The sequence below is a fragment of the Tachypleus tridentatus genome, chromosome 8, assembly GCF_004210375.1.
Source record: "Tachypleus tridentatus isolate NWPU-2018 chromosome 8, ASM421037v1, whole genome shotgun sequence".
NCBI classification, from domain to species: Eukaryota; Metazoa; Arthropoda; class Merostomata; order Xiphosura; family Limulidae; genus Tachypleus; species Tachypleus tridentatus.
In genome coordinates this window covers 75,891,126-75,963,214 of record NC_134832.1, presented here as the reverse complement: position 1 = coordinate 75,963,214, position 72,089 = coordinate 75,891,126, and the positions used below count along the sequence as shown (strand labels likewise).

The following is a 72,089-nucleotide window of genomic DNA, read 5'->3' as shown; positions in this document are numbered from 1 at the left end:
TATTTAGTTAACTCTTAAATCAGAATATACTGTGAGAGGAATTTGGATGTTCTAAAATAGTTCTGTACAAATATTTTACATAAATATATCCCCAATGGCTTAGTTGAAAACGTGAAGCTAGGATTATTACGCTTAAAACCGGGTTTCGATACCTGTGATGGGCACAGCACAAATAGCCCATTGTTTAGATTTAACCAAACAAGTTGTATAATTGGTTGCGCCGGAAAATTACGCATAATTTTATTTCAAAATAATGTTATAAAAATAAACATGATTAGGCTACATTTCGAAAATCTGGATCTTAAACATTTAAAACTTAGAAACCAGCGTGATTAAACGAGTCAAGAGAACTTTTACTATTTAATAAAATAAAAACATATATACTGTGATTATTTTGCCTATAGTTAGTAGACTATTAACTAACATCAATTATACTTACAATTTTAAAATACGGAGTTGATTAATTATGCGACTTACGACAAGAACCGCAGAATGACACAAACTGGTAAGTGAAAAAGACAATGACCAGTGAAACATGCTACAATTAGTTTAAGAGCCTGTAAACATAATTAAATACTTTATTTAGAATATTACATAGTTTAGCAGGCTGTATGTGTATATATTGCTAATTATTTCACTTTTTAATCAAAAGTATTATTTATTCTACTTAGTTTTCTTTACGATAAAATTTACGATTCACGAATATGTAGTTTAACCTCTCATCAACAATCCTACGCAGAGTAAACTAGAGCCTTAAAATAATCAATTTTTAGATTTTGTAATCTAATATCTAGGTTTTATATGGTAGTCTAAATAAGCCAAATGTGTAAATTATATATTAAAGAAGTAAACCCCAAGTTCATTATACTGGTTTTCTATATTTTAATAATAAAACGCCATCATCATCCTATTTCTCACAGGGTTTTGTATTTGTATTATGATAAGCACATAAACCATTAACTCTATTGTAATATATTTTGTTTTGTATCTCAATGTTTTCATGAATTAAGTTATTCTACGTTTAGATATACATATAAATATGTGCTTAATTTGTTTTCTGTGCAGATAAAAGAAAATTGTTATGAACTATCTAGATGCGTATGTTATGTTTTCTGTATATTTACGTGTATTAATTTATCTTGCATTTAATTATATGTATATATATATATATATATATGAAGATATGAAAAGTACTCTATGCTCTGTTTTTTAAAACGTGTCGTATTTCGTAAAAGACATACGTTTTAGCGCATATATTTTGAAACCTTTCACTTTATTTGAAAAAAATAAGCTATTTGTTTAGAAATTGCATAAATTATGTTAATGCATATAATTAGACAAAGTAATTTATACCGTACTTATACAGCTAAAATCTTTAGAAAGTGAAATCTATTGTTCTACTAAACACCACCTTCGTCACACTACCATTGGTTCCCTTATAATTACTGTATTTTATTTTGCATGTGAATCGCTCGTGTTTTAGCCACAAAAACTATACTTTCATGTAATACTGTGCTATTCCTTTTACGATATTAATTTTCTTCGCGAGTTTTTATTTATTTATTTATTTCCAATGTTTATTTGAAATTACCTTTCAACCTTTATCTCGTCGATCTCTATTGCTCAAGTTCTTCTTGAAGGTAGATTGTTCTGTTTCACCTTTAAACCGTATTTGTGTGACGTTATTGGACAATATATAGCTACCTCTCATTTTTACAAAATCAAAGGTACAATGAAAACATGTGCTGATAAACTCTTAGAAAGAATCAAAAGACCTATATACCTGTTGCTATAAACAGACAGATACTTCGTTTTGTGTGTTTATTTGATTGAATTAGAACATCTTATAGTAGTTCAGTAGTGAGAGCATTCGTTACAAAAATAATTCTCTCTGAGTATTGGGTGGTAAGTATATTTAGGATTAAGCACAAAGCTATACCATGAGTTATCTTTATGTCTGCCCATCACGGGTGTCGAAACACGGTTTCTAGCGGTGTGTTTGGTTTGTTATGAATTTCGCTCAAAGCTACTCGTGGGCTATCTGCGCTAAAATTTGTTTGTTTTTTAATTTCGCGCAAAGCTATACGAGGGCTATCTGCTCTAGCCGTCCCTAATTTAGCAGTGTAAGACTAGAGGGAAGACAGCTAGTCATCACCACCCAACGCCAACTCTTGGGCTACTCTTTTACCAATGAATAGTGGGATTGATCGTCACATTATAAAGTCCCCACGGCTGAAAGGGCGAGCATATTTGGCATGACAGAGATTCGAACCCGCCACTCTAACCACCTGGCCATGCTGGAATTCTGGGTGGTAAGAGTCAACACTTTATGGTCTCTATAAAATTGAACTATATTTTATTTAAATCTGAGGGACTGCTGTTCAGTTTTTAAAAAAGATAAAGGCGTAATTGAATATTTTGTTCATAGAAAATTTAATTGTTCTGCAAACAACATAATTTATTAATTTTTACTTTCGAATTATGGTACAAATAAATTTTGGACAAGGACTCGTTAATTTTCACTTGGTGTTTTAAAAACTACAAGAATCTATTAGCAGCTTTAAGTAACGAGTTAAAATTAATAAAAGGTTCGTTAACTTACTTTTCCGCTTAATTCACTACTAAATCGCAAAAAAGAAACAAATGTTCATATTATAACTCAGCGTGTAAGCATTTTGTTAGATCATAAAATTTAATTTAAAATCTAATAATAAAGTTATTAAATTCTTCTCAACTGTTGTTAAATCGACACGTTTCCAATATGATATTAAAAAGAAAGAGAGAGAGAATAGTGCAAAACAATTTACACCTTATCACAATATTTGAGACACCTTATCTTTCATCCTATGTGATTTGGATATTTTCCACCAGGTTGTGCAACCGAGCACAAGACATACTAGAAGTATTTTTATATACCGAATTTGTGTCTCTTCCACTGATTTTGACTGTTTATATTTGTATAATTTTGCGTATACAGGCTCAAAACCGAAGTAGAACATTACTATTTTTAAATCTTCTATGATAATTCTTACGAAATGTAAACAACCAGATAAGAATTAATTGGTGCCGCAACCTCATTAAGTAATCAGGCGCAATCTGAAGATGGCGAGTTCGAATCCCTGTCCTACTAAACATGGTTGCCTTTTCAGCCGTGGAGACATTATAATGTTACATTACTGGCTTCCTCACATGTCTATCGAAAGCCGGATGTTTGAATAATATTTCAGCTTTCATCAATATACCTTTTCTTTTGTTAATTTTGGAATAGTATTTTGTGACTATTTTGCAATGAAGTAACATTTTATTATTTCAAATCCTAGTTCTATTTGTTTTACCAGTAATTTCGGGCTTTAATTCTCCATGTAAAGTCGAGACAATTTTGTTTCTATATAATCAAGTGATGTCCTCTTCCGTCTATATCTTGTTTGTATCTAGGTATACGTAGTTTGTTTGTTTTTTATTTAGCGATAGATCTTTCCTTATAGTTGTTTGTTTAATTTTTTGTAAGACGACACATATGGGTTACTAGGTTATAAAATACATTCTAAAGCTTTATAAATTTCACACAGATGAATAATAAAATAGGTAGAAAAAGAGCGTGAAGGTTGCTTTGCTCTGTCAGATGATAATAAAATTATAGTTATTGATAGAATCAGGTAGGTACTAGACCAGTTTGAGAAAGATGATGAAAGAACATAAAGAAACTTCGTTTTATCTGTTCGTCGATTTTCGACTTTTGGACACTCCGGATACCTAAAAAGTGTCATATACACCAGAGATAGAGCGACTATGCTAGGTAGCCCTTGATATCTAGAATTTGTAGAGAAGAAAATCCAAATGATATTTCTATGTTTCTTTAATAGGACGTCCACGCCATCCCTACACAAATAGACTACTACCATACTCTCTGATATTTCAAAATTATCTTTTGATGTTTTTGTAAATTGCTATAAATTTTAAAATATTCTTAAAGTCAGATTTAAATTGTTTTTCATCGGAAAGATAACTCAATATTCTGACTAACGAGTAATATTATTGAAAAATTAGACATTAAACATTTTTAGATGAATGACTATTTGGAAGGTGTCGGCGATACTCGATGAAATCGAAAACACAAAAGCAAACCTTTGGTAACAAAAATAGTGATTATCCTGTTATGAGAGATGTAGAATTGCGTGTAGAGAAATAAAAATAATTAGATTTTAGAAATCAGTCCTATGGATCGTTCATGAGAGCAGAGAAAACTTTAGTCGATATCGATTGAAGTTACCGTGATCGTCTGCTTTGTTTTTTTATTATTGATGTACAGTAACCAAAGCGACCTCATCAAGATCCCTACGTTTGGAGTTCTGTAATCAATTTTAACTGTCAACAAAACCACACTACAAGTTTGAACTGTCTATTTTATCTCTCATTTTATCGTGAATTGATCACTATTTAATTATTTTTTCGTATAATGATGACTAGTCTAGGTTACTCTCGCAAAGCTTTGAAGTTAACACCAACGTACTTGCTCTCTAAGTAAGCCATCATATCTTATGTTTAGAAACTAAACAAAACATAAGTAATGTGTTTTAGCAGCTGATATTTCTGGCACTATTTATCATCTTTCCATGTGTGTTCTTAATTACTTCCAACAATGATTTCGTTATTTACGTTTACATTTATGCATTCAGTCGTGCGTGTATTATTTAGAAATAGTTTTGATTTTAGCAAACTTCAGACGAATGCTTGTGTTTTAAATTCTAAAAACATGTTTATTTGTAAAATTTAGATTTTAATAAATTAGATAGCTTATAGAATTGAGTAATTGACACGTAATCTACGTGTATTTTATTAGTGTGTCTTAATTTGTCTGAATTATTAATTTGTGTGTTTTCACCATTACCCCTTTTCTCATTTCAAATTCGTGTATGTGTATCGGTAACCTTTCGAATCTTAGGTAAGAACCTTCCGGTATCCATCTACTAAGAAACAATGATGTTCCTTCACAAAGCTTTTGTGTAAAACACGTATCGGACCACGCCTTATTTATCGTTTTGACTATGAGGTTCTTCGCGTAATGGGCGGAGCAACATGAACGCACAGAAATCTTTGCTTATTTCGCATTCCCGCGCAGACAGCGTATCCAGTGGCGACAGTAATATCAAAAACCGAGCTGAGACAATTACATACAACACATAGTTATATATCACATGAGCATCAAACTGAAATATGTCAATGTCAATGGTTCGAAGATTAACGCCAACATTAGTTGAAAAGAAATTCTGTTCGCATATAAACTGTATTAAACAGATTCTAGTGAATGACGTCACGGAATCCGTTGAAAACATGCGCGTGAAATAACCTATCTAGTTAGGCCTTGCTTATATTGATTTTTGTCGTAGCAATGGCGACAACATAGAGCAAACAGCAAAGAAGTAGAGAAGACACTAAAGCTTTTAAAAATTAGATATTGATAGTTTTGTTTCAAGCAATAACATTACTACTTATTAGATCTATTATAACATAAGTATAACATTACTGTTTAGTATAAACAGTATAACATGAGTATGTTATTATTATTTAGCAGGTTAACAACATAAGTATAACATTAGTGTTTAGTATAAACAGTATAACATAAGTATGTCATTATTATTCAGCAGGTTTACAACATAAGTATAACATTACTGTTTAGTACACCTATGAGAACATAAATATATAGTGACTAGTTAATAACCTTAAAATATCAATATTTATTAGACTTACTATAGTAAAACTATTAAATTACTATTTAGTAGTTCAACTATAATATAAATATACCATTACTATACATAATAGATATACCATGAAATAGGTATATTTTTACTATTTAGTAGATCTGTTGTAACATAACTGAAACATTAAGTAGGTTTATAATGATGCTAGTACAACCCCACTGCGTTGTAGGTCTACTCTAACACAATCCCAGCGTTTTTATTTTTTTACCTATTCTATTCAACACAAATACAACATTGTTATCTGTTATATTTACCATAACGCAAGTACAGCATTGTTATTTGTTATCTTTACTATAACACAAGTACAACATTTTTGTTACCTTTATTATAAAACCTATACGATACTGTTTACTGTTACTTTTACTATAACACAAATAGGGCAACATTATATGCTAAACTTACTATAACACAAATATAACATTATTATTTGCTACATTTCTGTACAATACAACATTATTTAGTTGTTAATCTTTTTATTTATTGAATTTCGCAATTTAGTGAGGTAAATAAATTTAAACCTTAAATAACCAGTCAGAGTTGATGACCGTCACAATCAGTTGCCAACTATTATTCAGCCTATTAACTGGTAATTTAAAATTTGGAAACAGCTTGAATGGGTAATGAAAGAACCTATTATAAACATAAAACGTTTCGACAAAATTATATTTTCATTAAGTACATGTAACTACGTAGACACAGGAATATATATACAGACAAAGAAGTCACATGACCTGAGATTGCCTAACAGGTAAAGGTATCTTGGTACCCCAAAGCGTTGGTTTAAAGTAGAGCTCTTTTGTTATATTAAGATGGCTTCCTTTATTTTGCGTTTGTAGATGTTTGGCTTTTGTTTAAAATTACAATCTTTTGTAGAGATATGTTGTGGTTTTGGAGCTGCAATGATGGTAAACTTGAGTTTTTGGTTTTTTAAAGTTCGGGAATTTGGTTTCCATTATTTTTCCGGTTTCTTCAATGTAGAATTCTGGACAGTTATTGCACGTTGTTTTATAAATGGCGTTGATATTGTGTGATTCTATAAATTTTATTTAGTAATGATGTTAGTTTAGGGCCGGGTTTTGAGTGAATTTGAAGTCAACAGAAATTTTCTGTTTAATTGCAAGTTTTCTTCAAATCTTGATTATTTTTTAACTGCGTTCAAAGATAAATGGTGAACTACAGTATAATATTGTGTTGTTGTTGTTTGATGTACTGGTGTCCATTTTGTTTGTGAGATAAGTTTAAAGTTTTTGTTCTGGTTGTTATGTGGTCATTTGTTGGTGTAAATGAAGTGATTCCGTCATCTATGGAGTAAGTTCAGCAAAGCCTTAGAGCTGTGTTTATAAGGTTGTTTAGTTCAGCAAAGCCTTGGAGCTGTGTTTATAAGGTTGTTTAGTTCAGCAAAGCCTTGGAGCTGTGTTAAAAAGGTTGTCTAGTTCAGCAAAGCCTTGGAGCTGTGTTTATAAGGTTGTTTAGTTTATTGATTTTTCGTTCAGACTCACGAGCGGAACTCCAAGGGATGTAGAGACCTGTGTGAGTGATTTTTTGGTGAATTTTATTTTTTGTTTTTGAATTGTGTTTCGAAGATCTCACAATTTCGAGGTTAAGGAAAGATAACTGCTTGTTATTTTCGTGTTTAATAGTGAACTTACTGTTAGGGTGAATGGAGTTTATGTGCTCAAAGAAAGTGTGTGCATGTTCTGTAGAGTAGAAATAAAACTACCAAAGTTTCATGAACATATCTGTACCAGTATAGCGGAAGATAAAGTGCAAATTGTATGGCTTGTGTTTCGATCAGAGTAATAAATATGTTGGCGAGAACAGGTGAAACAGGATCGTCCATGTTTAAAGCATCTGTTTGAAAAAAATTTTGGTTGTTGAAAATGAAGTTGATTTTATTTGTAGTGAATTCTAAGAGAGAAACAAAAAGTGTACTGGGACATGAATTAAAGGATTGGAATCATTACGGTAGAGATCAAGTTTAATATTACAAATTTCTTTAACAGGAACTTTGACGAAAAGAGACACAACGTCAAAGCTAGCCATTACGGCTTTAGGGTTAAGACATCTTTAAATAAGGAACCTACAGATACTAGGTAAAATGTAAGAGCCCAGGCTACGTATTTGCCGTTGAACACGAAAATAACAAAGAGTTATTTTTCTCAGACTAGATATTATCCGATCTGACTCACAATTGAAAACCAAAATTCACCGAAAGGTCATTAATACAGACCTTTAGAATCCCTGGAATTCCTCCCATGAACTTCAACAAAATATCGATATACTAAAATACCTTATAAACACAGCGTCATGACTTTGTTCAATTGACTATATAGATGAAAGAATCACCTTTATAATGCACTCCTTCATTCACACAAACGAGTTTCTACACAACCATACGAATAAAAAACATCAAAACTCAATTCACAAACAACACTCATACTAATGCATCAAACAACAACACAACATTACACTGCAGTGTACTATTTATCCCTAAACTCACTTCAAAAATAAACAAATTCACTCAAAACCTGGCCCTAAACTAAAATCGTTACTAAATAAAAATTACACAGAATCGCGCAATACCAATGCCACATATAAAATAACATGCAATAACTGTTCACAATGCTACATCGAAAAACACCGGAAAAAGAATGGAAACCAGATTCACCGAACATTAAGAAAAAAAAATCGCTTACGTTTACCACCATTTGTAGCTCTAAAATCACAGTATACCTATAGGAAACACTAATTTTAAACAAAGAACCAAACATCAACAAATGTAAAATAAAGGAAGCCATCTTAATTTAACGAAAGAGTCCCAGTTTAAACCGAGATCCTGAGGTACCAAGATACCTTTATCAAGCTTTTAAGCAATCTCCGGTCATGTGATCTCTTTGTTCCGTCTGTATATATATATTACTGTGTCTATGTAACTTACATGAACCTAATGAAGATATAATCTTGTCGAAATGTTTTACATTTGCAAAAATTGCCCACTTCAGCCGTCTCTAAGCTTTAAATAACCAGCTAGTACGCTAAATAATAGTGAGCAATTAATTGTGACGGTATGTCACATGCTATCCAAACAGTTAAATTACTTTAGGTTACTAGTGATAAGTAGAGGGTTATACATAAAAACCATACAATACAACATTCTAGTTTTTTACCCTTACTATAATATAAATACAACATTATTAACTGTTACTTTTACTACAAGTGAAAATATCTTATTGCAAAACGATTTTAAATAAGCAAATCAACTGTTCACGCGACAAGAGTAGTAAAGTAGTGTTTTTCTAGAATGTATCAAAATTACATTTTACGTTCGTTAACATTTCTTGTAAAACTGATGCCACCAAAATTGACCACTTTTGAGAAGGGTATGTAACATCCTTGCTCAACGCAAAATATTAATAGGCGTAGGTCATAACAGTGTGTTCAGATTGGGGCCCATGTACTTAACGACACTGAAAAATAAATATGGATCAGCTCGAAACGCCAGAACTATCCAAAAAGAGACTTTCAACAAATTTTATCCCAGCTATGGTAAATAAATTGTGGCGTCGTATAATAATTTAGAATCCATGAAGCATAAAACACTTATTTTTTAAAGTAGTTTTTTTGTAGCACAAGATTGAAACTTTTAAACCTGACCAAAACTGCGCTATAGGATCTAATAACAGACCTTCTAAAACGAGTTAGAAATGGGGGGAGGAAGGAAATATAATGTTATTTTTATTGTAATGAAGATCAATTCCACTTTATAAAAACAACGTTACTTTTGAAACTACTTCTTAGATCGTGCTTAGGCTGATGGTCATGATATAGCACATGTAGATTGTTTATAAAAATATAACTAACCTTACTTAATGGACACTAGATAATAGCACTTATTTGTAATTGTACCACCACAATTTCCACTTTAACAAACTTTTGTGAATAACAGCGAGGTGGGACTCAAACCAAACATTGTATTTTCACACCTACTCAAAGCCCATGTGAACGTTTGGCTTGTAAGTCTTCAAGTCATTGTTTGATATCTTTTTAATTGTACCAGGTGACATATCTAGCTTTATTGCAGATGGCTTTATTAGTAGCAGGGTTCTCTTTCGTGTTTGTATAGAAATCTGCTTTGTCAGCTTTACTCCGGATTGTATTGGCATAAGACTTTGGTGGAGTCTTTTGCTTTGCTCAAACCTTAGCTCTGAGAATTTTTCAGCTATCTTGGAAACAATGAAAGCTGCCTTCTTTATAGTGTTTTGTATTTTGGTTGCAAGTTGTTTAATAAACTCTCTTTGCCAATATTCCGTCGTTCTTTAAAAGGTGTGTACCATGTTATTTCTAGTTATAAATGGTCTGTACTGCATTGCATCGTCAAGAATTTGTTGTGCACTAAATAGGTGGAAGCTAAGTTATCCATGGCGTCAATACGACCTTCTATGACTGTTGTTATTGTTTTAGCATACGCAAATTGTTTACAAAAATATAACTAACCTTACTTAAAGGACATTATATAACAGCACTTGTTTGTGATTGTGTCATCACACTAAGTATATCATGATTACTATTTTATAGAATATATAACAAAAATTTCATGTAATTTCAGTTTAATTGCATTTTAAATTAATTTACATAACCGGTTTGACAATGAATTTATCGTGAGGTTGATTTTGTTGTTACACAAATAAAATAATTTTTTCCTTATAGAAATCGCAATAACTTCATTGTTCTCTCTCTCCCTTTTTAAAGAGAATGTTAAACATAAATGGTATCTGACATATAAGGTAGTAATATTTTACCCAATAACCTTACTACAAAAAGACTTGTCCAAAATAATTTTGTATTGTTAAAAATAATATGCACATTTAGTTTCCTTGATTGGCCTTACAATGCAACCACAAGTGACATTCAATGAATTGTGAGAGACAAAAGATTGATCTGAAATACTTTATATGTCCCTAATTTAAACTAAGTAATGGTCAAATTTAGAAAATGTTAAACATGTTCATTCTCTCATCATCTACAACAACAAAATCTAATTACTTTATAGTAGACTAGTAGAGACCGACAAAACATTTACGGTCAAGTTAGTATCTTTATTTTAACAATACTTTTTTTAAACATAGGATTTCTAGAATAACACAAAATAATTCTAGCCCCAAGACACTGAAAACTAAAGTTCGTTTGTTTTAGGCCTAACGTTTGTAAGTGTTTATTAAGTACGGCCTACATTTGATAAAGAAACAAATTAACCCTGTAATATGTGTGCGTTTACTTAGGATTAAACTTTGCCGTACTTGATACTATCAATAAATAAACTTCTAATGTTATTTTATGATGCAAGTTAGACCTTTTTAAAAACTGATAAGCTTTCAGTATGTTGTACAAAATGTCTAGTAAAGTATATTTACTTCCGCTTTTTGTTTAGATCCGTTGAAAGCAAGTGAATGCGCATGCGCATTTTAAGGACTGAATAACTGAGTATCTTATAAAAGAGCTTACGATGTATGTATACGTCCGAAACTCGCATCTCAGAAACTACTGCATCGTTCATCACCAATCATAACTGGTAATATTTTTATAACTAGACAGTATTTTTACAGCTAAGCAATAAGTTGAAATTTCCATAAACATGATATGTTTCAGATTTAACCAATGAAACTTAAAAAAAAGAAATAAGCTTCAAATATAAAACAATCAGAAAACAAACTTAAAAAATATTTTTTTTATTTAGTGAAAATCGCATGAGTTGCAACAGAAAAGCAAATCATTTTCATGATAACTGCGTCTACAAATAAATACTTCAATAAAATCTACTTTAATAAAATTTGTGATGTGATGCTGTAATGATAGCTTATTTGTAAACTGAAATTTCAATAAAATGCTTTTTCTCATGGATGGTGAATATTATTGAATGTCAACTATGAGTACATTGTTGTAGAACTGTCAGACAATTCCAGAACAGACATATCAGAAATAGAAGGGCATTTTTGTAAATAGTCATTATAATACAAAGGATAAAAGAAATACTTTACTGTAATCATAGAGCTTTCTATATAGTATCAGAAATCGGAAAACACTTTACTATAATCATAGAGCTTTCTATATAGTATCAAGAATAAGAAAATACTTTGTTGTTGTCATATAGTTTTGTATTTAATATCAAGAATAGGAAACTATTTACTGTCGTCATATACATAGTGTTTTTAAAATACCAGTGAAAGGAGAACATTTCGTGGTTGCACGGCGTTTATAATACCAGGTACAGGAAAAATTTAGGGTAGTTATAATGTTTTAAAGTACATGGAATACAAGAACACTTATGACAAAGATACTGCTACACAGTTTCTTCGATAGAATGATACCATAGTAGTGATAATATTTTTAAGTGTGAGGAATATACGCACGCTTTACGTGAACCATAGTGTTCTACAGTTGCAGGGAAAAGTTTGAGATATCGTATACTATTAGAAACAGAACATTTTATGGTAGCCTTTGTTACATAGAAGAGTATTTTAGTGTAAACATGCGTAATACTTTAATACAGAGAATATAAGAACATTTTATGGTAAACACTATTTCAGGGATGGATGGAGACTTTAAGTACAGATAGCATCTTAAGTTTAATAAAATGTTATATACATGGATAGAATAACACTTTGTAGCAGACCAGATAGACAAAGCTTTATTTAATATAAGGGATAAGAAAGCAAGCTGTTTTACAGTACCAAGGATAGAAGAACATGTTTTGGTACATATAATATTATATAAGAGCAAACACGTAATAAACAATATTATGGCCGATGTAGTGTCACACAGTACCGATAATAGAATATCACTTTATGGTAAAAATACTATTATACAGAACCAGGAATAGAAAAATGTTTTATGAGAGCTAGAGTATCAGCTATATAAAAATCTATTATAGTATAGCGTTATATAGTTCCAAAACTAGTAGAAATTCCTTTGGTGGGCGCAGTGTTTACAATGTCAAATATAGAAGTTTACTTTATGATAAACATTGCATGTTGCAGCAGCAGAAAACAGAAGAGAATTTTATGAAAAGTGTAGTCATTTCTATGTCAAGAATTGAATAACATTTTATGGTGACCATTTCAGTTTAGGTTTAATGTTTTACAATGCCAATGTTATGAAATACAAGTTGTGACTTAAAGCTTTGAGCTAACATTGTGTAATGATTTGTTTTGATCTATATTTAATTTCTTACTGGATGTCTAAAAACAGTGTGAGACCTTAACAAATTTGGAAAATGGTATGGAAAATACTTGGTGAAAAATTTAGTTTTTATTATTTAAAATTTTAAGAAATCTGCATTATTTAATTTATTTCCAATAAAAACACCGTTTTCCTGTTAATCGATTTTTTTTTAGTGTCATATCTACTGGACGTTTTTCATAACAACTGTAAAACGACCACGTTGCCTTGAATAAGACAGATAATTAAACTAAGTGTGGTGTTTCATTTTCAGCTGGGAATTTGGAATTACATGTCAGAAGTTTTGTTCGCAGATAAATTAATCTGCTTGAAAGTGTTTGTTTGCGAGCTTTCTGCTTGAAGCCGCGTGCGAATCTCGTGTCGTGAGGCGCTGACATGGACTCGTGCTGCGCTAAGCAACGTTATCGAATGGCCGTAATTTTTGGTCTGTCAACAGATAATTGATTTGCAGGCAGGCGCTGGGAGCCGATTTGATCGCTGTTGCTGACACATTATCTTGTAGCGCTTTCGCCCAACTGTAGGGCGGAGCGGACCAATAGGCGGTCTCTAGCCGGCAACCAGCGGTATTTAGAAAGATTAAAATGCAATTGGTATGTGTGGCTAGCCATTTCCCCACGTCGTGAAGCAACAATAAGGCGTTGTTAGCCAAGTGGGCCAGTGAACTTTTAAGGAGACTCTATGTATGGAGTCCGGATGGCCTCGCCGAAGTTCGCCGACACCACTAAGTCCTTCTGTATCGAAGCTCTATTAGCACGGGACGACCCTGTTAAACCTCCTGTTTCCAGTCCGAACCTGTACCGGCGATCTGAGTTGCAACAGGGGTCACAGGTGGGTCTGCCAAGTACTAGTAGCAACTCAATCACTCTCTGTCCCTCTAACAGTCCTATAAGCCAACCATCGCGGGCCAGTATCATGAACCTTGCTTCTCTAGCTCTGCCCCTGACAGGAACCTATACGAACAGTCATATGGCCGTTCCCATCTTTTCTCCTCACCCCCTCTACGCTTATAGCGGCCACGGTTCACTCGGCGTGCATCCTGCCTCCATGCCCGTCCTAGGCGGCAGCGCCTTTCACCCACCATCCGCTGCAGTCACTGCTGAACAGTCACTGACCGGACTGAAGTCTGGACCATTGCCGGTGGAGTGGTTTGCTCGGGCCGGCGTTTTCTACCACAGGCCCGGAGATATCACAGGTAAGATAACACAATCTGTTGTTATGGCTGCTGATACGAAGAAACGTGTAAATATCGCAACCCAGATTCCACCATGCCGTTTAGGATCTTATACACAAATTACTTTGTAATTTGTTTATATTTCATACGTATCATACTGTTTTCTAATCCTCATACCTTTCTATATTCTAAACAGTTTTATTTTTTTCATGGATTATTTTAGGTTGCACTTAGAAAAGAAACAATCACGCGATCAAGATAAAAGAAGTTTTAGTACACATGAAGTACCCCTTATTCATTACTTTTTTGCGCATGGGTATATTCAGCGATTTGAAGACGACTTCATTATAAATATATGCTCAATTATCACAATAAAAATCACAATTGTCATGAAGGTATTACACATAAAGAACAAAGTTATTGTTTAAACACCCATAAAAGAAAGGTAGTGTATAAACTATATATATATATAGAACAAACTTGTTAAACAGACAATGTACACATGAAACAATTTTTTGTATAAATACTATAAATATAATACAAAGTTACTGTGTTAACACTATACTTACAAAAGAGTTATTATATGAACTATACACATAGAACAAAGTTTTTGTATAAACACTGTAAATATAGAACAAATCTATTATAAATACGTACATATACAAAGCTCGCTCGAAGAAAATACAACTAATATACACTCTTTATATAAACAATGCAAGTATGCAATGCGAGAACTAATTATACATTAGAAAAAGGGCATAGCTAGACATGAGCATATATGTCAGTGCCTAATGTAGAAAAATTTTTAAATATAATTTTTTTATATAACACCTTATTCTCATTGGTTTCTTCCCAAAAATTTAAGTAATGTACTAATGATGAATATGTATATGTTTGTAGTACATTAGGTCACATGTATGATTAATAATTTATATACACTGAAGAGTAATTTAAAATACACCATTTTGAGCTTCAATTTCAAAACTTTCACACGATAAACTCCCGGATCTCCATCAGCAGGAGGTGAATCCCCATCCACAACCCCACCCCACACGTGACTCAAATTGACACCAGTTATAGAGACATAAAGCTAAACATTATGCACATAAGAATGTATTTATTACGTGTACAGTGCATATACCTCATACCTACATGTTGTAGTTATTATACTTAAACTATACTCATGAAAGGTGTTTAGCATGTGGACACCACATATATATTTCGGTCATTTTGTGGATACTATATATATAAAAGATAGTCAGGTATTTTGGTTTTTATTTAGAGTCTATGCACGTACAGAAAGAAACAATGAAGTCATAAATCAGTCTGTGAACGTATAAAGTAGTCATGAAGTTGATATTGTATTTAAACAAGGTATGATAACAAACGCACACATATACAATGAAGTAATTATATATACTATGTATATGTTTGTATTCTCAAGACGACTGGCATGGGTATTAACACTTTAATTAAAATGAAACGTTTCTACCTGTATTTTATTTTAATTAAAGTGTTAATACCCATATCAGCCGTCTTGATAATACATTTTTACTTCAAATGGGTTTCTCGTCATCACGTATAAGTTTATAGAAACATTACCCAAAAGCAATGCATACCTTACCCAGCTCAATATACAAGATGTAGTAGTTAAAACTTACTTTAAAAATTGTTCTTATTTATTCACTGTACACGTACGTTAGGTAATCGTTGCAGATGTGTTAGCGATACACTGTCTTCATTATGTAAATACTATATAAACATATTAGTCATTGCAGATATGCTACCGATAGTGTTTCCATTATGTAAATACTATATTCATATGTATGTATATAATATAGTCATTGCAGATATGCTAACGATAAAGTGTCTGATACATTGTATTTACGCATACCTCTGCCATTTTACAAACAATGTTGTAATTAATATAATTATTATTAAATTATAATATACGCACATAAATGGTTCATACCATGTCAGTTGTTATTCATAAAATTGATATTGTATATATAGCGCTTAGACCACTATTCTTCGATCACATACCATCCTGGCAGATGAGCACCGGTATTATACGAAAGGCCTTGTCGGCAACTGCAGCGTGGTTGATATATTACGACGCACTCTTTTTTGCTTTCTCTCATGGGTTACTGGAACACACAAAATATTTGCAAAGTACTTATATAGTCTCAGTATATATTTATAACTGATGAAGCTGTATATGTCATGTATAAAAAACTTTCACTGTAAACGTGGTGCAAACTTATTACACTTTATGCATAATATATGTAACTATAACTGTAAGCTGTTTTCTTTCTTACTGTTTATTAAGTGAAATATTTAGTTTCATCCGTGTGGTGTAAAAAATTACTGTGGAAGTACTGCACGTATGTCAAAGTTTTCAAAACCAGAAAGAAAATCAAAAGCGATGAAGTAAGATGAGATAAAGAAAGTGAACAGTTATCAAGTTAGGCTATGTTCGTTATTTTACTTTATTTCTGTTTACTACCGACTTATCTTTTTCTTCTTTCAGCGTATAAGTTTATATACATCAAGTAAAGTCGTGTTTGATATTAAACTGTTTATGATTTGTTTAGGATTGATACTTGAATATCAGAAAAGCAACATATAATTTATAACAAAACTTAGTACATTAGATGAACCATATCTGGAATAACGAAAAAAAATATGTAGACTTTTTTAAATTCACGGTCTTCATGTTACAAAGTAAGACGTTTGGTAAGTGTAAATATGCAAAGTTGTGCGTCAAGTTAACTATACATATTAGGTTTACACAACAACATTAACTATACAAGTAAAAAAAAATAAAAACAGTAAGAACAACCATACAAGAATAATTAAACAATTACCTGTTACGAAAACTGTACTCGTTACCAGACAAGAGCGCTCATATAAACAAAGTTGTCCGACAAAATTAATTATACAAATAATATTACCTGATAAAAGTAACTACCCAAACAAAGTTACAGGACAAAATTAATTATAAAAATAATGTTACCTGATAAAAGTAACTACCCAAACAAAGTTACAGGACAAAATTAATTATAAAAATAATGTTACCTGATAAAAGTAACTACCCAAACAAAGTTACAGGACAAAATTAATTATAAAAATCATGTTATCTGATAAAAGTAACTACCCAAACAAAGTTACAGGACAAAATTAATTATAAAAATAATGTTATCTGATAAAAGTAACCATACAAACAAAGTTACAGAACAAAAGTAATTATAAAAATAATGTTATCTGATAAAAGTAACCATACAAACAAAGTTACAGGACAAAAGTAATTATAAAAATAATGTTATCTGATAAAAGTAACCATACAAACAAAGTTACAGGACAAAAGTAATTATAAAAATAATGTTTAATGTTTCCTGATAAAAATATCTATACAAACAAATATAGCAGAAAAGAGCAATCATACAAACAAAGTTACCCAACGATAACAACAATATAAACAAAGTTATACGGCCACATAAATAAAGTTATGTGACAAGAATAAATAATCAATAAAGTTACCTGACAAAAGTAACCTTATAAACAAAGTTACCTGACAAGAGTAACCAAAGAAACAAAGCTAACTGACAATAGTTACAAAATAAACAAAATAATCCGATCAGAATAATCGTAGAAATAAGTTACCCGACAAACATAACCATATGAATAAAGGTATCCAACAAGAATGATCATGTAAATAAAGTCATTCGGCAAGAATGACCATATAAGCAATGTCACCCGACAAATTAACCATAAAGAGTTAGCTGCCAAAAATAACCATACAGAGTTATCTGACAAGAATAACCATACAAATAAAAAAAATATAAAATTACTTGACAAGAGTATCTACATAAACAAAGCTACGTATGTTAACCACACATAGAGTTGACATTCAGAAAAAGTAGCTACATAAGCCAAGTAGATAATTATAGTAACCACACGAGCAAAGTAGACGTAACCAGATGAGCAGTGGAAAATAAAAGTAATCACGCAAACCAAATATTTAGTATTATTACACAGGTAAAGCGCGTGGAACAGTAATCACAGAAAGTGACTGTGAAAGGTAAGTTTTGGAAACCAGTTTACTTCCGGTTACTTCACGTTACGAGATATTATTGGGAACTAATACTGTTAATATCGTACATACTCCAGAAGTAACGTATGTTAATTTAAATTAATTGAAAACTGGTCAATTAATTTACCAGTAACATTGACATTTTATGTAGAAGTATTCTAAAAGAAAAAGAAACGTGAATAATGAAGTACTACATATTTTAAAAATTCTTCACTGTTTGATAGCCTCGGTTTGAACGGCCAATGGTAATCTTTGTTGGAATAGACTTGTTTACTACCATATCTGTTGTTTCACTGTTTATAACAATTTTTCTTCTCGCCGTTTCATTCCAAACTTTTGTTTTAAACCTTTGGTAACAGAGCTAAAGAAACGATATTCACTTCTATTACTTTGTACAAACGTGAGGACTTATACTGCTAACGTTCGATCTCTAGGATAAACAATTTTGTTTTTCAATCAGTCAACAAACAAACGTAGTTGTATTAGTATTGTAGTGTTTGATAAACCGGTTATGAAAGAAACAGTATTTTGGTTTCACTTTTAATAAGTAAATTGATAAATTTGGAAAGCGAAAAAAAAAGCTCCTTAGAACTCGTAAGTTACAGATCATTGAATTTGTTTGCAGATGTTTAATACATTCGTCTTTGTTAGTTCATCATAGTTATCTGAAATAATAACACCTCAAATGTCTCTTTTGTCTGCCGTGAATCACCCCACCCAGAATGACCTTCATTCAATACGGATGTTACTTAAGCACTTCTGGTTTACAGTCTGTAATATTGTTATGAATCATACGAGATATATTTCACCACATTTATTAAGCCTGGAAAACATCCAAAGACTGGAATATCGTTAACATATGTATCTATACAGTGTATTAATGGTATACCTGCCTAAACAAAAAGTTGTTTATTCAATCATTTTCATTATAACTCCACATCAGTATGTTGCCTCTGAATAAGATGATAGTTAACCTCCAAAATGTGGGTAGGTTATGTTAAAATATTCAGTATTTTTGTTCTTGTCAATGTTCTCAAAAGCATATGAACTGTATAGAATTTAACAATAGTTGTTACCAGTAATTTCCAATACATGACGTTGGTCTAATTAAAGTGTATGTTAGGCCTATTTGGTTTTAATTTGTTAATACTCATTCCTTGCGAAAATACCAAAAAGTATAACTTGTAAGTTTGTAAAATTGACAACACAATGACATTTAATGAAATCCTATAAACAACTGATATGAGCTTAGAGAAACAAAACATTATTCTTAAATATTGTTCCATAATAATTTATCATATTCATTTATGGACATAGTTTGAAATTTGTTATATAAAACAGTAGTCACAGGAAATACATAAAGGATGACCTCCAGAAAACACGCGATAGTTTTTGTTCAAACACAAAGTGCAAACACACGTTAGACATACTATTAACGATATTACTTTTGAAGTGATTACTTAATAAACACAGGTGACCCAATACGATTTAAAACTAACCAAGAATCAGAATTTTTATTATACATTGTAGAATAAAAATCCCTTACTATCATTATCGTATACGGTTCGAGTTTATTTTGAGAAGACACCGTACGTGAAACAGCACAGGAAGCTATGACATGTATATTCATATTAAACAGATGTGTTGGCATAACTGTGTATAACGTATTGTTCAGAAAACTATAACACTGCAAGTACATATGACTGCATTTAATGGAAACCACAATAATATCTTTTGTTAGCGCCACTTAGTAAACAACAACAAAGCTAATTGTTTCTTAATTATTTTTATATTTATAGGAAAGCTAACTCTTGGAATAGCTCTAATTTTAGCAATTCAAATTATCTTGTGTGTTGTTTTTTTTATCGATAGAGCAATGGCTGCTTTTGTTTACAACAGAGAACTTAGGGTTAGAACATATGAAGAAACTGAAACAAATTTATCTTTTAAAATTTCAGCTCTTAAAATGGATATTTTATTAACAGTGAAATGTTTAGTAACTTTTTTTACAGGTTTTAAGGGTTTGCTTCGCAAGACACCTGAAGCGATAACACGTATCAATTGTTGGAAACGCGAAAAGCTTCACCTAACATATTTTCATTAACTTCTGAAAATACCAATACGTTTTTACATAATTATTATATTGCTACCACTCCACGGTTACATCCTTTGATAATAATTAGTAATTCACAACTCATCTATTCTCTGGGATAAGGTTTAACGTTGACATTTGTTTCAGTTCTGCTTTAAAATTCTAGTATATGAGATTCTCTTGTGGTTTAGTAGAAAGATCAATGATTTTGACCAAGGGTGGATCAACCAACAAATTTGTTAAAACGTTTTTCACACGTTTTACATTTGTATTTTGTTCCCGTAAAAAAAAAAAACCACACAAAAATCACTTACGGTTCTTAAAACTACAAAGCTGTTAGAAAAGCTGACGTTTGACACAACACTTGATATGTGATATTAAAAAATTATAATACACCTCCAACCCTCCCAAAAGAAGAATAAAATAGTATCCCCAAAAGTAACAATTAAATAAACTATAAAGCTTTGTGTATAATAAGAAATATTTATATTGTAAATAATTAATTTAAATTATTCTAACTTACTTTCAAACTATAATTTATTATATAAGCTATTATAATTAATAAGTAGCTTTTTTAATTTTTGTGTTTAGTAACACTCAGCAGTAACTGAAGTTGGTGATCATTTTAACTACAACCCTATATATATATATATCAAATGTTTAATTAATTTCTTTAAATTTCAACTGATAACACTACAGAACATGGTTTACAAGCACAATATTATTTAAACTATTTAAATTTTTATCAATAAAATTTTGAAGTTTGTTTTCACAAACTAATGGCTATTCAAACCCAGAAACTTAAAAGTAATAAAAATTCAGCAAACTTTGCGAAAAAAGTCTGTTGTTACGGAGAATAAAAATGCAATTATTTTTAAGGCCAAATAATCTCACTGCGTATACAAACACTAGTCCTTACTTATCATGTTTGCTGTAAATTATTTATTGTACACTAGGAAAAGGCTTTCAAATCTTTGTTTTTATATTAAGTATAGCTAGAGGTTTTGTTTCTTTTTTAGTCTAATCTTAAACTTGTACATCACAGGATTTGCGTACTTAGTTTTATTAAGCTCATCTAAACTTTTGTACAAAAAAGATTTAATATCAGCTGTATCGACGCAATTTATTTAAACGTTGTTCTCAGGTGTGTGAATAAATTCAAATAATGTGATACCAAGCGTCAAACTTTTTTAAAACACTTAATATCGCTATACTTTTTCTGTAAACAGATTGACTTTACAGAGGTGACATGAACCACGTGATTATTGTTCAACAATACAGTTTTCTGTGATTAGCTTTACCTGCTTTAAAGTTCACTGAAAAATCGGATAATTTTATAATGGAAGGTCACTCCATGTAAATATTGAAGGTAGTTTTTAACAATAAAATTAAAGTTTGTTTTTTTTTACCTTTAGTATAACAATTAAATTTCAACAATATTAATCCATATATGTATTTACATTCATTATAAATTAATAAACTCTTTAAAATTGACTTTTTCGTGACTACAGTTTTCAAATGTAGCAAGTTAAACTGTTTATACTTCAAATGTGCAAAATTTATCTGTAGGAATGAAGAATTTAATGATTGTATCTTTTTCTCTCTCTCTCTCTATATATATATATAAAGAGTCTCTTTGTTTACCTGAAGATGACGTAAGAAGGTCGAAACGTTTTTCTGTACTTTATTTTAATTAAAGGTTTTAATATCCATACCAGCCATCTTTACTTCAAGTGGGTTTCTCGTCATCATAGATATCAATCACTTGATACTTCATTTGAAACTATAACCTTCACCCAAGACAAACAATAACTGAAACCAGTATTATAGGAAGAAAATGATAACAAAACTAAATCTTATTAATCAAGGTTACCACACAAACATATGCCATCCCCATACTTATCCTTGAAATAGGAACAAGTACAAACTTGTCAAAAACACAAGTTATTCTCCTACACTCGTACATATATACAGACTTTCAACTCAGAAGAAAGGAAACAATATACAGAAGTGACATACAATTGTACGTGTTTGAAACTATGAGTTTATTGTCTTTAAAACAAACAAACATATTATAAGTATAATAGCTCGAAAACATTATAAATGGAGTACCTCAAAAATTTTACAGTAATTCATGTTGCATTACTACTTCCATATAACCTGGATACTGCTTTGAAGTGAAAGCAAGATTATTTAAGATATTTTTTATGGTACCTTCGGTACCTTTAAGTTCTTAAGTGTGAAGTTGATTTGTAAAGAGCTGTTCGTAGCCCAGTTGTTAGCGTGGCTGACAATTTGGCTCACCATTCATGTCTCATTATATCAAAAATAAACAATTGCGATCCGCATTTTGAAGCTGTTGGTGCGTTATAAGGGTGGTGGTCAAATTACATTATCCAGTTTGATAAGAGTAGCCAAAGAGTTGGCGGTGGGTGCTGTTGAGTGTCTTCTTTCCTTTTAATCTATCAGTTTAACCCTTGAGTAGCTTAAGGGAACATCTGAAATCAAACGGTTTTTCAACTTTTCTCAAAAGCAGATACCAAGAAGTTGCTCAGTTTCAAGAGAGATAGATGACCACTAGATTTGTACTACAACCTATAAATCGTGAAGACCTTGGTTAAAAAGATTAATAAAATGAGAAACATTTTCTACGTGAGGCTGACTACTAAACATAAAAAGTTTATTAGCTGTAATAATAAAACAAGATTTACTACTTCTGGTACACTTATACAAAATGCAAAAAATGCAATTATTTTTAAGGCCAAATAATCTCACTGCGTATACAAACACTAGTCCTTACTTATCATGTTTGCTGTAAATTATTTATTGTACACTAGGAAAAGGCTTTCAAATCTTTGTTTTTTATATTAAGTATAGCTAGAGGTTTTGTTTCTTTTTTAGTCTAATCTTAAACTTGTACATCACAGGATTTGCGTACTTAGTTTTATTAAGCTCATCTAAACTTTTGTACAAAAAAGATTTAATATCAGCTGTATCGACGCAATATAGTCCGACAGAGGGCTAGTATGACGAATATCTGTTGTATCAGTACATCGAGACACTCTGAAATTAGTTTTGTAGAAAATGTACAGTTCATTTGAGACAAAACAAAAAATATACTTACAAAGTTAGTGTCATCCTCGTGCTAGCAGTTAGGTCAGGTGATCTTTGAGTCAAGTTAGATCTTACTCAGCAGTATCCTGTGCCCACTTGGACGTGTTCTATGGCTCTCTATTCTCTAGTTAGTAGCTTAGTTATTTGTTATATACGTATGATGTAACAATAATATGTGGTTTTGTACATGAGTGAAATTTACGATAATCCAAAGTCACGATTTTTCTTTACCTTATATAGTGTATACATATATATTAATTCACACTCAAATGTTCTGCCTGTTTTTAATAACTACTAAACTCAAAGAACATATATATGCCTTTCTAAAACACTCAGCAGAATTCAGTACTTTATGTGTTACTGAGGATTATCTACCTATAATACTGTTCATTGGATTGATCCTGGAATTATTAATGTATGTCAGGTCTTTAACTGACATCATTAAAACTGAAGCAAAACGATTCAATCTGACGTAAATATGTATTTCTTTTACTAGATAAATTTGCTTTAACTTACCTTATTTATACAATTCTGATTAGTGACATGTTAATTAATACCTATATTTATACCAAAACTCATTAATAAAGGCTACCAAACAAACAAACATGACTGAAATTGGTGTTACTCCTACATCCACTCAACCACCCGCCAAAAAGAAACAGAACAACAGCGGACACGTTATAAACATAATACTCAACTCCCAATTACATGCATATACGGACTTCAAATTCTTAAAAAAAGAAAAGCACATCTACATAAGGTTGTGAAAAAATATACAAATGTTGTAAGATAAGAAATGCTTTATCTCTTCAGTTCATCGTTTGTTCGATACCTTATAAATTTTAATGTTAATGTTTAAATTGTTTTAATTCACTAATCCTAACTGTTAATTTTATAAATTGCAATGATGACGTTAATTTCATTTTATCTATAGAACAACTTAGTACTTTATTATTATTATTTTGAAAGAGAGTTCAAGAAACGGAGACTTTAACTATATGTGGTATATTGTAGAATATGAAATTACACCATGACTCAAATGGTCTTCTACACCTGCTGTAAAACACGAAACAACGTCCATAAATCACTTGGTTTTGTATTTTATGAAACATACACATATATATTAAAGCTGTTTGTGAGGTTCTGTGGAAAAATTGAGTATTCAACTATTCTATATACAGTTAAGAGAATCAGTGATATTATCTGAAGTGTTAGATTTTTTTTTTCAATTTTCGTTCTTATTTCCCGCTTTGTTTGCAAACGTTTTTATTGAGTTTCTGTGTTCAGAGTAAGAATCTGTTTGAAAACGTGTTATAAGGAAATACGTATACGTTAGGTCCGGCATGGCCAGGTGGATAAAGCACTCAATTCGTAATCTGACGGTCGCGGGTTCGAATCCTCATCACATCAAACATGCTCGCCCTTTCATCCGTGGGGGCGTTATAACGTTACGGGCAATCCCACTATTCGTTGGTAAAAGAGTAGCTCAAGAGTTGGCGGTGGGTGGTGATGACTAGCTGCCTTCCTCTAGTCTTGAACTGCAAAATTAGGGTCGGCTAGTGCAGATAGTCCTCGTGTAACATTGCGTGAAATTAAAAAGCAAATAAAAAGAAAAAAAACGTTATGGGAAGAAAAACATGTATATTAAAGTAATTATAAATCAACAAAGACGACAATATTTATCTACAATTTAGTTGAATGTCATTCCTTGTTTATTCATGTTAATAAATTACAATCATTTATTGCAATCATAAACGCTAAAACTCGTAAACTCATTACAAGTACGTGCTTCATATCTAATATAGTCTTCTCAAAATAATCTTTAATACAAAGTTCTGTTTGTTTTCAAATGTTAAATTCGGCTATATTTAATTCTAAAGATATCACACCTCATGGTAAACATTTTGTTTAGTATAAAAATTATTAAGCTTATGATAATCAGTGGCTAAAGTATCTTTCGTTGATAACATGATATTCTATTACTTTCTAATAATTGCTGATGCTATATGACTAAGAAACAAGACTATTTAAACATTCAGCAAATATATCAAAGTATAAAACATGACTTTACAAAAATGCAACTTTCATATCAGTTTAATCAAAAGTTAATTTTTATAGATAAGTAGGCTAAAATTAGTTTTATTTTGTTATCTAGTAGAAATGAAATCCTTTCTAAAATAATTTGTACTGTCAGCACTACATATACATAAACAGGAGATACATTCAAAATATCAGAATAAGAATACCCTGTATATGACTTACATGATATATGTTTAATGTATTAATGTAGTACATGATTTACAGGATACACGTTCAACACTTTGATAATAAAATCATATGCGTGATTTAGAGAATAAATGTTCAACACTATACTGTATTAACAACGTAATATGTATGTATTATTTATAAGACACATACAATCGCACTTTACTGTCGCGATAACATTGAATACATGTTTTATATGTTATATGTTCAACATTTCACTGTATTAATTACATCAAACACACACACATTTACGGGACACTTGTTCAATATCTTACTGAAACAGGATATGCGCACAATATTTTATTGTAACAATAACGTTATTATATGATTTACAAGACACACGTTTAACGTTTTCCTTTTTTAATAACTTCAAATATCATAATCTCAAAATGAGTGTTTATCAAAATGTGCATTGATTTATTTAAAGTAAAGTAAAATAAGTTTTATAAGTAATAGATAATATTTTGTTTAAATCATTGCGTTGTTCAAATGTTATTTGTATATATATATATATGTAGAGAGAGATATTATATAGACGTAATGCACTAGGGTTGCAGTGCTTGATTATTACGTATAATAGAAAAAACGTGGTGATATCTTATTAATTAAATATTGTACAATATAAACACAGAGTAATAGCTTTGTATTAATTAGACATTATATACAATAGACAGAATGTGATAACATCTTAAAAATTAAATATTGTACAACGTAATAGCATTGGATTAATTAAATATTATATAACACGGACAAGATGTAGTAGTGTTTAAGTATTTAAGAGGCTGTTGGCTAGTTATTAGTTAAAACGTATAGAATGCGGTAGCCTCTCTGTAAATAAATATTGTATGAAATGAAATGTAATAACAGAAGGAATGCAGTTAAAATATCATCTCAAATTAGCATTACGTATATAACCACTGGAATGTTGCAGGATTACTTCAGCTAAAGGCTATAATAAGGTCAATACAGAGTGGGATTAAACTGAATAGTGAAGCAATATGGGAGATAGATGGTTTTATTTGTATATCAATATGGAATAGGTCGTTTTATTTATATAATTAAACAAAGTACTATCTTGTTTTTGTGAATTTAATAAGTTTAGTATAAAGAAATATATCTACTTCAGAGCATAACGTGTCGTACAACGTACTATTATTTTTATCTTTGAACTTGCCTTGTGATAAAGTTATATATGATTCAAAATCTTTTCGGGAGACTTCCTTTTCTTCGGTAATTTGTCAAATCCCCCATGCAAACAAAAGGCACTCCAATTTTTGTCTCGATCACTTTCCAAAGTAGCTTCTGACTCATGATCGTGCTTGGCTTGGAATTAGAAACCCTTACTTAAAGAGTGTGTATAAATATATATATAAGTATATATGTTTGTTTTTCATAGAAGTTATTTTAACCGAGAGCTTGATATGAGAGAGAGGATTTCGAGATAAAATCATTTAAGTCTTCAACTGATTTAAGTAAACATTCTTAGTTCATACTTATCCACTTGGGGTTAAGCTTGTGACTAGACAAGTTTCTGAATCAATTTTTCAAGATTCGAACAACCTGACACTGATCAAGAGAATCACTCCAAGAACTGTACACGGATCTCAATCCTCAAACACTTGAACAACGAAGGCTAACGTTTTGCAGATTAATAAAAGGCTTATCAATGCTAGTGTGTTTTGTATATCAGGAGGTTTGTGATTTGCCTTGAACAAAGTACAGTGTACAATGTTATTTCAAAACTGTCATGACTTTAACCCAGATTTATAAAATACAGAAGGAAATCGTAAAAGGAAATGCACAAGGCTGTGTGTTTTTGGGGCTTAAATATAATTTTTATGAAACAGGAATACAGGCAGACAAACAATCAGAGAGACAGACAGACAGACAAACCATTAAGTTTTGAGCAATATAATTCAATGTAATATGCCTTTTACCGCGCCTCCTCCTGGTGCTCAATGGTAAGCTTGATGGTCTTTAACTTTGAATTCGAGGTTGGATTCTTTCAGAAATAGCCCAATGTTTAATTTTTTTGCTTCAGAGCAAACGCATCTAAGAACAAGGAAGCTGCTGAGAAATAACTAGGATATGATCAAGTTTGCTATATGCTGAGTACAGAGACAAATAACCTTAACAAGAGTATGGTAAACATTGTAATTTAAAACGTGAAAAACATAGACAGGAAATCACGATACATAACAAATTGTATTGTGTCACATGCAACGTTACAAGGTCCTGTTATATACAGTATGTAAGTTATAATCCACAAGAGTAATACATTGGATACAACAAGGATAAATCGCGACTGAAAGCATAACGCAGTATATATTTATTAGAAAATTTTGATTTAATGCTACTCACAGTTCAGTAAAATTTAAAAACAATGTTTTTTCCTAGTTAGAACAATATAACGTTTAATGATGACTTCGTTACGGTATAGTTGATTACTTAACACAGATACAACATTTAGAAACGGTCAAGATGTGATAAACTTGATAACATAATAAAGGGACAACATCTAGGGATGTTGTAGATGTGATACTATTGTTTACTTAGTAAATTCCACGTCAACAGTAAACGATGCTTGTAATGTGGTACATTCCACGTGTTACGTAGGTGCTGAATTTAGGGATAATAAGGAAAATGTATAATTGTTCACTTAAAACACTGCCGATACATAATGATAATAATATGTGGTTTAATTGCTCACTTAGAACACTGCCAATACATAATGATAATAATAGGTGGTTTAATTGCTCACTTAGAATACTGCCAATACATAATTATAATAATAGGTGGTTTAATTGCTCACTTAGAACACTGGCAATACATAATGATAATAATATGTGGTTTAATTGCTCACTTAGAACACTGCCAATACATAATGATAATAATATGTGGTTTAATTGTTCACTTAGAAAACTAATAACACGTAATAATAACAAAACGTAGTTTATTTGTTCACTTATAACACTAACAGTACTTAGTGATGATGAAAATATGGTACAGTTTTTACTTAAAACATTAAAATACTTAATGATGAAGATGTGGTACAATTATTTATTTAGAACATTAATAATATTTAATTATGATGTGGTAAAACTGTTTACTTATAACACTGGCAGTACTTAATGATGATGAAAATATGGTACAATTGTTTATTTAGAATATTGGCAATGCTTAATGATAAAGATGTGATATAAATAATTGGTTAGCACAGCGACAAAATTACTTCAATATTTAGAGATGGTTGTGATAGGAAACACAATTACTTGACGCAGTGATAACCTTTAGATATTATCAATATATGACATTTCGTTAATTAACACTGTCATAACATGCAATGAGATAAAATGTGATAGATATGACGATAGTTAGAATGTGTGTCATTTGATTGATTGACAGATTAAGAACATTTGTGAGTGATTAAGATATAGTACACTTGATTAATTGTCATTGCATTAATAACACTGCACAACAAAGTTTTTGTTTCTTGAACACTGTTGGTGTTCCTTATAGATTTTTGGCTGCTGATCACGAAAATCACATCTAAATTTGTCCATCACGTACCGTTTCATCGAAATCTTCAATTTCACCTGGACATTGCTACAATGGAAAAACGATATCAGGGCAACTGGAATCCGTCAATGCTTGCTGACTACTATTGGACACTGCAACGTGATGCACCGGATATTGAATTCAAACGAAAATCAGGAGTAAAACACTTTTAATTATGTTGAACTTAATATTGTATTAGAAACATAAACGCAATTAAATACGTTATTGCCGGTAAACAGTTAACTGTCTATTTCTCAGAGTTCCTACGTGATGAAGCAAAACCAAAACTATATTTGTGCATACCCACCAGGTACCTGTCACAATCAGCGAAAACTTTTCAGGAAGCAAAACTTTTAAAAAAATTGTTGTGCATAGTGTTGAAGTCTAGGACAAGGTACCTTGATACCTTAACAAAGTGATACACTAGATGATGAATATGATGCTTTACACTAAGTAATGTAAGAAAGTGATCACACTTGGTGATGAATAAATGATTATATTCAGTGATGAAAATGACGTCTTATACTTGATTACATAGCAAGGTGATGATTACATTCAAAGCTGGAGACAGAAAGTTGTTTGAATAAATTATACACGTCAGAGGTAAACTGTGGATGCTAACGTGTGACTAGAAATACGCCTCATAAAAAGTTTGGAAGTCAGTTGATTTAGAGTACTCTTTTTAAGTGTCACAATAATAACAGTTTCTAATGGTCAAGTCACTGACAGCTGGACTTTTAGTACAGAGTTTATATTTATGCTTTGAACGCCCCATTTTCTATTTCTTTTATTAACATCTTCAGCTTTATTCTTTTTTCAACCCTATGACCTTTAGCACCGAATCAACATTTCAATTTTTGCTTGTCCATCAACACCATGTCGTTTTGACTTTAAATTAATTTTTCATAATTAAGTATTCTGTCAAGTTACGATTTTTGACAACATTAAATCTCTGAAATCTCCATGAACACTTGGATCTTTTATTGTACATACCACAACATCCTCTAACCCTGAATCAAGTTAGCAGCTAACTTAATATCAAAATTCTGTTCTTTAATTTTATGATGCAAGAAGGTTAGAAACCTTTATTCCAATATCAAGACATGGGTTTCTGTCGTCAGTCGTTGACCAGTATTTGAGGTTTTATCTTTCTGTCAACATTACAGTTTTTTTTTTCTCTATCTCAGTATTTTAACGTTTAGATTTAATAACATTTAATTCTCTATCAATATTTCTATGTTCACTTTTAATTACGTTTAGTTCTCGCACAGTATTTTATCTTCCAGTTTTGATAACATTTATGTCTCTATCAGTATTTCAACCTTCAAGTTTTTAACAACTTTTAGTGCTCTATTACTGTTTAAACGTTAAGTTTTTAACACTTGATTTTCTGTCAATATTTAAATATTCAGTTTTTAGCAACATTCAATGTTCTGTTAGTATTTAAATGTTCAATTTTAACACAATTTATTTTCTAGGAACTCCACGGCGTTTAGCCTGCTAGAAACATGAATTTTCTTCACTCTTAACACATTAAATTTGAGCTTTCAACAAAGACTTTCAGTTTATAGTCCACTATCAATACTTTCACCTGTTAGATTTATATTAATTCTCTCTCAACAGTCTCAGCTCTTAGTCATGTATCAATGTCTAGCCTCTAGTCCTTTACGAACAAATTCAGCTTGTATTAACACACCAGAACCAAGTCTAGTCTTCTATAAATACTTTCAGCTGTTGTCTAATATTAACACTTTGGTTCTTTGTTCCATATCAAACCTAAAAACTAAGCAACACTCTCAGTCCTTCGCTCTCTATTTTTACATGAACACTTAAAATTCTTATTTTACTGTTAACATTCATTACTGCCAGTTGTCACCACCTAACACAACATAAATTTTATAATCTTTAACCTTGCTTAGAGGTTTTAGTTTACACTTTTACCTGAGCTGGTTATAAAGTCTTTATCAATATCTATTTTTCACATTTTTTGTATCTGAATGATTTACGTGTTCTCTATAAATATTTTTATATTGCTGTTATTTTACAAAAAAGATAAATAAAAAATATTAATTAAAGTTGTGTACGTATATATATAAACACATTTTCTGAAAGCTTTTGTAAACTTCTTTTAGAAATCAATGATGGTACTAAAATGTCATACACTCCCCATTTTTAAACATTGAAATAACAAACATAACTATCTGTATCTAGAGAAATACGTCATTTTCTCTTCGCAGTGTTTAATAGTTTTTGCCAAACATCGTAAATTAATCTATCCAGAAATCGTTGCACGAAGAAACGTTTGGCTTAAAGTAGATGTTCTTTCAAAATGTTGATAACGAATATAATCTAATTCTTGTTATCGTTAAATAACACTAAGCAAAGATGTTTGGTGGTTAGAAAAAATTGTCAAGTGACAAGAGAACACAGTGATTTACAAGGTGTGATAACTTTATCGTTGATATTTCACATTAGTAATATTTGATAATCACCCTAATAAAATAACAGTGTCAGATGTTTGATTATATAATTGAAAGGAGCTATCTATGATAAACTCTCAAAGCATTTCGTGAAAGAAACAATACTGTATCGTCACGTTGTAATAACGAAGGCAGAATTTGATAAAAAAGGTTTACAGTATTAAAATGCTTCATTTATTAGAAATGAAATCTCCACAAGTTTATTTGTTTTATAGCAAAACCATATTAGATTATCTGCTATGTTCACCGCAAGCACCACGTCGAATCGAACCTTTGATTGTAGCGTTGTAAGTCCTTAAACTTACCGCTGACTCACTTCAACAAGAGACTGTTTTTTATAGGACATATTTGTCTTGTAGCTTTAACACGTTAAAGAAAGTTAAAAACCATAAATGGGCCGGGTGTGACCAAGTGTGCTTGGTTTGAGACTCAATGCCGCAAAAACTCAGCACTTTGGGGCCATAGGTGTACCATAAGAGTGGTGCTCAAACCAGACAAGAGTGGTCCAAGAGTTGGAGGTGGGTGCTGTTGATTAGCTGCGTTTCCTTTAATCTGTCAGGCTGGAATTACAGATGCCTATGTGCAAATGACACTTGTGCAGCGTAAAGTAAATTTCTGAAATAAATAAAGAAAAACTCGTAACAAAGACTCTCATAAGCCAAATGCAATCACACTCACTCTGGAAAGACAAACAAATACATAGAGTCATAAATTAATACTCAAAGCATATTTTATTACATCAAACTAACAAATTTAACACGCAGTATGTCAACTTGGTTGTTTCACACAAACACAAGTTTGGTGTATTCTAGTGACGAAATTAATGAATACATACACGTAGTTTTTATCCATTCTCGAGAAATAAGATATTAACGAAATGTGTACTTTTATGACGTTTCTTTCTGACGTATAATAGTGTAAATTTTCATCAAGTCTATGAAAATAAATAAAGCCTTGTATATAAAAAAATAATAAAAATATATACAAATGTTAATTTTGTTTTATTAACATCAAAAGCATATATTTGTCTTTCATGTAGCACTTGTTAGCAACTCCTAATCATGCACATAAAATGTTTGCTTGGAATGAATTTGTGTTGGCCACATTAGTTTAGTGAAAGTTAAGAAACCGGATGTGGCCGACATTAATCTCAATGAGAAAAGATCACGTCTTTAGGTACTTTCCGAACACCAGGGTTCATCTCACCTTCTGTAGGTACTTTTTGCTTATACTTTCTTTGTTCTTGAGTTGATTGCAACTTCTAATTGCTTGATGATTTTACTCGTTACGTAGAACTCTTGATAGAAACTAATTCTGCTAATAGTAGTTTATGAATAATAACAAAAATAAGTTTGTGGTTAAAATGGTTACAAGAAGACGTCACGATAAATTTGCCTAGAAAATGCATTGAAACATATTTTAATATAAATTTATATTTATGCGCTACGTATATTCAACGCTACTTAAGATTTCGTGATAAGTCCAATTTTACTTACAAAGATAATAATTTTAATAATTCTCGACGTTTCTTATAAAATGGGAATACGTTTCGATATGCTGAAGAGGGGAGATGTGATAGTTACTGAAAGGAGGAAATGTTTTATAGTAAGTGTTTGACGTTAATTAGAAAAGAGACTATTTTGTGACGTGTCTAGACTTCATTTTAAAAAGGAATATTATGCAATATGTGTTGATACTAAATGAAAAGGAAATCTTTTGCGCTAAGTTTTAACGCTACCTAGAATGGGAGTGTTTTACGATAGGTTTGGACGCTATTTAAAAAGGGATAATTTCGTAAAAACTTGTGACGCTGGTTAAAAATGATGTATTTTGTGATACATTTTGACTCTACTTAAAAATGAAGTACCTTGTATGAAAAACCATTGAAACAACGTATTACTTATTGTGTATATACATACGTATACGAGTTTTCGTTCTCACTTGAAGGTCTTGACTGTGCAATCACGTTTCATTTAATTTCTGGCAGTTTTAGTTAATTATCTGTGTAAAGCTTCATTAAGAGCGCTATCTATATGTATATATTCTATTTTAATTTGCAATTTGAAACTAAGAGCCGCTACTGATAGACTACTCGTTATAGTGATGTTGGTGGCACCATTAACATTTCAGCCTTCATGATTACGTAAATTGTGTTTAATTTTCAGTATAGTTTTAGTAATACATAAGAACTAATAAGAAAATTTACATTACAGGTTGATTTTCATAAGAAACAGAGTATTTACGGTATGTCACAATTCTTCTACTTGGATTTAGTGAAGATTATGTTATGTACATTTATATTTACACATTTCCTGTGTTGTTGTTTTTGTTTCTTTTTACAAAATTTCCTATTAAAGCTACACAAAGCTATCCGCGTATTTAGGCCCCAGTTTTGAATTGATAAATAAGAGAGTGGGCAACTGATCAGGATGTTCAACTTTGGGGTCTACGCAGCAGCTGACCCTCCCAGATCATTTTGTCAGCAGCATTAACAGTCAGTTTTTGGGCTACTATTGTCTGATTGAATATATATATATGTATATAATGTAGGATTTGATAATCACTATTATTCAAAGAATGGAACGCATGCCTGTGGTAATGAGTCGCGAACTACGAAATCTTAGATTCACAGATCGAACAAGGTGATCCGTCGCTACGCCTGGCCCACCATCCCAGTGAACACGTGATTACTGAAATGCTGTGTTTTATATTCTTCATATAGACATCTTTCCCAGCGTGGTTAGTTGTGGAAATGGTTCAAAATTTGCAAAGAAAAATTCTCGTATGATGATAGTTAAAGAAACGAGCCAGCAACATTACTAACAGCTTAACTATGTACAGTTACATATTGATGTCTTATGCACCAAGACTGGACTAAATAAAACGCTTTCATGTATATCCTTATACGGCATTTCATGTTATATTTATTCACCACAATCATTTTCATTTCTAATCATCTTAATGTTTAATTGAACAAAAACAGATTATTCCAATTTTTATTTCAACAAAATAAGCATCTTATACATATGAGAATCCTGAAGGCTCTAAAATCAAACTAATCACTGGTGCAACGATCCATAATTTACATATTTTTATAACTATGTTTATGTAGCAGTTTTTCTGCCAAGTTAATCTTATTTGTTTCAACCCATGTTGTAGCTGACAACATGTTAGATAAATTATTGATAATATCCTCCCTACCACCACCAGTAAGCTTGATGGCTTTAAATGCAAAGATTCGGAGTTAATTGCCTGCACAAAATAGCCCATTGTATATGTTATGATTATAAAAAACAAACAAATTATTGACAATTGACTTTTCGTACAAATATAAGTTTCAATTATTCTGAATTAAGTTTCACTTTTTTTTCTATTATTATTCCTGTTTCCAGTAACATGAGGAGTTGCATTTAATAATGTAATAGTATTTGTATCAAAAGCAAAAACAGCCGCACTGGAAAGGTACGAAATCTTGTGATAGTGAGCTTTTTCAATACTATTTTTCTTTAACATCAGTGCTACACATGTGACGCACACTAAGATTTTAAAATGCCTTGTTAAACTACTATAATTCCTTTTCTGTTGTCTACTGGTGTTAATTTTACATGTTCAACGTTGGGGAGTTCTTAACTGACAGCATTTATTACGGTTTTCAATATTTTTATATCTGTTTGTCTGTTATATCTGCACTATTAAACGATTCCTGTTAAAGGCGCTGACTGTTGAGACAACTTGTTAACGGTATGCACTTATAGATGGTGAGAAAAACTCCTAATAACGTTCAGAAGGTCCTGCCTAACACCTCATCTAACCAAAGATGTTTCAGTAAGTTTGCTAAATTGATACAGGTGTATTATTTAGCAAACATCATATTGTGGTATTCATTGTGGTAGAAGATACAATGAGCTTGCATGGACATCACGCATTCTATATTCAACAGTATGTCAATGTTATTGCAATAGAGGTCCAACAACGAAGAATAACACATGATTATTTTTCATTGCGCGTCAAGAGTACTTATATTATTTAGTCTCTGTGGTGTATGTATTAGTCACTTTTAGTTGGCTTTATATTTCCGAGCTTCAGAAAGCATGATGGCCCATCATAGCTTCCTGTGTTATTTGTATTGTTAGCGGGCTTTACAACTTCACATTTCTGAAATTTAGAAAGAGCTTTGCCCCTACACTGTTCCTTTTGTTATTTCTATTATATATTAACTTTAGAACTTCGTTGGTGTACGTAATGGCTGAGTAATTTTGATGTTAGTCCACTTATATATCATAAATATCTTGTAAAAGCAGCTATTACATAATTAAAAAAAAGTACATTCACTTCTTTGTGCTATATTTTCTAACATAGACTACACCCAAGAATAACTGAAATATTCAGTTATTTTAAGGACTCTAACAATATTGAGGTTAGGTTTTTTTGGAATATCGCGCAAAACTAGCTACGCGAGGGCTTTTGCGCTAGCCGCCCCTAATTTAGCAATGATAGAGGAAAGACAGCTAGTCAACATCACTCATTTCAGGCTCTAGGTCTTTTCTTTTACCAACGAATGTTGTGATTGACCGTAATATTATAACACCACCACGGCTGAAAAGGCGGCCATGTACAGTTTGAATGGATTCGAACTTATGACCCGCAGATTGCGAGTCGAGTGTTCAGGGCTTCAACACTGAGTAACTTCTTGTGTGTGTAATATCCAACCCCTTTCCCCGGTGGCTCAGCGGTAACTTTGAAAGCTTAAACATTAAAATTCAATTTTCGATTCCTATAATACACACAGTATGGGTAGCCGATTGTCGGAGAAAAATTTAATGTTACTTTTCGAAATATATACACTTACATATGATTGATTTCACATGACATTCCAAAAGACTTATTTGTATTTTAGAAACACACACACACACATACATAAAACTTTTGTAAATTTCCTCAGCTATAGAACTAATGGTAGTAACATTTCATTTTAACGCTGTGCACATTGTTATCTATATATAATCCAAATGTGAAATCGGCTATAAAATATTTTCTGAAACTATATACTACAGTGTTTCACTAGAACCTCTACGGACACAAATGGATTTTATGGCTTGGCAATTTTCACTCGAGGCATTTTTACGTCACCTCTGAGATTGTCCAACCTCGCGTGATGTTTTAACCAAGTGTTTCAGCATTCTTGTTCGAATGGAAAGACATTTAGGCCTATTACTGAAGCTACTTTATACAATGCTATACCGTTCTGATTTCCAGCGGAACTGTACTTTGCGTTAAATGAGTAAACAGTATTAGAACTATATAAAAAAACACTTGGACGTTTTAATCTAGCTAGAGGGTGAGAAATCTGTTTGATAGAGAGAATAAGTTCACAGATTTCTAGCTCCAACTGGGGGCCATGCTTTCCCAGGGGAACCATTCAGCTCTTTCCGACAAACTGGACTAGAATTGCGGACACTCCCGGGAACCTACTAACGGTGATCTCTTCTATAGGAACGAATTGGTAAAAACGAAATCGCATTAGGTGACGATGAGTCCTAGGGCTCAGCTGGTCTTTACTGTCGACGGGCGCAAGGTAAACATCGTCGTGATTGGGTTCGTCCTAAACCGTTCCGAGCGCCTTTTGTGTCGGTGCTCATAAACAGAGTAATAAGTTTACTGTGCAGCCGAAGGGCTTGTTCATGTGCTTTCATACTTAGGCTCACATTAAAGAGGCACCAGTGATTAGGGTGTCTATCTTGTTGAAGCGCCTAAAAACCTTTTTATCGTTCTCTTATCTTTGCTGCTACGTACAGAAGTTCAATGCGGCTCTTCAGTATACCCTTTTCATCGGTCTACACTGCTGAATTAAAGTTTATATTGAAATTTGTTGGAGAGGATGACGTGCATGATGGTTATAAAAACAGGTCCAAGAACACACACACACACACACACAAACACGTAAGAATCACAATCCGTAAGGATATCGAAAAAATAAAACATCTGATCCATCTTAAAGTACGTTCACTCAAACTTTGTCTTTGGCTGGGTGAAGCGCTTCATAGCAAGAATCCTGCCATAAGGACATGAAATCTCGTTTCTGTTATATAGAAATATAAACGCAAATCACTTAAAGTAGTATTGTATATATTTCCATGAATAACGTTCCCAATTCCTGATGAGGTGATTTCGGTTTGAATCCTGTATCTATTTTAGGGAAAGTATTGTGAAAAACAGATTCAAAAACGTGCGATCCGTAGCTCAGCACGGACATAATGTTAATGTTTTTAACTTGTGCCTACAAGTTAGATCCATAGACAGTATATATAACTTGTTCCTTCAAATTTATTGGCCTGGCATGGCCAGTTGGTTAGGGCGCTTGACTCGTGCTCTGAGGGCTATGGATTCGAATCCTCGTTGCACCAAATATGCTTGCCCTTTCAGCAGTGGGAGCGTTATAATGTGATGGTCAATCTCGCTATTCGTTAGTAAAGTAGTAACTCAAGAGTTGGCAGTGGGTGGTTATGACTAGCTACCTTCCCTCTAGTCTTACATCATTAAATTAAGAAAGGCTAGCACACATAGACCTTGTGTAGCTTTTTGCGAACTTCAAGAAACAAACGAACAAAAAAACAAAGAAACAAATTTGTTAATTCAGTAGAAGCGTTAGATTTATGTGTATTATTTTTTGTCGTATTTCATATCATGCTTATATGAGGATTTTACAATAGCAGATCATCCTTTCACCAAAATCAAACACATTGCTTGCATTCTACCACTATGAGACCTACTTTGTTTATTTGCCTTGCACATTCAAGCAACACTGAACTGTGAGTTTAGCAAAACTAGTCTGCTGCAGCAGAAGTAGCCAATCAGAAAATAGGCTAGGCTTCTACGCCGCTTTTTCTTCACTGAAGCTAACGTTTTCGCTAGGAAAAATGAATTTATAAAAAATTACTCGCAGTGCTTAAAAAATGAGTTTTTTTTTGTTTATAAACATACACGTATTACTATTGAACCTGTTAACCGTAATTAATAGTGACTTTGTTCTCGCCCAACGTGCTTCACTCAAAACATATTTCAGTATCGTTCTAATTGTAAGCTATTAGACATAAACGGATGTGTGTATATTTCTTTTGAATAATGGCCATTATAAACCAAATAAATTCTATAACATCGACAAACGTATCTCACTTTGAAACCTTTGTTCATGGCAAATGTCTGATTTAATAAAATACATAGCAGCAGTTTACAACAATGTGGTTTCTATGAGGTTATTAACCGTTTTTATTTGGTTTCATTTCAACAGACAAACGTAAATTGTTTTACATACAGTGCAACCGTTCCTTTTAAGTTATTTCACCTTTGCATCTACTTCGGATATTGGCTGTCACTGTTCATATGCAAACTAATTCTTAGTTTCTTGGATTATATTAACTGCATGCCTACATCGATGTTTGAATTGTGTTCATATACAATATAACTATTATTACTATTTGTTGCTTACAATCTGAATGGTACCTTATCCGACACACTGGCTAAACGGCTGAATCAGAAACCCCAGAGTTCAACCATAATCTAGAATTTCTAATACGACAGAGGCAATCTGTTAACAACACCAGTCATCTATACATAATCACTCTTAACCAAAATGGACGATTGACTGTTATACATCTACATCTGAAAGTGCGGAGCATATTCAGCAATGCATCGCGGTTCGAACCTTGAACCTTACAATCCGCACCTCAGTACGCTAAATAATCCATATAATGTCATTAAATTGTGCTAAATGTGTTACTGTGTTGATCTACGAGTTGAATTTATTTGTGGATAACGTGATTTTTCCTTCAAACATGTTAACTGAATACATATTTCATCCGTCCGATTATTTTTTGCCTCATTTGATATGTTTGGAATGAGACTGTGTAGTTACGTGGGCAGTATCATGTCCAAACCGTTTTGTTTTGTGACGACGTAGACTATGAGCCACATTTATATATTGAGGTAAAAACAACATTAAAATGTCATGTATTTTGCACATTTTCAGAACTAACGACCTTGTTTATGGATCATGATTTCCTACTGTAATAGAGGCATTATTGAAACATCATGAAGTTGTATAGTTTTAGAAGTACGAACCATCTTTATCTTTTGAGACATAAATATTATTAAAACAACATGAACTGATATACTTCAAGAAATGACAATGTCATTCAAGCGAGGAGTATTGTTTAGGTTTTCAGGTGGGAATAACATAGATCATGAATTTGTATACTTTTAGAAATATGAACCATGTTTACCTACTAAGATATAAACATCATTAAATATTCCTGTCACAGTGAATTATAAAATATTCATCATAGTAGAGCGTTAACCAGTTAGTGTGAGTTTTATAAAGAACATATTCCTCGTGTCATAGTAAACTTTATAATGTTCATTATAGGAGAGTCTTAACCATGAATCTACTATGCCGTCCTTAGAAATATAATTGGCCTGGCACAACCAAGTGGGTTAAGGTGTTTCACTCGTAATCCGAGAGTCGCGGGTTCGAATCCCTGTTGCACCAAACATGCTCGAACTTTCAGCCGTGGGGGTAAATCCCACTATTCGTTAGTAAAAGAGTAGCCCAAGAGTTGGCGGTGGGTGGTGATCACTAGTCGCCTTCCCTCTAGTCTTACACTGCTAAATTAGGGACGGCTAGCGCAGATAGCCCTTGTGTAGTTTTTCGTGAAATTCCAAAAAAACAAAAACAAAACAAATAGAGGTATGATTAAATTAGTTTTCACAAAAAATATTCTTTCAATATAGAATTTTGTTCTTTCTTTCATTTTTTGTTATAGATCGTTTAACAACATCTTTCATTTTGGTTTATGTGATTGCATACATTTCACTGAATATTTGTAAATATATTGTAGTCTCCCACATTACGCATGCTCAAACTTAACATTACATTTTATGTTTATCAGATTTATAGACTTGCTAGATGGCCTTAATGTCAAGCATATTTATTTCTTTTTGTAGGGTAAAAGATAAAATCGTAATGAGAAACTGTTTCATAAAACATTATTAACATGGTTTATACAAGATATCTTTTATCATTTTTGCGTGCCCCCTTTATTTTCCATGTTTTGTGAAACATTGCAAAAACTATATATGTGATCGATGATAAAGTCAGTGAAAAAATAGTTTAAAATACACGTGTGGCGTAAAAATAACAAACACGACATCATACACGTCTTGCAATTTTTAGATTTTAAGTAGAATGTCAGCCATAAACTTTGATAATTGTCATCTGACGGCATCATTTTCAGTCTGTAATTCGCTAATATAAATCCTGTGTCTTTAAAATATCATTATAAGCACTGTTTGTTTATACATACGTAAAGAGGTGTATGTAAAACATCTGGTTATAAAACAGACAATTTTAATAATAACATTTTCCTATTTCTTAAATACATACTGTATCATTCTTTTTTTTTTTTCAGCGAAAAGCTACACATTAGGCTATCATGCACTCTGTCCATCACAGGGAATCGAAAACCGAATTTTAGCGTTGTGAGAATGTTTGTTAAACATACGTTACACCCGGCATGGCCAGGTGGTTAGGGCGCTTGACTCGTAATCTGAGAGTCACGGGTTCGAATCCCGGTCACACAAAACATAGTTGCCCTTTCAACCGTAGAGGCGTTACAATGTGACGGTCAATTCCATTATTCTTTGCTAAAAGAGTACCCCTTCCCTCTAGTCTTACACTGCTAAATTATGGACAGCTTTGCACGAAATTCAAATACAGACAAAAGTATTTGTTTAAGGACCGATTTATGGGGTAAAACCAAATAATTAAAATTTAATTACATAATGCAGTAATTACCAACATTATAAGTTTCATTGAAAACTACTGAGTTTAAGCGTTATATATGTTGCATAGATTTATAGCATTAGCTAGAGTTCAAAGTGATAAAGACAATATTGTTCAAGCGATAAGTGTTAAGGTTTTCACGTTGGAATGACATAGAGTTGACATTAACAGCGACAAATGCTTTCATGTGTTTTACATCTTCTTGGTTAAAATCAAACCTAGACGTCGAGGGCTGAAACAGTTTTGTCCGTTTATAAGTGTTCTACATTCCAATTTTGTCTGAGAACATTCGAAATATCAGAATATATTTTCTACTAAAGCTACTGTTTAATCTTTGAGAAATGGGAAGTTTCGCCTAACTTGAATGCTACGCCGCTCAACTATTTTTTAAATCAACAGAAGAGATCCAGCTTGAATTGCAAAAAAGAGATCTGAATGAGTTCTTCTATCCATTGAAATTTCATTACTGTAGCCAGTACGTGGTGACAGTAACTACTGGTTAGAGAATCCGTTGATTGAAATGGTCCCATGGCAGCAATCGCATCGTCATTGCCAAAGTGCTGTGAGTTTTGTAATTATACTGGAGGCTGAAAACGTAATCGGGCCAATCTCGCCACGTTATTGTCAGCATACGACCTACTAATCGACAGTAATTTCTCTACGAGGCACTAGGGATGGCCTTTTCCTTCCTAATGTGCTTATATTAATTATACTGATGCATTTTATTGGTGCTGAAAGTTTTGTGCGGAAGATTCACCTAGTCGTCGCCATATTTAATGATCATAGTTATATTTAAGAAAAAAAATTCGACTACAAAAGAAAGAAAGTGTGAAGTTTTTCATGCTTACCTAATAAACAATAACAACGAAAAATAGCAAGAAAGTTAATCTGCGAAAGAAAAAAAAAGATTCATTTAACCGTAAGCTTATAACGTTATTATTTTGTAACTTATACTGAGCCGTTTCTAATTTTGTGAAATTATTTAATTTTTTTTCAATAAAAAAAAAACATGAGTAATTATGCTTGCTTAATAATCTTAACGAATGCTATGTTTTTACCCAATATTTGAAAGCGTTTGTGTAAAACTTTTCTTTAAAGTTCTTAATGGACTTGAGGCTTATTTGGTCGGTAGCCAATAAGACATCAAAGTGTTTGAAAACATGTATATTTACAAGAGAAAGAACATTAACTACCAAAGAAAATACACAGTACAATGAGAAGAGACAACCACGAATACAATAAAAAATACGCAGTAGGTTCACAAGTAGAAGTTTCAAATGAAGTGTAAAAATGATAGAACGTTCAATACCATAAGTAACATTAGTAGAGTACACAACAGAGAACTTAAAATACTGTTGAAAATAAACTGTAGTTTATCAGAATACAAGTTCAAATACCATAGACGTTATAGAATATACACACAAGAGAAAACTTCGATTACCGTATAAAGTATGTAGTATATCACAACTGAGGATTTCAAATACCATATAAACCAAATAGTACATTAACAACTGAGGAATTTGGATACTATATAAAGTATACAGTACATTCACAAACGAAAACTTGAAATGCTATAGAAGATATATCGCAGCTTTACAAGAGAGAATTTCAAGTCCAAATTTCTAAGCTGTAATGAACAAGTATTTTTTAAAGATTTACTAACACTTGCAGTTTTAAAAATGTTTTTTTTTACATGACAATAAGTAATCTTTAAATAATGTTACATTTTCACGAGATGAACAAAAACACGGGAAAATGTTTTGTTAACATCTAAAGCACTGTCATCGTAAGCTATTTAAAACGCATATTAACATGTAATGTATGTATAAAAGAATAATTCAGGTTCATTCAGTGGTAATATACAGAACTTGACTGTCAGTGATGTGAAGATTCAATTACTGATGCAAACAATTTATTTTTGGAGATGTTCGGGTTCATCCACTTATACCATAAAACAAGAGTACCACCAATGTCGCCCACCGCTAGTACAGCGGTATGTCTCCAGATTTATCAACGCTAAAATCAGGGTTCGATTCCCCTCGGTGGGCTCAGCAGATAGCGCGATATGGCTTTGCTGTAAGAAAACACACACAAACACACACCGCCGATGTTAAGTTTAATTTACTGATGCAAAGATTTCTTTCGTAGAGATGTTATTAGTATTAAGACGAGTCATTATTACAGAAATAAGTACAACGATCACACCTATCTCCATTTGCTTAATAAGCTTCCAACGCACCTTCGGATTATCTTGGAACGTTGTCTAATTATTTTGATTTTTTTGAAATGGCGGGTGTTGACCTAACTCGTTGGACCAATTTGCAAGTTTTAAACCCCATCAGTAATTCATAGTTCTCCTGAAACAAGTGGTTAGGTGGCGGTACCAGATGAGCCAATCAGTAGCAGATGGGCAACTGCGGGAAGCGAACATTGGGGAAAGTGATCCTTATTGTTCGACGGCAATCCATTGTTCTTATTTGTTAAGTACCCGTTGTGAGCAGAGGCGCAGATTTGCTAGCGGCTTAGCGCACAGCTCTGGTTCGGTTGCAAGCCATAAAACGACGTGTAATGATGGTGAAAATGTAGGAGCACTAGTGCTTAATGCGCCTGTAAAGATTCAGTAGAGTGTTAGCGTATAAATATGGAAATATATTGAATAAACCCACAACGTGGGGAGCATCCGTATCAGGGATAGTCGCTGCATTGAGAAAAGTACTCTGAAAAAACACATTAGAGATAAGAATTCTACAAGTTGCCTCTTATTGTACCTTTGTACAAGATATAAACTGGTAATATAAGGAAATTAAAATGAAATTCGAAATACTAAAGGAAAATCTGTTACCCTAAATTTGTCTTTAGTTTTATTTACAAACTTCCTTCGTTCTATCTGACAGCGAGTTATATTACGGATATTTTCAAATTTAGTTTCGTGTGCAATTTCACAACGTACCTAAGAGTTGCAGGTATCATAAGTAGTAGGATAGAGGAATAAGTGATTAAAGTACTTGATCTTCTTAACCAGACATTGACTTTATTCACAAAAATATTTTTTACCCAGCTAATAGCGTACATAATTAGAATACAATAATACATGTGAAAAGGGTAATGCAGAGTATTTAATGTAATATAAACAGACAGTTTGATCACGACATTGGATACATTGAAAGTGATATAACACTTTTATCATTAAGGATGAAATGTAGTTGATATTAAAATGATTTAAACAGATGGTTATGAAGTTATGTTAGTAATTAGTGATTACAGGTCTAGATTACCCGCAAATATATGAAATCATACTAAATTAGTCTTGAAAATGTGACTTCATTCTAGATGACTTGAGAACAAGTGATATCATACTAGAATACCGGCGTATATACGACATCAAACAAGATTATCTGTCAACATGTGACATCACATTATATTACCCGCAATTATATCACATTACACTAGTTTATCCATAAAATATGTATTATCATATTAGAATACCTGTAAACATTTGAAATAATACTAGATAACTCGCGAACATGTGACCTCATACTAGATTACTTGCTAGTATGTGATATACCCACAAATATGTGACATCTTATTAAGATATCTGCGAACATGTGGCATCATACTACTTTACCCGCAAATATGTGACTCATATTACAATACTTACAAATATGTGACATCATATAAAATTACCCACGAATATGTAACATCATACTAAAATACCCCCCAAATATACGACATCAAACTAGACTACCTGCCAATATGTGACATCATACTATATTACCCGCAATTATATGACATTAAACTACTTTTTCCGCAAATATTTTATATCACTCTAGAATGCCTGTGAACATTTGAACTAATGCTAGATTTGCGAACATGTGACTTCATTTTAGATGACCTGAGAATATGTAACATCATATGAGAAAATCCGCAAAACATCTTGTTGAATTATTCGCAAGTATATGACGCCACATTAAAATACCTGTGAATATGTAACGTGATACTAGGTTACCCACAACATATGACGTTAAAGAGGTTAATAAAAGTGTTTCAAGTGCAACAGATGAACTCAAAGTCATGTGGTTTTTAATCTTGAAAGAAACCAGGAAGATAATGCTATTACGATAATTATTCTGTAATACTCATGATTATCAGACGTTTAGTGCATTAATTTATTTATATTTCAGTGTGTTTTTCGTTAAAAATGGGGTATATTGTATGGTCTTAGATATTGTATAATTTCAGATAAACTCAAAAGAAAAAGGAACAAAAATAGAAGAAAGAAATAATGAAACATATATATATATAATATATATACTATATATAAAATATATATACATTTTTGGGTTTGTTATTCCTGTCAAACTATCACTCTATAACGATATTAGAAACTTATTTCACTTCAGGCCCTTCGGCTGCTGTCTTGGGGAAAACCCGACGACCCAGAACGGCTTTCACCAGTCAACAGCTTTTGGAATTAGAGAATCAGTTTCGAATGAACAAGTACCTGTCAAGACCAAAACGGTTCGAGGTGGCGACTAACCTGATGTTAACAGAAACTCAAGTAAGTTAAGTTGTGAAAAGTTTTAAAATCATGACTTCACCTTAGAATTACAGATGTCATATATCAGCTTTTGAACATATTTTATCTAAGTTATTTATGCATTAACTCACTAATGAGTTTATTATTTTGTTGGTTATAGTATTGTGTAAAAGTTTACACAAAAATACCACCAATAATAATAGAAGTAATTACACTAATTACTGGGAGGGTTTCCCTTGTATTTTCTTTGAAAAAGGAGTGCAGTGATTTCACCCGATACGTTTGGTACTTACTTTTCCACTGTGTTTTGTAACAGATAGAAGAGAAAATGGCTCGTTATGATGTAGTATACGTGTGTGTACCTCACCGATAATGTACAGTATAAAGTCAAATCGCTATTCTGGTTAAATATGACGCAATGTGTGTGTGTGGACTTCATTGGTAATGTACGGTATAAAAAATAAGTCAGTATTCTGAGGGTTAAGTATAATTTGTTGTTTATGTCAGAACATTTTTTATGGATGTAATTCTGTTTGAAAATCAACAGCAGATGAATTTTCGCAGTTTTACGAAACGTTAAGACATTAAGAGTTAATCATATTTATTAAACCTTTTCATCAGCCGTACTCTGCTTTAGATTTAGGAGAGTATGATTCAAAACCAGAAACATACATCTAGCAGATATATACTCTAAAAGTAATCTTGCAAAGTGTGTATATTATATACCATGCACCTGTCTTTCACATACGTGTATGTATTATAAAATAGCATTGCAAAGTATCAGTATTATATAACATGCAACTGTCTTTCATATATTATAAAAATGGGGTTCCAAAGTATCTATATTATAAATTTTCCTTTCGAATTCTTAAAGTGCAAAGACATGTACAAATCGTGGAAATGTTACTTTTCATGTCCAATGAGGCCAGAATAAAGTGTAAACTGCGGACATAATTTATACATGGTAAAATACTCCATTTTATTTATATTGACTGTTCAAGCTATTATATGAACAGTTTGAGGTAACATATCAACAGCGGTTGAAAAATGTTAGATCAATGTTGGATTCATAACGATAGAAAAACAAGTAGGTCCGAAAAGTCTTGATAAAGACCCTATAACCTGAGCGCCTTCGAAAGGCAGACTTTTATACTTCAGGAGTAAACTAGGATTCCCTGTTTGACCCTGCCTGAAGAAGACAGATCACTGTTGGAAATTTTTGTAGAATAAAATATATACTGTAGTAATTATATTTAATGAGATTAAAGAAAACAATAAACTATGTCGAAGAATGTACAGAAATGTGTCAGTTGTAACCGTCATCAGTCTGAACATTTCACATCGTAGCTTCTATGTGTGAACACATAAATAAAAAGCAAAACATATAACCACTTTTGTCAGACAATATTTATTCAGAGAAATTATTATTAAGAGAAAGAACTTCAGAAGAAAGAAGGAAAATGTACTCGATCTTGTATTGAAAGATGAAGTGGAAGAGGGATAAATAAAGACGAAAGAGACGAGAGCAAGAAAAAATCTTTAATGTAGAAACCTGAGCTTTAATGGGAGATCCCAAATTACGGCTGGAGAACATGCTAATCAAAGTAAGCTCATTAACAATTAACACAGGCTGTAAAAACGTTCATTTACTTCTAAGGACTGGGTTGATTAATTAGTTGAATACAACGAAACTTAGCTTGTGAAGCCCATTAGTATTCTTAAAGTTCTTTCTAAAAGAAAATTAATTTTACATAGCACACCAATGAAAGAAGACTTTTACATATTATGTGTAATTTAGGACCAAATGTTCAACAAAAAGATTAAAGTGTGTAAATGTAATTAGATGAGTTTAAATTAATTAGATAATTATGGCATAATGTACACCAAGCCCGAGGAAGAATGCCGAGTTGAATAAGACGATGCTATTAATTTTTCATTGTCATAGATCTAAATACTGTTGAGCAGGTTTTATGTAGCTTATATGATTGTCAATTAATCAGTTATGAGTTTTTACTCATAAGAAAGACGCGTATGAAGCTAACTATAAACCAAGTTTAAAATGACCAATATATAATATATTATTCCAAGGAGCTTAAAATCTTAAGATTGCTTTCTGAGTTTGTTTGTTATTAAACATAAAGCTACACAATGTACTCTCGAACTTCAAATTTTAACCTTATAAGCTCTAAAACCTACTTTTGGAGCTTGTCTTTATGAGAAACAAATTGAAAAATGATTATTTTGTGTCTAACTCATGGTTTTGAGATTGTCAAAGTGAACCTGTAGCTTCACTTTTTGTAAGAAACAAATGAAAAACAAAGATCGTTCAACTTTCGAATCTTGTTTATCGGAGATTTTAAAATTAATACCGTAGACGTTTAGCTAAGTTTTGAATACCGTGAATGGAAATTTAAAGAGTTCTCAAACAATGACGTTTCTGTAGGAGTAATTATATATACAAGGAACAATTAACAGTCAACTATGGCTGTCCCTTCTGCAGCGTTGTGTTTTCTTTGCTGGTGGTAAACATTGTATTCAAAGAAGACAATTAATAAATTATTACAAATGGAATATTGTGTTGTTTCGTGTTGTGGTGCCACCAAAAATTTGTTGTTGTTTTTTCTGAAACAAAGCGCAATATTTTCATATCATCATATTGCATTTATTTACCAAATATTTATCCATAGTTCAACGATTTAAGTCTCTGTAGAAGACACTGGGAAAAAGTAATTGAAGAAGAAACGACGAAGGAGCAGCGAAATCTGGCCTAGCATGGCCAGATGCTTAGGACACTCCACTCGTAATCCGAGGGTCACGAGTTTGAATCCACATCTCACCAAACTCGTCCTAGCAGCCGTGGGAGCGTTATAATGTTATGGTCAATCCCACTATTCGTTAATAAAAGAGTAGCCAAGAGTTGGCGGTGGACGGTGATGACTAGTTGCCTTCCCCTCCAGTCTTACACTGCTAAAATAGGGACGGCTATCTCAGATAGCCCTCATGTAGCTTTGCACGAAATTCAAAACAAATCAAACAGCAAAATCTCTTCTTCCAACCAATGGGTGCTACGTACAGAAGACACACAGGGAATTACTGAAAGACCAACTGTAGACGAGAAATATATCTGAAAAGAAATATCTTGTTCTGAGCCGTTTGTCATTGTTAAATAATACAAGAAACGTCCAAAGTTGCTGCACGGGATAGTTTGGAAAATATTTCCAAATGTTGCGATCTCTGCTCTATATATGCAGTTTCGATGGTGAGTTTGCGATTAAAAACTAAACCTAAACTTTATCAACCATGTAATTATGCTTACATTTCGACAACATTGGTTTATAAAGAGAGGCTTGCATTATGTATATCAGATCATCCCTTAAGTAGTTTCTGATTTTTGGTTCAGAAAAAGAGAAATAATTTCAAACGCTTTTAATGTTATTTAATCAATAAGGTATGCTTCATTATTATTAACTACTTCCTGCCAACGATTCACAAGCTTCTGAATGTCACTTCTATAAAATTCTTGGGGTTTGGAGGAAAAGAAGGTAGAGAGGGTAGTTTTGACATCGTCATGTGTTCCAAGCTCTTTTCAATCAAAATCGTTCTGCAAACTTTGGAATAGATGATAATATGATGGAGCAAGGTCTGGAGAATATGGAGGATGTGGAAGTTTTTCTCAGTTTAGCTCTTCAATCTTTGCAGATGTGACCCTTGCTGTATAGGGCCTGCATTATCCTGGTGTAACACAACACCTTTACTATTAATCAAAGCAGGCCTTTTTTCTTTCGGTACAACATTGAAGCGCTCTAGCTGTTGACAATAAAAGTCTGCTGTAATCGTTATATTGTGTGCTAACAACTCAAAGTGGATCACACCAACAATATCCCACTCTTGCTCTAAGGTTGGGTTCTGTCAAATCATGGGTGACCCATTTTCAAAGTTTTGACACTTTTTCAAACTGTTGCAGATGGGCGGTGAACTATTGAATGGGTTGAATTAAACTTCTGTGCTAGTTCTTTAACTGTTACAGTACAATATTCATCAAGTGTAGCTAGCAGCAAGTCATCATTAAACTCAACAGGATGACCTGAACGTGGCACAGCTGTAGTCACCTGATTTGAACTTCTGAAACCACCTTAGCCTTTTTTTTTTTTTATTGAGAAACCCTGCACCATAAACACCTTGAATGTTTCGCGTAGTTTCTGCTACACTATTGCTTTTTTAAACTCATAAAGCATTATATGCCTAATGTGCTCTTCAGACACATCCATCTTTATAAGAGGTTATTTGATTAATGATCTGAAAAAGTGGAGTTGGGTTAGTTTCGTTTATTTGTCTAAACATTTTTATATACGTCCTACTACATATTTTAGCCATTTAAGCTTTCTACAACGACAGAAATGATGATGCACTTTCTGTATTCTGATGGGTAATGTTAAAAAATTATAGGTACACAAGAACAGGAAAAAATATAGGTACACAAGAAGAGGAAAAATATAGGTACACAAGAACAGGAAAATATAGGTACACAAGAACAGGAAAAAATATAGGTACACAAGAACAGGAAAAAATATAGGTACACAAGAACAGGAAAAAATATAGGTACACAATAAGAGGAAATATATAGGTACACAAGAAGAGAAAAAAATATATACACAAGAACAGGGAGTCAACTTAGTGTCAATCATTACTTTCAAGAATCGAACAGGAACAGGAAGAGATATTGCTGCTGATTCACAAAAATGGACCATTGAAAATAATCATATACACATTTCGGGTAGTCTTTGTAACTAGGACTAAACTAACTTTAATATGCTTTTAATAGTAGAGATCGTTGTTTTATCAATACATTCTCACACAGTTACAAATGGACAAGAGTTTCTGGCTACTCAAATATTCTAATTTAAAATATGGACTAAAAGTATTATCAACTCGGGTTAATTTTCGATTGTCTACCGATTAAGGTTGTAATTCTTATTGTATATAGTCTGTATGTTGAAAGAAAACATTTTTGCATATATCACTATATAGCTGTATTATATAAAACTGTGTGTATACACAGTTCAGAAGATGCACATAAACTATGTTTATGAGTAACAGTTTAAAATAACGTTTCAGGTTTTCATATGGACAGATGGGATCATTAATAGTATAACTTTCTCAAGTGCTATTCAAAAGCTTTGCTAAAATATCTGGAACAAGAAAAGCTAAGAATCTACAACACCGAACACCTTTCATGGTATTTAAAATAATCTCTTTATTAAAGTTATTTCCGGCGACATTGAACTTCAGAACTGCAGAAAATGTATTAGTTGTCTCTTTATTGAAAAGTAAAGAACATAACAGCAGAGTTCAGTAATTATTTTAAACATATATGTACAAACATATTTAGCCGTCCAAACTCCCTGTATACGAATTTCCAACACTAAAATCCAGGGTTCGGTTCCCTGCAGTGTACACAACATATTGTACAATGTAGTTTTGCTAAATAACACACACGCTATTCACAAGAATCTGAAAATAGTTTTATCCATAATGGGATTCGTAAGTGCACACTTTACACCTGAACAATAATCCTATAATCGATATCAACCTGTGATTATCATTGTAACATATAGGAGGTTATACCATCACCATGTTTGGTGTAAGAGTAATGCATATCCATAGTATACACTTTACATCAGAAATATAATCGATATCAATCTGTGATTATCGTTGTAACATATACGAAGATATATCATCACGGAACGTAATTATTAATTAGTTACTAATTAGACTCTTTAATACTGAATTTGTTGAAATTGTACATAAGATCATTATGATATTGAATAATAATTCTAAAATAATGAATACTGAACATTTATAACGAATGGAACTTTCTGCATCTAGCTAGCGGCCCGGCATGACCAGGTGGGATAAGGCGTTCGACTCGTAATCTGAGGGTCACGGGTTCGGATCCCCGTCGCACCAAACATGCTCGCCCTTTCAGCGGTGGGGACGTTATAAGGTGACGGTCAATCCCACTAGTTGTTAGTAAAAGGGTAGCCCAAGAGTTGGCAGTGGGTGGTGATGACTAGCTACCTTCCCTCTAGGCTTACACTGCTAAATTAGGGACAGCTAGTGCAGATAGCCCTCAAGGAGCTTTGCGCGAATTTCAGAAAACAAAAAACAAACATCTAGCTAAGGGATGATGCAGAGAAAGCTAGAGGACAATGAACTCAAGACGCCTCTTGAGAGCATCAAATAATTAAATCAAGTCAATTACAAATAGGATGCACGGTCAGTAGGATGCTTAGGCATACCTATCTTTTTACCAAGAAGTTTCAAGTTCGAATCTTCTGTCACTACAGAAAGTCTTCTAAAATCGGGGATAAAACAACACTTTGTAAGTAGTAGCTTAAAAGCTCTGTACTGTTATTAACCAAGACAGAAAAAGCTCTCCAATCCGCACGTCTTTATCACAGGTAATGTATGATCAAATAAAAACAGGGTGTAACGCTTTAATATCGAAACTACCGTTATGTTGTAATTACATGACAGCTACTGCATTTCTAGTCAGAATATGTTTCTGTTTATATTTGTATAATTAAATCAGAATACATTACTTCCCAGACTATGTAACCTTTCAGTTTAAACTGCACTCTACTCAGGACTTGAAAGTTTCTATAATTTAAGCTGCGCTTCCACACAGAATATGTCATCTTCATTCAATTACTCATTCACTCAAAATATCTTAGGTCCAAGTTTCAACTATAATTCTTGTTATAATATGTAAATTTACAATTTCAACTTCATATCCAATTATAATAAGTAAGTACCCTGATTAAATTCCACCTTTAGTTGGAATATGTAGACACATCAGATTTGTCAAATTTGATTTGTGTAATACTTGTATATAGTTGCAAGAAATAACAGATGACGATCTGAATCTATTGCTTAAGTATTTTATTCGACTTGTAATCTGATGGTTGCGGGTTTCAATCCTCGTCACACCAAACATGCTCGCCTTATCAGCCGTGAGGACATCATAATGTGACGGTCAATCCTGTTATTCGTTGGTAAAAGAGTAGTCCAAAAGTTGACGGTGGGTGGTGATAACTAGCTGCCTTCACTCTGGTCTTACACTGCTAAATTAGGACGGCAAGCGCAGATAGCCATCGCGTATCTTTAGGCGAAATTCAAAACAAACAAACAAAGTGTTTTATATCGTTATATAAAAAGTTAAAATGCAGCTCGATATCGTAATTAATAAGTTATTTAATAAACATTCCAGTTCTACTTTTGAATTTAAAAAAGGTAAGTGATATTTGTGCGAAAGATGTTAAATATTTCTTTTTTTCTCTAATCCAAACTAAGACATATAAAAAAAACTTACAGATTAAATTTTTTCAGAAAGTCAAATTATGCTAATCTGTACATAAAGGCAAGGGTGAAAAATGTTTTTTAAATTGCTATATAACAGTACCTTAATAAACAAGGTTAATCATAAAACTGCTAATTATATATATATGTCATATCGTTTCTAATTATTCATTCTTATAAAAGCATAGAAGAACAAATTATGCGTTTTTTTAAGGAAATTTGAAAGTCGTAGCTCTTATTTAACTCGCATTTGGATGTCACAGTCTGTAGAGAGAATGTAATTATACAAAGACGGAAAAAAAGAAAGAAATAAGTGATGATATACTAAGATGTAAGTGTACCAGAGTATGTATATAATAAATGTTTGTAATTTCTCTTTGGCCTCTATAAACTAGGAGGGATTGGTATGTTATTAAATTACGTTGTTAAAGTAACAAACAATGGAGCACGACTGGAAGTTTGATATATGTACAAATTTGAAGACGTTTATTGAAAAATTAATTGATAAAGGGAAACTGGTTTTGGAGCTAGGAATACTATCTCCACGTCGACGTTGTAAACATGTGTGTATACCATTGGTTTTTCTATAACAAAAGTTTTTAAACTTAATTTATTAGATAAGTAAAAAAAGTTAGCAGCCATATGCTTGTAAACAGCTCTGCTGCTCCTCAGATACTGTTAACTAAGTTTGGTACAGTATCTTACGAACATAAGATACTGTACCGAACCTAGTTAACAGTATATCCTTACTTCCAGTCTCAATTTGGTTCGGTATAGTGTGTTACGTTCGTGTATCATTTACTACTTTTACTCGTCAAAGTAACTTTACATTTGTGTAGGAAACATTTAAAGTCACACCATTTTCCACAGTCATTGTGTGTAGACGTCACGTGGAAACATTATTTTACCTATCGAGGGGAGCAGGATAAGTCAAAACAGGAGATGGTTCTTCATCAAACATCACACGGAAATGAAGTATTATGGTTTGTTTGTTTTGAATTTTGCGCAAAGCTACACCAGGGTTATCTGCGCTAGCCGTCCCTAATTTAGCAGTGTAAGACTAGAGGGAAAGAAGCTAGTCATCACCACCCACTGCCAACTCTTGGGCTACTCTTTTACCAATGAATAGTGGGATTGACTGTCAAATTATAATGCTCCCATGGTTTAAAAGACGAGTATGTTTGGTGTGACAGGGATTCGAATCCGCGACCCTCGGATTACGAGTCGAGTGCCTTAACCACTTGGCCATGCCGGGCCTGCAGTATTATAATAATCGAAGAAAGGATGAGTCAAAACAAGAAGCAGTCCTTTATCAGACATCGTATGGAAATATAGTCTTATAATTATCGAGGAAACAGGGTCTGTACAAAGAAAAGGTAATCCTTGACCAGAATTCACGTGAAAATACAATCTTATAAATGTTGTAGGAAACAGAATGAATAAAAACATATGGTATTCCTTGATAGATGGTTTGATAAAGTATTAATTTTAAACGTTCATCTATCTTAGGAAGGGCTAGAGATTTATTTCATGTGATAATGCAACAAAATTCTATTTGCTATACATTCTGTAATTTACGAAATGCTTGGCTTGAGAAATATCAGGAAGTGTATGGAAACACGTTTCACTTTCATACGTCGTCTTTTATTTTCACCTAGAACATGTTTTTAAGATGACATATACTCTCACACTGGTCAACTCATAAGCCGTTTTTATTGTTTATTATTTAATATTATCTTTGTTTTGTTCGTTTTATAATCGTAATTCTAAATCAAAATAAATTCCAGTGTGATAACTACGAAACAGAAGATCAATTTTTATAAATGTAGAGGGAAATAACCGACATCTTACACAATTACAACTGAATCCCATGATATAAATTCAAAACTCAAAAGTAATCTATAGTCTAATTTCTACATTTACTTCGACACGAACGTGTCGCTACCGAGTAAGCGCAAGCCACGAGAAGAACGTTGCTGTAGGCAGTGATTTTATTATACATTTTATCAATTTCTCTAGGAAAATTTAGTCACACGCAGTTTAAACATTGCGGTACGTACTGCACATCTTTACACGTTGAAAAATGAATCTCATCAAAGTTAATTTAAAAAATATGAACTTATTATTATAGAAGCACATATTTCTGCTGATATTTTTTTGTAACTGGTACAGAATCAAAATGTTATCAATTTAATAATTGAAATTCCCTACCAGATGAACCTCGGAGAAGTCTTACGGGACAGAGATTTTTCATGTTTCATATTCTGTGAACCAAAGTTCTTATTGGGGAATTAAATGGATTTTTTGTGTTTTAGCCCATAAAGAACTATCTACACCTTTTTCCATTACGGGGATCGAGCTCTGAATTCTACCATTATAAGCCTTTAAGATCACTGCAATCTATTGATTAGCGTCTGACGCTGTGGATTGTAGGGCCCAGGGTTTGAGGTGGATGCCGTTAAATATTTTCTGTACCTTTAATGGCGCGTGCGCGTTATAAAAGTAATAGTCGTTCCCGTTTTGCTTTTATTCACAGAAAAGAACATAGCTATTGTGGCAGCGGGTTGAGTGGCGCACTAACTTTTCTTGAGTTACAAGTATGAAAAATTAAAAATTAGGAACGTATACATTTTAACCCAAAGGCTCTCTCACCTGCTTGTCGAACCCGGCATGCGAATCTCATGTTTTTTGTTTGTTTATGCCTGTATCTCTTTCTATATATTGCCACCTCCCCATTGGCAGAGCGGTATGTCTGTGGACTCAAACCGCTTGAAATTGAATTACGATACCTGTGATGGGCAGAGCATAGATAGCACATTATTGCGCTTAATTCTAAATAAATAAAACTGTCTATATAAATATGCACGTATGTATAAATGTAGGTGTTTGCATGATTTTCTCTATACTACTTCTAAGAGTATCAAGGGACCTGAAATACTCTTCTTATAAAATCTGATTAACCTCAGTATTGCCCCAATATCTGAAGCTGCACAGTGTATTAAATGTTGTATCTCTCAAAGATGATATCTATAAGTGCACAGAGAAAGAAAATCATATTCCGCACATTCCAGAATTACATGCAAAATTACAAAATAGGCAGCTTGTTTATTTAAATGTTTTATGTACCGATATCTTGTAAGAGAACATGTACAAGTGTACCCAGAAAAATAACGTACACGCTCTTAGTTATATTACGTTGTTTACTTTTAAAGATGCCGATCTTGTGAGTTTATTCTCTAGAGATTTTTGTTGTCGAAAACTTCGAGCTGTTGAGAGGTGATATTCTCTTCAACAAATAGTTATAAATAATCATATGTCCTACTGAAAGTCATATTTTGCACATTAAAAGACCAATTGGAATAACCAGCTGACAAGTACAAATGTTCACACGAGAAAACTCCTTTCGTAGGTGAGAAAATACAGTTTAAATATGCTCTCTCGTAACAGTTTCTGGTAAAAGAATTTCATTCTCATCTGTAAACAGTATGCGTATTTATCAGGTATTCAAAACACTTGATTATTCAGTTCGAATCAAGGCAGTTGCGTTATTCTTCACAGGGACTACTAACAGTGAAATAAACAGAGTGGCAACAATTTAGGGAAACAGCCAGCATTCACGGGTGTTTCAGCAGGGCAGTTACAACACACACAATATGAACCAAGACAGTGACGCCATGCAAAATTTTCACCAAGACAATTAAAGCACACAGTCTTCACCATGACAATTAAAACACACACATTCTTCACCAAGGCAATTAAAACATACACAGTCTTCACCAAGGTAATTAAAACATACACATTCTTCACCAAGGCAATTAAAACACACACATTCTTCACCAAGGCAATTAAAACATACACAGTCTTCACCAAGGTAATTAAAACATACACATTCTTCACTAAGGCAATTAAAACATACACAGTCTTCACCAAGGTAATTAAAACATACACAGTCTTCACCAAGGTAATTAAAACATACACAGTCTTCACCAAGGTAATTGCATGATACTCAACCTTCACCAAGTAAAATAAAACACTCGAAACTTACGCTAAAGCAGTTATGAAGTACACAGCCTGCAAAATAAAAAATATTTACCACTATATTTAGAACACACACTATGTTCATTAAGACAGTCACGAGATACACAGTCTTTACCACAATATATAGAACATACATAGACTTCAATGAGACAGCTTCTACATACACAATCTTCACCATTATATGTAGGACGAACACATTATTCACCAAGACAGTTAAAGATGCACAGTCTTTACCATGACATGTAGAACACACATAGGCTTCAATAAAACAGTGACAACATATAGTCGTGACGAAGATATGTAGAATAAACACATTATTCATCAAGACAGTCACAAGATGCAAATTCTTTAAGACGATATACAGAACAAACACAGACTTCAATAAGACAGTAACAAGATACATAGTCTTCACCGCGATATGTAGAAAACACACAGGCTTCACTAAGACAGCTAGAAAATACACAGTTTTCACCAATGTAGACAGCACAAACACATTATTCATCATAACAGTTACAGCATACACAGTCTTTACCACGATATATAGAACATTCACAGACGTCAATAAGACAGCTACTACGTATACAGCCCTTACAAAGCCAGGTAGAAGAATACATTGTTGATCAACACAGTTACAAGTTACATTGTTTTTCCACCTTATGTAGAAAACAACTAGACAACAAAAAGATAGTTACAACATATACATTCTTCAACAAAATGTGTAAAACGAACACATTGTTCATGAAGACAGTTACAGCATTCATTATCTTTACAACCATATATAGAACATTCACAGACTTCAATAAGACAGTTGGAGCATACACAGCCTTCACCAAAGTAGGTAGAACGAACACATTGTCGATCAAGACAATTACAAAGTACACAGTCTTTTCCAAGATATATGGAACATACTGAGAGTTCAATAAGACAGCTACAACATACACAGTCTTCTCGAATACACGCAGAACGAACACAATTTTCATCAAGACAACTACAAGATACATAGTCTTTACCACGGTATCTAGAACACTCAAAGACTTCAATAAGACAGCTACAACATACACAGCCTTCACGAAGATATGTATAACGAACACTTTGTTCATAAAGACAGTAACAGCAAACAAAGTCTCTACCTTGTTATTTATAACACACATATTCTATACTACGATATGCACAACATACACGGTTTTCAATATGACAGTCACAAAATACAGTCTTCACCAAGAAAAGTAGAACGAACACATTGTTCATCAAGACAGTTACAGCATTCACAGTTTGTACCACAATATATAGAACACTCACAGACTTCATTAAGACAGCTACAGCATACACAGTTTTAATCAAGATATGTGGAAGGTACAAATGGATCTTCAAGACAGTTACAATTTACACTGTCTTTACCACAATATATAGACCACACAAATACTTCAATAAAATAGTTACAACATACAGAGCTTTCTCCAATATATGTAGAACGAACACATTGTTCATCAAGACATTTACAAGATACACAGTTTTTACCACAATATGGAGAACACGCACAGTCTTCAATTAGACAGTTACAACATACATAGTCTTCTCCAAGATGTTTAGAACGAACACATTGTTAAATAAGACAGTTACATAGCCTTTACCACGATATAGAGAACACACAGCTACAACATAGACATTCTTCACGAAGATAAGTAGAACTAAAACATTGTTAATCAAGACAGTTACAAGATACTCAGTTTTACCATGTTATGAAGAAAACACACACACTTTAGTAAGGAGGTTACAACATACACAGCCTTCACCAAAATATCTAGAACGAACACATTGTTCATGATAACAGTCACAAGTTACACAGACTTTACTACGATATATACAATACACACAGACTTCTATAAGACAACTAAAACATACACAGTCTTTACCAAGATATGTAGAATGAACAAATTGTTAATCGATACTGTTACAAGATACACAGTCTTTACCACGTTTGTAGAACACACACAAACTTCAATAAGACTGCTACAACATAAAGAGTTTTCACTAAGGTATGTAGGACGATCATAGCATTTACAGTGTTTACCATGATGTATAGATTAGTTACAAACTTCAATAAGAGAGCTACAAAATACACACAGTTTTCACCAAGGTATGTAGGACAATCACATTTTTCATAAACGCAGTTACAAAATACACATTCTTTACATCGATATATAGAACGCACACAGACTTCGTTAAGACAGCTACAACATACAGTTTTGACGACGATATGTAGAAATAACGTATTGTTCATCAAGACAGTAAGAAAATGCACAGCATTCATCACGATATTTAGAACACACCAAGCTGCAACAAGACAGCTACAACATGCAAAGTCTTCAGGTAGAAGAACACATTGTTGATAAAGACATATACAAGATACCCATCACGATATGCAAAACACACACAGACTTAAATAAGACAAATACAACAATATCACCCTTCACCAAAGTATGGAGAACGAACACATTGTTAATGAAGACAGTTACAAGATACATAGTCCTTACCACGATATAAAGAACACACACAGACTTGAATAACACAGTTACAACATACACAGATAACAACAAGGTAAGTAGAACGATTACTTTTTTCATCAAGACAGTGACAGCATACACAGTCTGTAGAACGACATATAGAACATACACAGATTTCACTAACACAGCTACAACATACACGGACTTCACCAAGATGTTTAGAACGAGCACATTGTTAATTAAGACAGGTAGAAGATATATAGCCTTTACCACGATATATAGAACACACACATACTTCAGTAAGACAGCTACAACATACACAGCTATCACTAAATATGTAGAACTAATATAGTGCTAATAAAGACTGTTACAAAATATACAGACTTTTCCACGATATATAGAACACCCACTTATTTACCAAGATTAGTAGAACGAACACATTGTTGAGGATGACAGTCACAACTTACACAGACTTTACTACTATGGATATGGAACACACACATAATTCAATAATACAAGTACAAAATACACAGACTTCATCAAGATAGGTAGAAAAACACATTGTTGATCAAGACAGTTACACGTTACACGGTCTTCACTATGTTATGTAGAACACACATACTTGACTTAATATAGACTTGAATAAGACAGTTACAACATACACAGTCTCCACCATGGTATTTAAAACAAACACATTCAAGACAGTTACAAGATACAGAGTTATTACCACGATATCTAGAACACACACAGAATTCAATAAGACAGCTACAATACACACAGTCTTCAATAATGTAGGTAGAACGAACACATTGTTCATCAAGACAGTTAGAAGATACACAGTTTTTAGAACGATATATTGAACATGCACAGCCTTTTATAAGACAGCGACAACATACACAATCTTCACCAATATATGTAGATTGAACAAATAATTAATCAAGACAGTTACAATATTCACAGTCCTTACCACGTTATGTAGAACACACATATACTTCAATATGACAGCTAAAACATACACAACCTTCACCAAAATATGTAGAACGAATACATCATTCATGAAGACAGTAAGATAATACACAATCTTTACCACGATATATAGAACATACACAGACTTTTATAAAACAACTACAATATACACAGTATTAAACCAATGTATGTAAAACGACAAAATTGTTAATCAACAATCTTTTCCACGATATATAGATATAGACCGACTTCAATAAGATAGCCACAACATACACAGTTTTCATAAATATGTGTAGAACGAACACGTTGTTAATGAAGACAGTTAGAAGATACACGGTTTTTATTACGATATAAAGAACACACACAGACTTCAATAAGACAGCTAGAACATACAAATCCTTCACGAAGATATGTAGAACGAACACTTTGTTGATCAAATCAGTTACAAGATACACAGTCTCTACCACGATATATAAAACTCACACAGGCTTCAATAAGACAGCTACAACATACACAGTGTAGGGCGAACACTTTTCCATGAAGACTTTTACAGCTTTCACAGTCTTTGCCACGATATATAGAACATTCACAGATCTCAGTAAGACAGCTAAAACATACACAGTCTTCACCAAGATATGTAGAACGAACACATTGTTGAGGATGACAGTCACATCTTACACAGACTTTACAACCGTATACATTGAACACACACAGACTTCAATAAAACTACTAAAAATACACAGACTTCACCAAGATATCTTGAAGAACACGTTGTTGATCAAGACAGTTACATGATACACAGTTATTACTACGATATCTAGAACACATACAGATTTCAGTAAGACAGCTACAACATACACAGTCTTCACCAAAATAAGTAGAACGAACAAATTTTTCATCAAGACCGTTAAAAGATACACAGTCTTTACAACGATATATAGAACATACACAGACATTTATAAGACAACGACAACGTACACAGTCTTCACCAATATATGTAGAAGGAACAAATAATTAATCAAGACAGTTACAAGATCCACAGTCCTTACCACGATATATAAAACACATACAGATTTCAATAAGTTAGTTATAACATACAGAGCCTTCACCAAGGTATGTAGAACGCACACGTTGTTCATCAGACAGTTATAACATACACTGTCTTCACCAAGATATGTAGAACGAACACAGAGCTTTCACCGAGATTAAGTAGTAGAACACATTGTTCATCAAGACAGTTACAACGCACATAGTCCTTACCACGATATACGGAACAGACACAGACCTTTATAAGCCTGCTACAACATACATAGTCATCACAAAGGTAGGTAGAATGAACACATTGTTCATCAAGACAGTTACAAGTTACATAGTTTTTACCACAATATATAGAACATACGCAGACTTCAATAAGACAGGTAGAGCATACACAGTTTTGAGTAAGACAGCTACAATATACAGTCTTCACCCAGATTTTTAGAACGAACTCATTGTATATCAAGACTGTTACAAGATACACAGTCTTTGCCAAGATATGTAGAACACATACAGACATCATTAAGACAGCTACAGTACACACATTCTTTACCAGGATGTGTAGAACGAACACATTGTTCATCAAGATAGTTACAAGATACACAGTCTTTAACCCGATATGTGGAATATAGAGAGGGTTTAGTACGACAGTGACAATGAAGACAGTCTTCATGAGTATTTGTAGAACGTACCTAGTCTGTAATAATATATATATGTATATATATATTTATATATTGCTTCGTGATTTCATGTTAACGCTGAAATTGCCTTAGTGGTTGAAAGTCCGAACTTCACACGGAAGTATCAAGCTCAAATAGCAGCTCAATTGAAATGTTTTGCATTTTTTTAAAAGTAAGTGACAGTTTTTGGAGTAACCACTTTCAATATTCAGAGGAACAAAAATACTATGTTATTTCAATAAGGCCCTCGGGACCGAAGGAATGTTTTTATACTACAGTTTGTTAAGTATTAAAAGTAAGTTGAATCCGGATAGTTTTGGAAGTATGTTTTTGAAATAAATTGAACACAAGTTTTCGTGTGTTCATTGATAAATTATTAAGTGCAGCACAGCATCTTTAAGTTTAAATAATAGCTAGTACTAAGGTCTACCCGCTGGGGGTATATTCAATATATTTTAACAAAGCCATATTCACAGCATCATTCATTAAACAACTGCCAACCATTTTTGCTTCTGCTATCACATTTTTATATTTAATTTTCAATTGAAATAAGAAACCTGCGAAACATCATGATAGTCAGCAGTAGGATAAGCAGAAAGGAACATTTAGAAAGCAGCTGTTGGCATAACTGATACTGAACTCGACTTGCTACACAATATCTACTAGGATGGTTCTAAACGGTTCCTGAATACCTCTGTATGTCATTTAGAGACTTCCATGCTATTAATGCTTGGTCGTTAAGCTCGAGATGCAGCTCCTATGCAAAAAGAGTACGGGAACTGTTTTCTTTATAGCCATAAACATGTACAAAAATTTCAGTTCAAATTAAGAAAAAATCGAATTGGCTAAGTTTTTTTCTCAACAAAAATGTCCCTTATTAGCTCGTGAGGATTCTATAAAATTATTATTTGCTAGTATTAAATCTTTCGCATTCAAATCCCAGTCATATTGGGATTTTTTTGTACATGCGTTGTTTTTTTTCTCAAAATGATCATATTTACATAAAGCTTAAATACCATTGTAGATTAAATAAGAGATGTTAGTACTAGTTAGCATTCAAATTGAAAGATGGAATGTTAACAGCACCAGCTTTTGAATTCAATTGAATACTTCTTCCACCATTTATGAAATGAATTTCAAACCAAAATTCTGAATAGAGATAGAAAATGTTCAGAAACAATGTATGAAAGAAAATGTTGCTTACCAAGAGAAAGAACAAGTATATGGATGGCACGACAAAATCAAGAATGATTAGTAAAAGTTAGAACAAGTGAAGCAGAAGGTAAACAATTGACACAATCAAACGAAGCCTCCAAAGAAAGGAAGCGAAATAAACATATTGGAGTTTAAAGGCATACAAATGGGTTTTTTGCGCCCCATTCAATGTTTTTTCCGTGGTTTAAGGAATACATACGCATGTGTATATATATAAAGTTATAAGATAATGTGTGTGTATATATATGTCAATATCACGTGTTTTGGCTCATTACTTTGCATGATGTTCTATGATAACTGCAAGAGAAAAACTGAAATGTTAGTTATCAGGAACGAAGATGTACAATTCAAACAATTATTGAAAATGTATACAGTCGCACTTTCGTATAAAGTTCGATGAAAATCCACAAAACATTGTTTAAAGTGAAATTAATACGAACTAGTAATTAAATAAATCAAGATACAATTGTAATGTTTCTTGTTTTATATGAGGACATTCGCGATTATTTCTATATATAAGATCCTGAAAAGCTTCTGGAATTAACGTCTGTGCTTTGTTTCGCACGTCATAATCTAATAAGAAAATTGAGACCGTGTCATGCAAGTAGAGCATATCGTTGTGCTATGCAAGTAAAGCATGACATTAGACATACCCCCCCAATTTAATGCTGCTGGCTAGAGAAAAGAAGAGCAGTCAGCACCACCCACAGTTTGTTATTCTTAGCTTAGCAGCGAAACTTGTAATGCACACTCAGTAGGAAGTACATAGCCTATTTGGCATCGTGAGCTCGAACTTTGGGCCTCTCAACACCATAACCACTAGATCACACCCGGCCTTCATTGTGTCACTTTCAACATCCCCATAACTCGAAGTAAAATAACCTTAATCTAAAATGTTTTTTTAAAGTTCTTCTTTAATGTCTGCATATGGGAAAACGGTAAATCTTCGAACTTATATCGCTAAAATCAGGGCTTTAATTCTCCTCGGTGAACACAGCGGATAGCCGGATGTACCTTTGCTATGAAACACACACACACACATTTTATATGATATCTGTGAATAGATTCGTAAGCAACTTGGTATTGGCAACTGTCTTGTGTTTCTAACATCAAGAAGGAATCGATCTACTCATCTTTATTCGACCCCCTTTTTTTAGAAAACAACGAAGAATTACTTGTTGAATAAAAATGTTTTCGATAGCTCTAACAGAATCACTCAAGTAGCAGTCTTCTTTATATTAAAGTTCGATACATTCTCGTATTCTATTTGAAATTTTGTTTGGCTTTACACAATATGTATCTTCAGATCACGTGGTGTCAGAAAACCTTGGTATTTCAACAAATCATTTTAATCGTGTATACGAGAGTATACTATTGATTCTAAACATCTGTTTCCATTTCATCAAAGAAGTTTGCGAAAGTAGAAGGAAAGAATACTTGAAAGCATGTTTCTGCAATTTTTAATAAATATTTATACATTTTCAGGAGATTTTATAAACGTTTCTGTGAAAGTAAGCTATTGCTGGAAACTTGTCAACGTAACGTTTATTGCTCTTGGATCCTAAACTTGGCAATATTTTTAACAGTTTGAGAGTTTTTGTTTAACACAACACTCATTATCAAGAAATGGCCCCAAAATTAGATGTAATCACCCATTTTCCATGCATGTAAAAATACTTAGGAATCCTCAGCAGTTATTACTGGTATTAAATGCAACGTTGATATTTTTTTCACACTTTTCTGTGGCTTTGTCTATTGTTTGTTGTTGTTTTTTTTAATTTCGCGCAAAGCTACACGTGGGCTATCTGTGCTAGCAACCCTCCCTAATTTAGCAGTGTAAGACTAGAGGGAAGGCAGCTAGTCATCACCATTCACCTTCAACTCTCGGACTACTCTTTTACCAACGAATAGTGGGACGGATCGCACATTATAACACCCCTACGGCAGAAAGTGCGAACATGTTTGGTGTGTTGGTAATTCGAATCAGCGACCCTCGGATTACGAGTCGAGTGTCTTAACCACCTGGCCATGCCGGGCCCCTTTTCTGTATGACTCATGGATTCATAAGCACTTCAGTGCATAAACATATATTTTACAAACTTTGAAGAGATCTGTTATATTGATGGCTATGACTGATGGGACATCTTCGATTATTAGAAAAACATATGGTATCAGTTTCATTCTCCAGGTACATGACAGGTTTGGTGACAACCAGTCCAACTTTTCAATTATTTAGAGACGGACACGCACACAGACATTTGTAAAACTGTGTGTTAGATTATAGAAATCGGCATCTTGTTCTTAATTAATGTTTACTAATACATTTTTAATGAAATGTTTTTAGTACCATCAACACTTAGCGGTACATCCCTTAAGATTTATTTAAGCCTGGTGGACATAAAAAGTACTGTAGACGTCAGTGTTTCACGGATTTATTAAAATCATACGTTGACATAAAAATATCTGTGTAGTATAAAAATCACCCATAGTAACGTATATTTGTTTACTTTAAGTAAGGCTAATAATAAGTAATAGGCAAAATCCTGTGCTCGTAAGAGAAGATTATCGAATATTTGTTCAATCTCAATTTTACATCGAATGTAATTCAATGTTTATAGGGTACAATACGCAGATAAATAATACAAAGATGAATATTTAGATTATATTACCAGGGGCAGCATTTTCTACAGCAAAAAAAAAAAAAGGGTTGAAGTAAAAATATGTTTATATTATGTAAGTCGACACTGTGTCTTCTGTGGTAAAGAAAGTATTGGAGAAAAGGTATGATTTAGAATGCGTATAGAAATGAATGTGCCGACGCAAACAATTGGATTCTATAGTCGATACTTATAGAAATAAATGTATTACTGTAAACAGAGAATTAGATTGCGTAAGATATGTTAGTGTAGAGACATTTCCTTTCTATAAGACGATATAAAGAGAAATGAACGTGTTGATGTAAAGAGACATTTCAAATGTGTAAGAAGGTACATTCAAAGATCAATGTATTTGTGTAAAGAGATATTTAAATTGTATGAGATGATGCCTATAGAAATTAATGTGTAATGGTAAAGATATGTTTAGATCGTGTAAAAATGAATATAAATGGCCTGAAGTAAGGTTATTTTAGTTGTATTATGAAAAACAGTTAGGCGTGTCCTTATTTATTGGTAATGATACCAGAGGGCAGGAAGACGTTATTATTGACGCACGCATGATGTAGACATAATGCTTTATGTTGCAATGAATGGATACGTCATTGAATTTTAATATATGACTTCAAGCAATCCTAATTACATCAGCGTAATATTACGTCATTAGTCAAATGTAAAGTACCGGTTTCCTTTTGACGCTTTACATGTGGTTTGTTTTGAATTTTGCACAAAGTTACTCGAGGGCTATCTGTGCTACCTGTCCCTAATTTAGCAGTGTAAAACTAGAGGGAAGGCAGTTAGTCATCATTACCCACCGTCAACTCGTGGACTACTCTTTTACCAACGAATAGGGGGATTGACAGTAACATAACGCCCCCACGGCTGAAAGGGCGAGAACTTTTGGTGTGACGGGGATTCAAACCCACGACCCTCAGATTACGAGTCGAGTGCTTTAACCCACCTGGCCATGCCTGGCCCTCTATATGCGAGGGTAAGTAGAATACATGAATGTATTTATTCACTCTAATATTAATACTTGCCTTACCAGTACTGTACATTTTGGTTGCTACGTAACGCAGATTTTGTATAATTAATATATTATTACGAAATTAAATTAGAACTTAAGGTTGAAAGAGGTATCAATGTTGCAGTGCAAATACAACTTTTGATCTGTATATAGTGCGGTGATAGATGAACAAATACGTTTCTAAACCACCTTTAAGAACGTGGATTGATATCTCGTATCCGTCAGCATTTTATCTAATTTCTATTATTATTATTTATTTACACAGCTTATTAACAAATATTTCAATCTTTATAGGTGAAAATATGGTTCCAGAACCGGCGTATGAAATGGAAACGGAGTAGAAAGGCTCAGCATGATGCTAAGATCTTGAAACAACAGCAGTCGTCGGGCCAGGAGGCTTTATCGTCCGGGGCGAACGAGACCGAACAGCCGGAGGCCAAGGACCATAACAACACGACCGTCAGTTCGCCGAGCGAAGGTCCTACTTCACCGGGAAGTCCGTCGGTAGAGGGAACCCGAGATGCTGTTGAAGATCAGCAGTTTTCTCCTCTCCCAGCCGCCCCCGACATGCTTGTTTCTTCACCAGCATGTGCGCAGTTAGTGTCCGGGGCTAATAACCTGCTGGTAGCAGCTAGGTTGTCGGTCTCTGCTTCACGGGTACCTGGCCAGCAAGAGGGGATTTACAGACCTTATGTAGTGTGAGTCACGACATTTGTCCAGTCTCATTTTTGTTACATCAAATGTCATCCACCAAAACTATTTGTATTTGAAGAACTAAAGGTTGCACTGTGCCTATAAACTAGGTTTTAAAGTTCCGATATGGATTCGATAAACGTTTAGACGTATTGGAAACTTTCCGCATTAATCTCGTACGAAAAGTAGTTCGTGTGTTCTTGAAACAGTTGCAGAATAAGTGAGTAGGATTACACGATAAACCGGTCAAGGGGTACTGAACTCAGGTGTACATAACTGTGAAAGCGTTTGGGGTCTTTACTGTATGCTACGTAGCTAGTGTAGTCTGTGGAAAAGAGACTTTGAAGCTTCAAGTATCTGAAAAGAGATGGTCTTCTATAAGATTATTCTCTTCTAAAACAAGTCATATAATTATGTTGTACTACAGACATGATGCCACAACTAGTTTTCAAAGAGAAGATTGTAATTTAATCAATGTTGTACTGTTTAGTGTTAAATAAGAGAGTGGATCTAATAATCACGAATGCTTGTATCTTAAAGGTTGTCATTAAATGGTTATTCACTCATTCTAACTCCGTAATCTCTGTTTTAGGAAAAGTATATTCTCTACACGTACACAATACACACAATATTACAAGAAACTTCGTGCGTTTAATTAAAACAGAACATTTATTACTTAAGTAATACGGAAATCATAACACAAAATTTAAAAAAAAGGCAACCAAACATGCTTCATTTTAGACACTGAAGTTTTTGGTGGTAAAATCATCTAAACATTGGTCTGTTTACGTTTCCACAAAGATCGTTTATCCAATAATGAAGAAAAATAGCTACATTGAAACCCACTTGTTTGGGCCAGTACTTTTATGAGCTCCAGCACCTTCTGGTGGGCTGTGTTCTTCAGTGTTGGCATGGTAACGTATTGCCTCATGATAATCATCTTGGTGTAAATATACATAGAGAAAATACTAAGAAAAGGACGAAAACGATAGTTTGAACTAACAATTGGTGAAAAAACAACTTATCAAACATGGCTGACAAACAGCCGGAAAAATAACCAATTAACTTTAAAACAGGCACTGCAAAAATAAAATATAAATAACAAACTGCTTCCCTCACATCTTTTAAACATGGTTTATAATCCAAACGTCTTCTTCATCCATTCTTTACAACATGATTTTATTGCCTATAAAAATATATAATTATTTAACATCAAAAAAATGTAACGACGTACATTACATCATGAACTGATCGTTGTACAAAATGAAAGATGTTAACGCTAGTTACATCCTTAGTTGATCAGTGTATAAAACTAAAATGTAAGCTGATTCGCGACAGAAAACCGTGACAAGCAAATGTGAAGAAATCTTTGATTCCGTATGAATGCTACATATTCTTCAAACCAATAATATTACATATAATATTTCTTCACGAGAATTTATTTCAACTGAACATTCATTTCATATTCTATTCTAATATTATTCTTTATTGTTTGTTAAGATAAAATTAATTAACCTTTCTTCCCAATTATTGGTTTCAACCGTTCTCGTTTAATGCTGTTTTCTAATATTATTCTTTATTGATTATTAAAACAAGAATAATTATAATCTTCCTTTATAATTCGATTAAATACTCTATTCCAATAACATTCTGTATTAATTGTTAAAAACGTTTCGGATTCGGTTTACTTCTTTAAATCTTGATTTATATTAGCAGTGAGTGGCACAAAACTCGAACAACGTCCAATATTTTATAGAAATTCTACAATACAGAACCAAATGTGCGTTATGAGGAACAAAATACAAATGAAACTACGATGAACTTAATTTGTTTAATATTAATAAAGTTACAACTGAAATAAACTAAACATAACATAATGTAACTTTGCCCATGGAATTTCGTGCTGGGCACATCAAAATGGCTGCTCAAATCGATACTGCTATCTCGACGAAGAAGAAGAAACGTGCCCTGCCTTTTGCAGCAAACGTCTCGTTGATTTATTTTCAGCCATTCTCGTTCACCAAGATTCTTATGGCTTAGAATAAAACAGAGTGTTGCTGAAAAATCATTTATCACAGTTTAAATACATTAGACCTAATCATCACGAGCTCACGGTAAAGCCTGCAGTAAACGTATAGGTGACTGGAAGTCCGTACTTTTATATCTCTACACACAGCTGAACGTATCGTTTTCAGTAGTCTGTAAACACACGAAATACATGATTCTGTAACCTCTATGAACATTCACTGTATTTTGTCAAAATACCATTCTCGTCCAGCGAACAAGTCTCATAATAAAGAGGTAAAATATTTTAGTACCGAGGTTTCGAGTTTACGATGTTTGCCTATGAAAGGTACAAGCACGTGCGTTTTAGTACTTGTCGCTCCTGTAGGAGAAAATCGGTGGCAAACGACTCATGTAACTTTATTAGAGTCGCTTGATGTTCAACTGATATGGAAATTGTTGAATGCTACGCATAGCGTGGTTCAAGTTGGGGAAGATACCAAACGTCAACGAACCTGGCTTTTCTACACCGTTACAAAGCTACTTGAAAAAAACAAAACAAACACTGAGTCAAGGAGTACTTTTTTTTTCCTTATAAATGATAACATTTGATTACTTTCTTTTAAACTAGATTTACAAGAGTATGAGATAAAGATGTTCAAATCAACATAAAATTAAGTTTCATATTCCTGTGGCACACAATTTTTTTTCTAATTTTTGTTTTTTCTTTGAGAGAGAGACAGCAAGGATAAAGAAAAATCGAAAGCCCTGGTGGCGTAAACTGAAAGTTTTATTATGTGAGGAATGTAATATTTCTTCTTTCGAACAATACAGGTTTTGATATTTTAATGAATATTGAATAAGGGGAAGTCTTAAATATAATTTAAAGTCATATTATATTTCTAGTTTTCACGGAGTTCGAAAATTGATAATTAATCTTGTTTTACAACATAATTACATTAAATCATTTTATATCGAAGTTGTTTTAATGACTGATAAAACTCCAAAATAACAGTATTATTAAAAAGTACTGTTACAATTATTAGTTCCTGATCTTACAGTTGACAATGTTTGTATGACAAACATTGTAGCATTTCTTAAACTTGTTAATTTACACATGAAGGCTTTCTTGCTTTTCTTTTCCTTTTTACGCTATCTAGTAACGATATTTACCGTAATATAAATGCAAGAAGTGTATAGAACATTAAAATATACCTTTATTACTTGAAAACGTATATCAGGAGATGTCATGCAGCGACGACATAAGTTATAACAAATATTTCGTGATGAAAAACAAATATAAATATAAGAATTACCAGGAGGAACTGGTTAATTTTCGTATATACACCGCTGGCCAAATTCTTAAGACCAATGGACATAAAGAAAAAATATGCATTTTGCCTTGTTAGACTCAACCACTTATTTGAGTAAAGCTTTGAAAGATGAAAATATGAAAAGGGAAAATAAAAATAAAAAACTTTTTAGCATTTAATAGGGAAAATGTGAACACTATGAAATTAGCCTAAATACTAGCTGGTCAAAAGTTTAAGACCATACCAAAAAGAAGTCCTAAACAGGGTACGAAATGCCCAACAAGAGGTCTCAGTAGTGAGTTGCACGGCCGTCATTGTGAATAACTTCAAAAATTCGCTTTGGCATGGTCGATATAAGCGTTTGCAGAAGGCTGGCTGGAATATTATTCTAAGTAATGAAGATGGCTTCACGAAGATTATGCACTGTTAGGAATTGACGTCTATTTTTGTAGACTTCC

At 32.8% G+C, this 72,089-nt stretch overlaps 1 protein-coding gene across 2 annotated transcripts; it reads left to right on the top strand.

Moving 5' to 3' along the window:
* Positions 1–13,461: 13,461 nt before the first annotated feature.
* On the top strand, positions 13,462–68,886 carry exex (motor neuron and pancreas homeobox extra-extra). 2 transcript variants are annotated; one of them, XM_076449594.1, is made up of 3 exons: positions 13,462–14,187; positions 45,989–46,164; positions 67,916–68,886. In XM_076449594.1, exons 1-3 carry the CDS (start codon positions 13,674–13,676, stop codon positions 68,321–68,323), a joined length of 1,098 nt encoding a protein of 365 aa, XP_076305709.1. In that variant the 5' UTR covers positions 13,462–13,673; the 3' UTR covers positions 68,324–68,886. The 2 variants fall into 2 exon arrangements, with proteins under 2 accessions (XP_076305709.1, XP_076305710.1); XM_076449595.1 differs by having other exon boundaries at positions 13,465–14,187; positions 46,007–46,164.
* Positions 68,887–72,089: the final 3,203 nt, after the last annotated feature.

Excerpts from the sequence above, each read along its gene's own strand:
- exex (XM_076449594.1), top strand. The coding sequence starts at position 13,674 with ATGTATGGAGTCCGGATGGCCTCGCCGAAGTTCGCCGACACCACTAAG. Across the intron at positions 14,188-45,988 it reads CAGGCCCGGAGATATCACAG|AAACTTATTTCACTTCAGGC; the intron begins GTAAGATAACAC and ends TAACGATATTAG. Across the intron at positions 46,165-67,915 it reads TGATGTTAACAGAAACTCAA|GTGAAAATATGGTTCCAGAA; the intron begins GTAAGTTAAGTT and ends CAATCTTTATAG.